Source organism: Dreissena polymorpha, chromosome 12 (assembly GCF_020536995.1).
Source record: "Dreissena polymorpha isolate Duluth1 chromosome 12, UMN_Dpol_1.0, whole genome shotgun sequence".
Classification (NCBI taxonomy): Eukaryota; Metazoa; Mollusca; class Bivalvia; order Myida; family Dreissenidae; genus Dreissena; species Dreissena polymorpha.
The window spans coordinates 53,712,830-53,784,918 of NC_068366.1; the positions used below are offsets into that span (position 1 = coordinate 53,712,830).

General features: G+C 33.9%; 3 protein-coding genes and 2 long non-coding RNA genes across 6 annotated transcripts; 2 read left to right on the forward strand and 3 right to left on the reverse strand.

The window, feature by feature from the left end:
- The first annotated feature begins 475 nt into the window (after positions 1 to 475).
- Positions 476 to 16,622, forward strand: LOC127852790 (uncharacterized). Its single transcript, XM_052386771.1, has 14 exons — positions 476 to 502; positions 825 to 878; positions 1,009 to 1,113; positions 1,739 to 1,885; positions 11,111 to 11,257; positions 12,631 to 12,855; positions 13,153 to 13,248; positions 13,454 to 13,528; positions 13,661 to 13,810; positions 14,149 to 14,217; positions 14,336 to 14,500; positions 15,195 to 15,420; positions 16,007 to 16,078; positions 16,537 to 16,622. Exons 3-12 carry the CDS (start codon positions 1,047 to 1,049, stop codon positions 15,305 to 15,307), a joined length of 1,254 nt encoding a protein of 417 aa, XP_052242731.1. The 5' UTR covers positions 476 to 502; positions 825 to 878; positions 1,009 to 1,046; the 3' UTR covers positions 15,308 to 15,420; positions 16,007 to 16,078; positions 16,537 to 16,622.
- An 18,911-nt stretch (positions 16,623 to 35,533) lies between these two features.
- Positions 35,534 to 37,655, reverse strand: LOC127852797 (uncharacterized). The gene is made up of 4 exons (XM_052386784.1): positions 37,363 to 37,655; positions 36,820 to 36,928; positions 36,454 to 36,545; positions 35,534 to 35,896 (listed from the first exon to the last, which is right to left on the reverse strand). The coding sequence occupies exons 1-4, from the start codon at positions 37,433 to 37,435 to the stop codon at positions 35,649 to 35,651; spliced, it is 522 nt and encodes a 173-aa protein (XP_052242744.1). The 5' UTR covers positions 37,436 to 37,655; the 3' UTR covers positions 35,534 to 35,648.
- Positions 37,656 to 40,775: 3,120 nt separating this feature from the next.
- Positions 40,776 to 54,505, reverse strand: LOC127852791 (2'-5'-oligoadenylate synthase 2-like). Of its 2 annotated transcripts, none has more exons than XM_052386772.1 (10): positions 54,073 to 54,505; positions 53,353 to 53,411; positions 50,705 to 50,851; positions 46,997 to 47,054; positions 46,462 to 46,619; positions 45,599 to 45,782; positions 45,283 to 45,408; positions 44,018 to 44,190; positions 42,640 to 42,839; positions 40,776 to 42,308 (listed from the first exon to the last, which is right to left on the reverse strand). In XM_052386772.1, exons 2-10 carry the CDS (start codon positions 53,368 to 53,370, stop codon positions 42,155 to 42,157), a joined length of 1,218 nt encoding a protein of 405 aa, XP_052242732.1. In that variant the 5' UTR covers positions 53,371 to 53,411; positions 54,073 to 54,505; the 3' UTR covers positions 40,776 to 42,154. The 2 variants fall into 2 exon arrangements, with proteins under 2 accessions (XP_052242732.1, XP_052242733.1); XM_052386773.1 differs by having other exon boundaries at positions 53,993 to 54,122.
- On the forward strand, positions 54,227 to 55,649 carry LOC127852806 (uncharacterized). Its single transcript, XR_008036272.1, has 2 exons — positions 54,227 to 54,285; positions 54,426 to 55,649. It is a non-coding gene; the product is annotated as an uncharacterized LOC127852806 (long non-coding RNA).
- A 7,905-nt stretch (positions 55,650 to 63,554) lies between these two features.
- Positions 63,555 to 64,820, reverse strand: LOC127852800 (uncharacterized). Its single transcript, XR_008036265.1, has 3 exons — positions 64,673 to 64,820; positions 64,082 to 64,143; positions 63,555 to 63,848 (listed from the first exon to the last, which is right to left on the reverse strand). It is a non-coding gene; the product is annotated as an uncharacterized LOC127852800 (long non-coding RNA).
- Positions 64,821 to 72,089: the final 7,269 nt, after the last annotated feature.

The window sequence follows — 72,089 nt, forward strand, 5'->3', positions numbered from 1 at the left end:
TAATAATGTAATGATCCAAGATGTTGCATGTGTGGTTATATGATAGAAGGCGAAAACTTTAATTTTAATGGTAAAATATTTAAAATAAAAACAGAAATGTCATGCGATGGTAAAAATGTTATTTATGTCTTAGTTTGTAGTGGTTGCAATAATATTACATTGGACAAACAAGAGATATGCTACGTAATCGACGAACTGTTCATGAACAACAAATGCGCGATCCCTCAACAAGACAAATTCCATTTAGCAAAATTTAGATAAATGTTCTAAAATGGAACCAAAATTTAAAATATTTCCATTTTATAAGTTATATTCGTACTCTGTTTCAGCTAGGTTAGCAAAAAAAACATTTTTTAATTAATTTATTTAAGCCCCTGTTAAATTCATTGTTATAATTTTACGTCTGACGTCATAATATAAGTAACGTCATTTGACGTTGTTACTTTGACAATTTGACGTTATTGTGTACATTTTATATGCCCTGATGAGCTGTGCGAAACCGGTCGGCATATTTTTATACCGATACGTCGTTTGTAATGATATCTTAGTCCGGATTCACTTTACATTTTTACATATATATATTTGTTTAATTTAAAGATAAATTAAATGGGAACATATACTAGCGTATATAGCAGATGGTCTCTTTTTAGTATAATCACATGCGATAGAGGGTTATTTGATTATAATTATGGCGCCACGTTGAATCTTTGTCCGCTGCTTGTTGCAAATGATTATTGAAAAGCATCAATTGCTCGCAATATATTGATATAACTATTGGCTTATTCTTAAACTTCAAATAACCCATAAAATAATTTTTGTTTCAGGTATTGAAACGGTGATTGGTTTAATCCTTGATATACGCGATAAAATCGACGCAGGTATTTGCATTTTTGCGTTACGTGGTAAAAAAACTCTTCCCCTTATACATGTACTTTCATAAAGGATTTATGTATGGTTTATTAAATGCATGTTTACATGAAGTCATTTTTATTTCATGTATTTGTTCAGGCATATTCTCAGTACCAGGCACGTCGAAAGAAGAAGGCATGAGAACTATTGCTCAGACTGACTCGAAAAGTGATCTGGATTCGAGGAAAATCATTGTTTATAATAGTAAGGAAAATCGTTTGAACCTTAGGCTAATTGTGACGTTATGTTTTCGGCTGACTAAAGAGGCTTTTATGTAAATTACGTTGATTGTTTGTGATATCTATGCATCGGGAAAATTAATGCAATTTTTTATATTTGTGATTGAAAAAAATCACCAACGGATCAAAATAAAACAATGACTATAACATAATTTCTAGTACTAAAAAGTACATATTTTATGAATGTGTGTTTTAAATTAAGTTAAGAAAGTCTTTGCTTTAGGAAATTGAATTTATAAGTACTCGCGCTATGGCCTAAGATGCGCTTATTACTTTAGTTCAGCGGCTTTACATTTTTAATTGTAGTTGTTTTAATATGTGTATGTTGTGTTTGTGTCATGCCAGCAAATGAACGTTACAACATATATTCGTTTTTTCTGAAAACTCGACCGCATATTAAAGTCCTAGTATAGTCAATCTCTTCACCATCATCGAAGAATCTAACATACATTTTCAGTAACTTTTTGTTTTACAACAGTTTTAATTAGTTTTCCACAAAAATATATCTAAATGTCTAATTAAGTTATAAACTACTAGCCATAGCACTTTTTCGGTAAGCATCTCATCAAAATAGTTTTATATATGAACAGACCGCCCTATGGAAACTGACACTCCTGGCGAAGCATACACCACAACAGAGGCGCGTTTAATTCAGTCTCCAAGTGGATTGAATACACAGGAACCGCTTATTGGCCAAAAGAGATCTTTGAGAAGACCATATCAGTGTCTGGAAAGCGGTCTGTTTATTTATAATTGAACACACCCAGTCATGTATAAATCACTATTGAAAGTGAATGGCATTTAAAACGATCGTTGATTTGCTTGCGAACTAACTTTACGTTGATCGCTACTCAGCGAAACTACAAAATACGTAAATTCATCAACGCAAAATGAAATGGAGTTTTCCGAAACCCTAATTGGACCGAGTGAGCGTATTAAAAAGATAATCATCGATTGCAAAGTAAACATATATACATACGGATGAATGGCTGAACAACAATAAAACTTATCGTTGGGTCCTCTGCAGTGTGCATGTTTTGCGTAGCAAACTTTCACACCTATTATGCTATATTTGTCTTACTCTTTTGTCTTCCTTAGTTGAAGGCATTAATGGAATTCAGGCCCAAGACATTTCAAGGAGCTTATGCATATTATTTAACATAGGGCGAAAAAGGTGCCGCGCATTGTCTTTTCTTTCATATTCGGCGGTTGATATTTGGTTATGATGTTATTCTTTTATTGAAATCTTAGTCGAGGCAACGGCCGCGTCTTTTCTCAGAATTGCGTTGAAGCTGAGTAATGTGCGTTGCTTTTAATGGCTTAGTGAAAGCTCTTCATTAACTATTTTGGCAAGGCGTTATACAAACAAAATTACATTTTCAATAATATTTTATGATGAACACGCAGATAATTTAGTTGGATGTTGTTTTTCACACCTCCTGATCGTAACGTGTTTGTTTGTCAATAGTATGTATTTATATTTTATGACTATCGTTATCCGACTGATGAAATGAGATATCTCTGTATTAAAGGGTCATATACAGAAATGAATTATAAGGCCTTTAGTTGAAGAGCAAAGATAAATTCTATCTAGGAGTCGAGACACTTTTTCCCACTTTATTGCATCTTTTTTTGTAATATTAGCGTTTTCATAATACTGAAAGCCATTTCACATTCGTACTGAAAGCCTATTTTTTCTCTTACTTTTAAACAGAGTGCCCAATGGACACAGTCGCACCTAACTTGAAAGCCATCAGAACAGAGCTGAGTCTAACAGAGTCGCCAAATTCCGTCAACTCGGCGGAAACAGTACCCGAACACATCAGCTTGTTAGAAAGGCCGTTGCAGTACTTGGAAGAAGGTTTGCAAACATCATTAAATACAGCCTCACATTTGTTTTATTTACAACAGATAAAAACTTGGTGCTTTTTCTTTAGCACATGCTGATAGGATAAGCCACGCATGTTACCTTTGGCAAATTAACTAGTTTATATGTATGATATTTTTTATCTTTTCTCCTCCACTTGCAGTTGCGAATGACGCCATTCTCGTAAGAGAGTCTGATCGACGCTGATATATATATATATATATCTATATCTATATATTCACACATATGGCCAGTTACGGGGTCTCTGATTTAGAAATAGGTTATGGGGTTCCCACTTTAAATACATGTATCTCCATACCCTTTTTTATCCGATATAAACACGAATTAAGGTATGTAGGGGTACCTACTATTATTATTGTATATAAATACGTCATTTATTTAACGTCTTATACAAGGAAATATATAGCGAACTTATTTGCGAGGTATATACAATTTCAATTTCAGACCTGATTGTGGTTTTCGATTTAAGACCTTATTGTGAGATTTGATTGCATTACCTCCCCTACACCCCCCTCATAGTAATTAAAGGAGCCTAGATTGCGGGGTTGTATATAGACCCCGTTTTTTATATTGACCTCGTAAGTACAGTCTGAAAACTACAGAGACCGCGTAACTGGCACTATGTATTGGTATATATATATATATATATATATATATATATATATATATATATATATATATATATATATATATATATATATATATATATATATATATCTATATATATATATATATATATATATATATATATATATATATATATATATATATATATATATATTTGTGATTGCAAATCGACGGTTATTGCAAATTTCATAAACATAGCCAAGGCATTGGGAACCAAAATGCCTTATACTGTAGATTCATATAAGACTTATCATAATCAAATAATGTTCACAAAATATATTTGCATATTTTAAACACAATATGTGAAATAAATAATGTTCAAAATTTTCTATTGGGCAATTCATCTGCTAAATGGGGATTCGACCACTCATTCAGAACAGATTGTATGACTTAGACAGACACAGAAAAACTTGAAACTGTATCAACAGTTATTATGTTGATGTAAAAAAGACGTTAAATATAAAATGGTTGTATAAAGCAAAAAAAGTAAATTAAAGCAGGCGAAAGCAAAATACAAAATAACTGCAGGTTATTGCACTGCTATGTTCTGCCACGGGACCATAGTGGCATACCTTTTGCAGTATTTACCCGGCAGTTTGCCGGCTTGTCTGTAGCGACACATCCTGCATGGGAAAGAACAATGGCCAATCCTCTGGCTCTTTGTAGTTTTCGTCTGAAAATAAATGTATACTTATAACGACGTAAAAAGTCATTATCAAAATGTCTGTGTATTTGATTAGCAAGTGTAACAACCGCATGTAGCTATTTTAATCAAAGTGAGAAAAGTACATATTTTAGGCCATGGAAAACATGGTAAAAATGTAAAATGCAAGGGTCAATATTATTATCCTATCAGTATAATGTAGATACATTTTATGCTAATAATAAACATGAAGTCAGCATACATGCCATGATGTATCTGATTAAAATTATTGACATACCAGACATCGTGAAATGAATCGATTTGTAACATAAAAACACTTGCTAAAGAAAGAGACAAATACGAAAAATAAATTATACTAGGAACTTGTGCATTTCATAAATGTATCAACTGAGTAGATTTTTTTTAGATAAACACAGGCGTTTGCAAAGCACTTCATACACTGCTGAAATACAGAACAAACTATTTATTTTTTGAACACATTGAAAGGTCACTCTGGCTTTATAATCGTGTGATGTTGGCTCACTTATATACTAAACGGAGGTGCCGATATGGACTTAAGGTCTCACACGATGTCAGCAAAGGTACTGTTCCACGTTTCACTGGTTTCACTATTTTTAGAACGTTTGTGTTCAAATAATCGCCATGAATATTTGTTGCTATTGATTTTCCTGCAGTTATCTTAATATCGACATAATGCGAATCCAAATAAAACGTGTGAAATCCAGGTTTTTCTTTATAAACATAATTAGGCTCAACGATTGTCATATTGATTGTTTGAAGACATGTTTATCACGTTCAAATATAGGTCATGTGAAGCATACAACTTTTAATCCAGCGAACACGAGCCTATGAGTATCATAATGGCTTGCCCATATTGAACCATATATTCGACCCATTTTGGAGCTATATGGCCAAACAAATCACCAATATGTAGTCCACATTTCAGCACTTTTGGAAAAAACTAAATGAACATTTTGTAAAAAAACATTTGTGTTTCCGCTCGTTTGTAAGAAAACTATAGTTTAAAGCAAATATAATTTTATCTTAAAAAGTTTATGAACACTTAAAAGCGTATAGCGTATGACCCAAATGGAGCCCATCTGGGTCCAACAATATACCTGAATAGGTGCAAGAATTTCAATTAATAATACGAAACTACTGGCAGTGTCAACAATGAAGAAAACTAACGGTATTTTTTTTACAATTATCATGTATGTAACAATAAATGTTTTATTTATTTCGTTGATATTCTCATACTACCAAAATGCCACATTGTGCTTAAAAACAGTAAATAACATGGTTTATTTCTTAGAAGCAATTTTGTGTTACGTGATGCCGTTTTTGGAATTTGTATCAAACAGTGACATTATATTAAAATACTTTGCCAGGACGAAGTAGACATGTAAAGCATTACTTAAAAATAAATGCATATGCCTTTTATTTTATTTTGTAAAATAAGTTCGATGGAATTGGCAAATTGAAGTACATGGACATGGAAGTTCAAGAAGCCTTGAGGCAACGAACTTAAGACGATGACAGGAAGACCGTAGTCAAACTATAGCAAATTGAGTCATAATCCTAGCATGAATACCTTGCGCCTCAAATATTGTCGTCAAATAAAGTTTTAGATCTTGGAATTAGTTGTTTTAAGTAGTTTAACGAATAGCTAACAAATGAATGTACACTGAGCCGATATGGGACTCAGATAGGACCCACATTCCGCCCATTTGTGGCCCACATGCAGTCTCTTTGGGACCCATATAGGAACCATATGGGTCCAATACGGTTCCCGTTTGCAAAACCGATTAATGACTCATATATATATTTCGTGTGTGTTGGTTTAAAATGGCTAAATTACATTTGATAAGTATAATTGGAATCGAAATCTAATTTCTCTCCTGAATTAATTTAGAGTCATGTTTAAATATATAATGTGGCGTATTTTACGATGGCAAAAGTTGTATGAAAGCTGCATGAACGTTAAACAACAGCCACAGACAATTCAACTTGAATATAAAATTAGACGCTTTCAGAACAGTGTGTAAAGCAAAACACCTTCATCATATTTAGTCTGCAGGCACTAACTGCCCTGCGTTTAAATATTTCCGACATAGAATTCGATAAAATGGCTTTTTTAGGAAACGGACACAAGTCATGAAACAAACATATTCAATTTCATCGTTGTTATTTACGCTTCTTTAACGAAAATCAACAAAGAGTGCACTCTGCGGTTTCTTTTGCTTCAACATAATCAATCAAAATTGCGGTTCGAATTTCTCGATTTTTCGCGATATTTTTGAAATCTTCTATTAACAATATCCATGGAAATGCAAAACATGAAACCCTCATACGATGCTGCGTAACTTACAAGATATTAGATAGCAACGAAGAAAACCGGGGGTCGGCCATTCAGATTTTTCAATGAATTCCGAAGTATGGACGCCCCTTTAAATATGCAGCAAAAAGGCATTCTGAGCTAGAAATGCTAATGTTCGAATTTGATATGCAAGGTGGCATTTATTATATGTTACCTTTTAATTGGATATGCCGCCCTTGTACATTCGATTCGTGCTGAAACCATTTAGTGCTATGCACTATATAATATTCAATAAGTTTGTTAAACAGTATACATTATTATAAAATATTTAGTAAATTCGTACATAGCTAGTAATATATAATGGGTATCGCTCTAGTTCCCCATATACTGCTGAATTAAGAAACTCATTTTGACATCAAGTATTCGTTTGAAAATTTTTCTTTGAACTCATTCAATGTCCTCATAATTGGAACCCCGCTACCAAACCTCGCACGCATAACACAGTATTGAAGTAACATAAACGAATCAAACAAATCCAACATTATTTTTAACAGGAGCATGCATGCCTTTGGTGATTTAAAAAAGCGACTGCATAGCCTTTAAGCCTTTATCTGATAAATTCAAGTAGGCTAAAGGTTTCCCGATAGGCATTAAAATGAGCATATAACAAGTATGTTTTTTTAGTTATTTTTTAGTTTACATTTACACAAACGGTACGCCATAGCAATCGCTGTTGCTTTCGCAGACCAATAGGTCTTCGATGCACAATACAACAAACTAGTAGCATGCCCAAACTTAGCCAGATTATTTCGCTTTGGGGTTTAAAGACAAATAACAGGCTGGTCGACAATTTAAATAATTGAAGACGCTTACTATTGACAAAATTTACGTGATATAAGGTTTACCAAATAATGTTGCTGTTAGGCTTGCATTTGTACATGTTTATTTTCATTCATATAACCTCACATCATGCCGTGTGCCCACGTAAAAGAGAGCGTATTGTTGCGCGTTAAAGCCTTCTAATGGTGTGTTTTTTTTACAGATCTTCAACGCCAGTCAACAACAATTTACAGTTGAAGATGAACTAAACACCAAGCTTAAGATAATAGAGACTTTAGATAGACGTATTCATTCTTTAAAATGTTGGCAAACGCTATCTGGAAACAGCCAAGAAGATCAGGAGCTCCGAAAATTGCTGTTTATAAGAAATCTGCACTGGCAAAAACTTCAGGAGAGGAGTCTTGACAACTTTCAACTCGCAAGCAATATTCATAGTAATATCCAGAGATATGAGAAACACAAGCAAGGTCTAAAAAACGATACAGACGAAATAAACAAGATCTCTATTAACAAATCCAGTCAGTATTGTGCTAGCGGAATGGTGGGCGACTTGATTGTACAGTCCCCTCATGAAAAATAAAAGCAAACTTTACTAGAGGGAATTTACGACAATGGGATCGAATCATTAGAAAATACACACAAAAATGAAAACGGTAATATGTGTACTATGGCCACCTATTATTATACTACAACTGCTGCTGTTACTACTTCTAATTCTTATACTTATTTTTCTGAACATTTATATTGTATTTGGCTTATCTATAAATGATAATAATAATGTAATGATCCAAGATGTTGCATGTGTGGTTATATGATAGAAGGCGAAAACTTTAATTTTAATGGTAAAATATTTAAAATAAAAACAGAAATGTCATGCGATGGTAAAAATGTTATTTATGTCTTAGTTTGTAGTGGTTGCAATAAATATTACATTGGACAAACAAGAGATATGCTACGTAATCGACGAACTGTTCATGAACAACAAATGCGCGATCCCTCAACAAGACAAATTCCATTTAGCAAAATCTAGATAAATGTTCTAAAATGGAACCAAAATTTAAAATATTTCCATTTTATAAGTTATATTCGTACTCTGTTTCAGCTAGGTTAGCAAAAAAAAACATTTTTTAATTAATTTATTTAAGCCCCTGTTAAATTCATTGTTATAATTTTACGTCTGACGTCATAATATAAGTAACGTCATTTGACGTTGTTACTTTGACAATTTGACGTTATTGTGTACATTTTATATGCCCTGATGAGCTGTGCGAAACCGGTCGGCATATTTTTATACCGATACGTCGTTTGTAATGATATCTTAGTCCGGATTCACTTTACATTTTTACATATATATATTTGTTTAATTTAAAGATAAATTAAATGGGAACATATACTAGCGTATATAGCAGATGGTCTCTTTTTAGTATAATCACATGCGATAGAGGGTTATTTGATTATAATTATGGCGCCACGTTGAATCTTTGTCCGCTGCTTGTTGCAAATGATTATTGAAAAGCATCAACTGCTCGCAATATATTGATATAACTATTGGCTTATTCTTAAACTACAAATAACCCTTAAAATAATTTTTGTTTCAGGCATTGAAACGGTGATTGGTTTAATCCTTGATATACGCGATAAAATCGACGCAGGTATTTGCATTTTTGCGTTACGTGGTAAAAAAACTCTTCCCCTTATACATGTACTTTCATAAAGGATTTATGTATGGTTCATTAAATGCATGTTTACATGAAGTCATTTTTATTTCATGTATTTGTTCAGGCATATTCTCAGTACCAGGCACGTCGAAAGAAGAAGGCATGAGAACTATTGCTCAGACTGACTCGAAAAGTGATCTGGATTCGAGGAAAATCATTGTTTATAATAGTAAGGAACATCGTTTGAACCTTAGGCTAATTGTGACGTTATGTTTTCGGCTGACTAAAGAGGCTTTTATGTAAATTACGTTGATTGTTTGTGATATCTATGCATCGGGAAAATTAATGCAATTTTTTTATATTTGTGATTGAAAAATTTCACCAACGGATCAAAATAAAACAATGACTATAACATAATTTCTAGTACTAAAAAAGTACATATTTTATGAATGTGTGTTTTAAATTAAGTTAAGAAAGTCTTTGCTTTAGGAAATTGAATTTATAAGTACTCGCGCTATGGCCTAAGATGCGCTTATTGCTTTAGTTCAGCGGCTTTACATTTTTAATTGTAGTTGTTTTAATATGTGTATGTTGTGTTTGTGTCATGCCAGCAAATGAACGTTACAACATATATTCGTTTTTTCTGAAAACATGACCGCATATTAAAGTCCTAGTATAGTCAATCTCTTCACCATCATCGAAGAATCTAACATACATTTTCAGTAACTTTTTGTTTTATTACAGTTTTAATTAGTTTTCCACAAAAATATATCTAAATGTCCAATTAAGTTATAAACTACTAGCCATAGCACTTTTTCGGTAAGCATCTCATCAAAATAGTTTTATATATGAACAGACCGCCCTATGGAAACTGACACTCCTGGCGAAGCAGAGGCGCGTTTAATTCAGTCTCCAAGTGGATTGAATACACAGGAACCGCTTATTGGCCAAAAGAGATCTTTGAGAAGACCATATCAGTGTCTGGAAAGCGGTCTGTTTATTTATAATTGAACACACCCAGTCATGTATACATCACTATTGAAAGTGAATGGCATTTAAAACGATCGTTGATTTGCTTGCGAACTAACTTTACGTTGATCGCTACTCAGCGAAACTACAAAATACGTAAATTCATCAACGCAAAATGAAATGGAGTTTTCCGAAACCTTAATTGGACCGAGTGAGCGTATTAAAAAGATAAAAATCGATTGCAAAGTAAACATATATACATACGGATGAATGGCTGAACAACAATAAAACTTATCGTTGGGTCCTCTGCAGTGTGCATGTTTTGCGTAGCAAACTTTCACACCTATTATGCTATATTTGTCTTACTCTTTTGTCTTCCTTAGTTGAAGGCATTAATGGAATTCAGGCCCAAGACATTTCAAGGAGCTTATGCATATTATTTTACATAGGGCGAAAAAGGTGCCGCGCATTGTCTTTTCTTTCATATTCGGCGGTTGATATTTGGTTATGATGTTATTCTTTTATTGAAATCTTAGTCGAGGCAAAGGCCTCGTCTTGTCTCAGAATTGCGTTGAAGCTGAGTAATGTGCGTTGCTTTTAATGGCTTAGTGAAAGCTCTTCATTAACTATTTTGGCAAGGCGTTATACAAACAAAATTACATTTTCAATAATATTTTATGATGAACACGCAGATAATTTAGTTGGATGTTGTTTTTCACACCTCCTGATCGTAACGTGTTTGTTTGTCAATAGTATGTATTTATATTTTATGACTATCGTTATCCGACTGATGAAATGAGATATCTCTGTATTAAAGGGTCATATACAGAAATGAATTATAAGGTCTTTAGTTGAAGAGCAAAGATAAATTCTATCTAGGAGTCGAGACACTTTTTCCCACTTTATTGCATCTTTTTTTGTAATATTAGCGTTTTCATAATACTGAAAGCCATTTCACATTCGTACTGAAAGCCTATTTTTTCTCTTACTTTTAAACAGAGTGCCCAATGGACACAGTCGCACCTAACTTGAAAGCCATCAGAACAGAGCTGAGTCTAACAGAGTCGCCAAATTCCGTCAACTCGGCGGAAACAGTACCCGAACACATCAGCTTGTTAGAAAGGCCGTTGCAGTACTTGGAAGAAGGTTTGTAAACATCATTAAATACAGCCTCACATTTGTTTTATTTACAACAGATAAAAACTTGGTGCTTTTTCTTTAGCACATGCTGATAGGATAAGCCACGCATGTTACCTTTGGCAAATTAACTAGTTTATATGTATGATATTTTTTCTTTTTTCCTCCACTTGCAGTTGCGAATGACGCCATTCTCGTAAGAGAGTCTGATCGACGCTGATATATATATATATATATATATATATATATATATATATATATATATATATATATATATATATATATATATATATATATATATATATATATTTGTGATTGCAAATCGACGGTTATTGCAAATTTCATAAACATAGCCAAGGCATTGGGAACCAAAATGCATTATACTGTAGATTCATATAAGACTTATCATAATCAAATAATGTTCACAAAATATATTTACATATTTTAAACACAATATGTGAAATAAATAATGTTCAAAATTTTCTATTGGGCAATTCATCTGCCAAATGGGGATTCGACCACTCATTCAGAACAGATTGTATGACTTAGACAGAAAAACTTGAAACTGTATCAACAGTTATTATGTTGATGTAAAAAAGACGTTAAATATAAAATGGTTGTATAAAGCAAAAAAAGTAAATTAAAGCAGGCGAAAGCAAAATACAAAATAACTGCAGGTTATTGCACTGCTATGTTTTGCCACGGGACCATAGTGGCATACCTTTTGCAGTATTTACCCGGCAGTTTGCCGGCTTGTCTGTAGCGACACATCCTGCATGGGAAAGAACAATGGCCAATCCTCTGGCTCTTTGTAGTTTTCGTCTGAGAATAAATGTATACTTATAACGACGTAAAAAGTCATTATCAAAATGTCTGTGTATTTGATTAGCAAGTGTAACAACCGCATGTAGCTTTTTTAATCAAAGTGAGAAAGGTACATATTTTAGGCCATGGAAAACATGGTAAAAAATGTAAAATGCAAGGGTCAATATTATTATCCTATCAGTATAATGTAGATACATTTTATGCTAATAATAAACATGAAGTCAGCATACATGCCATGATGTATCTGATTAAAATTATTGACATACCAGACATCGTGAAATGAATCGATTTGTAACATAAAAACACTTGCTAAAGAAAGAGACAAATACGAAAAATAAATTATACTAGGAACTTGTGCATTTCATAAATGTATCAACTGAGTAGATTTTTTTTAGATAAACACAGGCGTTTGCAAAGCACTTCATACACTGCTGAAATACAGAACAAACTATTTATTTTTTTGAACACATTGAAAGGTCACTCTTGCTTTATAATCGTGTGATGTTGGCTCACTTATATACTAAACGTGTGTACTGTATTTAAGATTTTTTTAACAGGAGGAAATACCATATGCCGTATCAACCATGAATGCATGGCATTTTACTTACGCTGTCCAAATTTGCTAAATGTTATAAATCTGTGTGAAGATGTCCTTAATGGAAAGGTTGAAGCCCTTTTCATGCCATTGCAAGACTATTTAAGAACACAACCAGATTGCAACAACGTATCGGTTGTTGTTGATATTTCTGGAAATGACTTCACAAGGTGCATTATGCCATGCCGTAAGTAAAAAACACCCGTACAAGTATAGTATACTCAATAAATTTCTGGACAATACACAATTTTGTATATGACATACGCATTTAATAATTTGAAATGAAAAATATCGCGCTTCGGTCTTAGATGATGTATTGAAAATCAAAGAAACTAAACATGTATTCAGCAATATGTCATTAACGAAAACAGTAATTATTCAATTAATTTTTTTATGCATAACCCATTGTATCTCTATACTGGTATGTTCTTTTCACACCCAATAGTGTATAATATAAATCGTAATTGTATATTTCACGTTTCAGTTATCAAATTAAATCGTAAATTGGATTCGAGAATCCAACAACTTGAGTATCAATACAAACAAAAGAATACATCTAGTACTGCTGCAGGAAACACTGGTATAACCACTCTGTTCATATTTTAATATGTTGTAATGTGTTTAAAATTACTCAAAGGCATTTAGAGCATACAGTTTATGTTATTTTTCCTAAGTATTTTTCTTGGAAAATTAGCGTGTCGATTGCAAATTTTACGAAGTTTCCATTTGCCCAACATAATGACGAGAATCTCGAAAACCACGTATGGTTTCCTATTTCTTTCCAGACATAAAAACAGCAATTTCCATGCTCAAAGACTTGATAGATCATCACCCAAGTGTCGATTGTGAAACCCCGTCAGGTTCGAAAGTTTTTTTTCTGTCAAAATTTGTAGTTCCAGAAAAGTTTGCACGTGTGCGTTTGATTTCCTCAATGTCCATAAAGCACAAAATTATCGAAAGAACATTTGAATTGAATACAATATACATTACAGAGCTAAGACTAACTGTAGATACACTTGGGGTAGAGGACAGTTATACATTGACGCGTCATCTAGTTGATGCTGCAAATGTATTGCAAAGACACAAGAAAAAAGCGAAATATAGAGAAAAGTTACAACCTACGGATCAACACGAGAAAAATGGTTGGTACTACACTCGTGTAAAGACGTACATGTAATACGTTGATTTAAGAACAATAATTGTATATTCTTTATAATTAATAAAATTTGCATCAATTTTTTAAAAGTAATTATCACAATTCGATTACATTCATTTATAATGCATAACCCTTTAAAAAAGTGCAACTACTAGGTTGAAATGTTTATAAACTGATATATAATATAAATTGATTTACGAGGATTGAGTACATACTGAAAACATAGTTTATGTAATTATTATGTAAGTTTTTTTTAATGGGTACGACTATTTAAAATGACTTGTTGCTTTTAAGACGTGTATATGTGTGAACTATTTATTTCAGGTATAGAAACTGCTATATCCATTTTTAAAGAGCTGAAAGGCCAAATGCCTTTTATCGACGAAACTTCAGGTTAGATATTTCTATGTGGTTTTCAGTGTTTAATCTTTCGTACGAAAAATTCACATTCGCCATTTCAATTGCTAATTTAGATGATCTTCGAGCTTAACATATGAAAAATACTTTACATAATTGAGATTGAACGTAGAGGTGATTGGAATAAAGGACGGACATTCACTGACACGTCAGATATTTGATGCTGTGATAGAATTGAAAAGTACAGAGGAAACAAAGACGTCAAACTCACAGGAACTTCGACAATATCTGCAACGTGTGTTCCAGTATTTGAAAAAAGGTTGGTCTAAAAATATAGGGTAGCGGACCCATATTGTTAACTTTATTATGCACAGACGTCCTTTCGTTTCCGCTATTTTACTTCATAATGCTTCGATATTTCAAAATATAGTGTAAGGTTGTTAATGCAAGACAATTTTTAAAGTCGGAATTCCAAGTTGAGCGTCAAATATTTTGTAAAATCCATTCCTTTTAATAACGTTTTAATTGTTGGAAGGATTCAAATTATAGCCCCCATGCATATGTCGGTTACATAACCCACACATTCCAAGCAAAGGTCTACGTTGCAAATCAAGGTCATATAATCACATTATAATGCCGTCATACATTTCAATTTGACCCCTTATTATTATCCATTAGACCAGCCAATGCGCCGCATATTAGAACCTATTCTTATATGCAGGAGGTCAAAGTTAAAGATTTATATTTCGTTCCGTATCATAGCTTTTAAATAACTGGTAAGATTTTTATATTGTTGCGTATCTCTAGTTTTATTCCTGATGATAAAATGCATGTCTTATTTTATATCCGTTTCAACAAATATTTTATCATCTGATACATATTCCATGATTTTTTTTTCTGTATTATACGTCACTCTTAATTTTACAGCTGCTAAATTAATTGCTCAGGCTCGCAAAATGAAAATACATTAAGCTTTTATGCATCATTATTTTCTTTTTTATAATATTGATTAGGCGGAAATGCACTCAATATGCGCGAAACGGACTGTTCCGCGTTTTATATCTGCTGCCCAACATTGGCCAACGCAATGACACTGTGTGAAGATTTTTATAACTGGCAAAGTTGAAGCGCTGTTCCAGCCACTGCAGGGTTATTTGAAAACACTGCCAGAATGCCAAGATGTATCGATAGTTGTTGACATTTCAGAAAGTGACTTTGTCAACTGCATTTTACCTTCCCGTAAGTAAAGTATATCATCTGAACCATTGTCTTTTTTCTTAAGAGTTTGCAAAATATTTAAAATAAAATACAGTCTCTTTAAATCATCAATAATTGTCGACAGTGTAACCTTTTGACCTCAATGTGAATCGGAAAGGTTACCATTTCAGAAAGAATATACGCCTAAGTTAGCCGTACAATCTCCATATATGCAATTACTTGTAAAATATTGATAATAAGAAATTATTTAAAACTAGGAAAATTTAAATGTTTGTACACTCACTACTAGTATTTTTTCTAAATAATACGTATTTTAAAAGTATTAGTCTTATTCTATTGTCCAATCAAGGTATACAAACTATTCAGACACGGCAGTACTTTCATTTAAACAGTCATTCTTGTAATGAACACTCGTTTTACTGTTTTGCAACTAAAATAATCTCAAATTCATACCTTCTGCATAACTAAACTTCAAAAATATATCTCTGGCACTCTAACATTTGATGTTGGGTCAACCGAAGTCAAACGTCTGAAAATTTTCCACTGTGTAGATAAGATGACCAAAATCATGAACTTGGTGAAACTGTAACCGTAATGCGTCTTTCAGTCACAGCAATTAAGCGTCAGTTAGATTCATGGGTGCCTGCTCAAGGGCCAGACTCGAGGGGATCTGTGGCAGGTATATTGATTGATTCTGTTGTTAATATCACTTGATTGAAAACGATGGAACGACGGATGATTTAATCAATTAAATGCGAATCACGCTTTATGTCGCTGTTGCAGTGGCGTTGACTCACTATGTTTCCTTGAATATGAATATCTATTGTTCACTGAATATGACTGCATGTGTCTCACTTAAGATAACTAACTATGTTTCCCGGATGTTGACTATGTTTCACTGAAGATGACTTTCTTCGTTTCACTGAACATGACAACAGGGTATCTATATTTCAATAAAGATGCCTATCGGTGTTTCATTTAATATGAATGTCTGTGGTTCACTGAATATTAACGCATGTGTTTCACTGAATAATAATGTCTATGTTTTACTGTAGGTTAAGATGACTTCATCGAAGATGATCTTCACTTTGGTTATAAATACTGATGAATTTCACTAGTGCTCGTTTATCGTTTTAGATTACTTAGTGCTTCTTGATGACATGGATGGACATTTCAAACACGAACACTCGCCTTGCGAACAGTTTCTGACAGATGTCATGGATACTATTGCAGAGGTGGACAATGGAAGTCGTATATCAGACATATGACTATTAAAGTTTACATTTTATTGAATGAGAAATATTGGTAATTTCATTATTGAGTAATTATTTGTTTGAAAGTGCCTAATCTCTGATACATATTGTTTATTACTCTCTATTTGTGTGAAAAGAACTACATGGTTATTATGGTTTCATACATAATTTTCCATACAATATAACATATAGCGTTTTAACTGTTAACGCAAACCTTTTTATTTACAGATAAAAAATATTCTTACTGCATCCAAGTCAGTGTCGAAAACTAACGTGATTGATTCGTTCGGTGGAAAGTTAGTGTTTGGAGGACATATGCTGAAATTAAACCTTACCGAGGAGATCCTTACCGAGAACATCCCTACCGAGGAGATATTTATGCCCAAAATCAGCTGTCTGAAAGATCAGGTAAAAATACATTATTTACATGTAATAGGTTAATTTTGCTTTTGTTTAAACATGTACTTTTCGACCGATTTGATTTTCATGTTAGGGATGGGATCGGGAAAGTTCACAGGGACATGAGGCATGACCGACAGATGACCCACATTGATTTTCAGGACTCTAGGTCAAATTTCAAGGTCACTGTGACCTGAGGCAGCAAAATCGTTTCCGGATGATAACTCATGAATGCGTAGGTCTAGAATCATGAAACTTCATAGGGGTACTGGTCATGTCTGTCAGACGATCCCTATTGATTTTTAGGTGACTAGGTGAAAGGGCTTTAATTGCCAATCATACTCTAACGTATGCATACAATGGCTGCCACTACAACTGACAGCCCATTTGGGGGACTTGCGTGTTTTACAAACAGCCCTTGTATCAATATACAGGTGAACATTTACTATTAGCTATTATTAGCTATATATCGTTCTGTAATATTTGGGAATAATGAAACCTTGATGTTTATATCAATATACAGCTAAAAATAACTATTAGCTACTATAAGCTATATATTGTTCTGTAATATATAGGATTTAGTGTTTTTTTAGCTCACCTCATTGCTACAGGTGAGCATTTCTGACCGGTCTTTGTCCGTCGTACGTCCGTCCGTCCGTCCGTCCATAAACATACGTCGTAAACACTCTAGAGGCCACATTTCTTGCCCCATCTTCATGAAACTTGGTCAAAAGCTTTGCCCCAATAAAATCTCGACCGAGTTCGAAACTGGGTTGTGCCGGGTCAAAAACTAGGTCACTAGGTAGAAAAAAAACAACCTTGTAAACACTGTAGAAGTCACATTTTATGTTCAATCTTCATGTAACTTTGTCAAAATGTTTGTTTAATGATATCTTGATTGAGTTCAAAAGTGGTTCCGATCCGTTGAATACATGGCAGTTTTCCTTTTTTGGCTATAGAGAAGCCTGGTAAACACTCTAGAAGTCACAATTTTTGCCCAATCATCATGAAAGTTGGTCAAAACATTGGTTTTATTGATTTCTTGGACGAGTTCGAAAATGGTCCAGATCGGTGAAAAAATATGGCCGCCAGGGGGCGGGGCAGTTTTCTCTATATGTATATAATGGCAGTTTTCCCTATTTGGCTATTGAGAAACCTTGTAAACACTCTATAAGTCACAATGTTTGCCCAATCATCATGAAAGTCGGACGAGTTTGAAAATGGTCGGGATTGGTGAAAAAACATGGCTGCCAGTGGGCGGGGCATTTTTCTCTCTATGTATATTGTGAAAACATGTGAACACAGTAGAAGTCACATTTTTGGCCCAATTTTCATAAAATTTGCTCAGAACATTTGTTCCCTTGATACGAGATATGAGTTCAAAAATGGTTCCGGTCAGTTGAATAACATGGATGCTGGGAGAAGGGCAGTTTTCTCATTATGCCACCCCCCGCCCTTTCGAAGAAGAGGGGGTATATTGTTTTGCTCATGTCGGTCCGTCCGTCCAACAGATTGTTTCCGGATGATAACTCAAGAGCGCTTATGCCAAGGATCATGAAACGTCATAGGTACATTGATCATGACTCGCAGATGACTCCTAGTGATTTTTAGGTCACTAGGTCAAAGGTCAAGGTCACGATGACCCAAAATAGTAAAATGGTTTCCGGATGATAACTCAAGAACACTTATGCCTAGGATCATGAAACTTCATAGATACATTAATCATGACTCGCAGATGACCCCTTTTGATTTTCAGGTCACTAGGTCTAAGGTCAAGGTCACGGTGACTCAAAGCAGTAAAATGGTTTCCGGATGATAACTCAAGAACGCTTATGCCTAGGATCGTGAAACTTCATAGCTACATTGTACATGACTCGCAGATAACCCCTATTGATTTTCAGGTCACTAGGTCAAAGGTCAAGGTCACGATGACCCGAAATAGTAAAATAATTTCCGGAGGATAACTCAAGAACGCTTTGGTCTAGGATCATGACACTTCATAAGTACATTGATCATAACTCGTAGATAACCCCTAATGATTTTCAGGTCACAAGGTCAAAGGTCAAGGTCACGATGACCCAAAATAGTAAAATGGTTTCCGGATGATAACTCAAGAACGCTTAGGCCTAGGGTCATGAAACTTCATAGGTACATTAATCATGACTCTCAGATGACCCCTATTGATTTTCAGATCACTAGGTCAAAGGTCAAGGTCACAGTGACCCGAAATAGTAAAATGGTTTCCAGATGATAACTCAATAGCGCTTATGCATAGGATCATGAATGTTCATAGGTACATTGATCTTGACTCGAAGATGACCCCTATTGATTTTCAGGTCACTATGTCAAAGGTCAAGGTCGGGGTGACCTGAAATAGCAAAATGGTTTCTCGATGATAACTCAAGAATGCTTATGCCTAGGATCATAAAACTTCATAAGTACAATGATCATGACTCGCAGATGACCCCTATTGATTTTCAGGTCACTAGGTCAAAGGTCAAGATCACGGTGACCTGGAATAGTTAAATGGTTTCTGGATGATAACTCAAGATCGCTTATGCCTAGGTTCATGAAACTTCATAGGTATATTGATCATGACTCGCAGATGACCCCTATTGATTATCAGGTCACTAGGTCAAAGGTCAAGGTCACAGTGCCAAAAAACGTGTTCACGCAATGGCTGTGAAGGTCACGGTGACCTAACTTAGAAAATGGTTTCCGGATGATAACTCAAGAATGCTTACGCCTAGGATCATGAAACTTCATAGGTATATTGATCATGACTCGCAGATGAAATAATGATGAAACTTGACCAGCATGTTTGTCTGGACAATTTCTAGGTCAAGTTTGACATTTGGTAAAGATTGAATGAACCGACTCCTCTCAGGTGAGCAAAATAGGGCCATCTTGGCCCTCTTGTTCGTTCTTCGGACGGGTCCGGTAAACGGACCCGTTCCCAATGACCTACGGACCTGTTCCCAAAATGAACCGGACCCATCCCAATTTCCGAAAAAAATACAAAAAATCCCAATCAAAATCGAGTTAACAGTCCCCGAAAACGCCATGGTGATTGTCAAAGACTTGTGTATTTAAATAGTGTGTTTGTTGTTTCGACTGGAATTCGATTATATGGTAATTACCATAATGTATAATGTTTAATTGTCCCCTACCGGTTTCGCCGCAGGGGACTTATGGTTTGCGCTCTGTGTGTCCGTCACTCCGTCAGTCTGTCACACTTTTCTGGATCCTGCGATAAATTTAAAAGTTCTTAATATTTTTTCATGAAACTTGAAACATGGATAGATGGCAATACGGACATTATGCACGTCATTTCATTGTATTTCTACGTCAAAAATTATATGGCAACATTTTTTTTTCTGACAATGGTGGAGCCGGTAGGGGACATATATTGCTTGGCAATAGTCTTGTTTAGAAGACCAAATTAATATTAAATGTATAATACCAAAACATACAATATTGAAGATAGCAACTTCATATTTGACATGCATGTGTATCTCATGGAGCCGCACATTTTGAATGGTGAAAGGTCAAGGTAAAGGTCATCCTTCAAAGTCAAAGGTCAAATATCATTGTATGTGTCTATCCCAAAACTTTAACCTTGGGTCATTGTGTTTCTGACAACACAGCTCTTGTTTTCTGTTATTCCTGCTCTCTTCCTTTTAATTGTTTGTCAAAATTATCGAACTTTTATCACATTTGTTCGCTCCGAATGAATAATGTGCAGGTATTTTTAAGATACAAAATAGATTCGTATGCGCTGGTGTTTCTGATGGAAAAACATTCAAAGCTGTACATGCTGTTTTTGCTTGATTTTGATCCCGTGTTTACCATTTTCTATATCAGCCGTTATTATTGTAATTAATGCGTTTTTCATTTGTCCACATGTTTTCATTTTCTCTTGTTGTCATCTTTTAAATTTTCCTTTTTTCAAGATGTTTTCCTTTTTCAAGTCTCGTAGTTTCCATCTGTCGTGGTGTTTTACTAGATTCATGTGCCATGTTTAACATTTTCCACAACAGCTTGATTTTTTTTTATAATTCAGGCTTTTTCCATTTTCCAGGCATATGTCCTTCTATTCATTTCTCATAATTTCTACTTTTTGAAGACTTTTTCTGTTTTCGTTTCTTGTATTTTTTCACTATAGTCAGATGCTATCATTCTATTCAGATCCCGTGGTTTTCATTGTCCAGACATTCTTCGATCATTTCAATTCAAGCATTTTCCATGTTCCAGACCATCTTCCTTTATTTCATATTCGTGTTGATCTTTCCCAGTTCTTCGTCCCACAACTTTGCCAGCGGATGGCGCCGAAGCAACCCACGGAGCGTCAGTGCATGAGGGACTGGCTGATGGAAAAATTGGAGTCGCAGGAGTTCCGTGGTCTGCGCTGGCGTTATGAGTTCGAGGCCTGGGCAGCTCATTCTGGGGAGTCGAGGCCTTCACTCGGAAATATGTGAATCTCAAAGGAGAAAGGATTTTTTTTTAACGTAACTCATATCAATTTTTATAGTGAAATATTTTTAAGAACATAACAAGATGGTTAAGATGATTATTAATTTTCTTATTTTTTTATTGTATTATTATTATTATTATACCCCCACTAAACGAAGTTTAGGGGGTGTATAGGAGTAAGCTTGTCTGTCGGTCGGTCTGTCTGTCGGCCGGTCGGTCCGTGTCCGCTCTCTAATTCAAGTAGTTTTCATACGATCTTCACAAATCTCGGACAGAAGTTGTATCTAGATGATGTCTAGGCCAAGTTCGAACATGAGCCTTACCGGGTCAAAAACTAGGTCTGGGGGTCACTTAGTGCGTTTTAAACATTCAGCATGTTGTCCGCTCTCTAATTCAAGTAGTTTTCATCAGAGCGTCAACAAACTTGGTCATTAGTTGTATCTAGATAATATCTAGGTCAAATTCAAACATGGGTCATGGCAGGTCAAAAACTAGGTCGCGAGGTCATTTAGTGCGTTTTAAACATTGAGCATGGTGTCCGCTTTCTAATTCAAGTAGTTTTCATCCGATCTTCACCAAACTTGGTCAGAAGTTGTATCCAGATGATGTCTAGGTCTAGTTCGAATATGGGTCATGCCGGGTCAAAAACTAGGTCACTAAGTCATTTAGTACGTTTTACACATTTAGCATGGTGTCTGCTCTCTGATTCAAGTAGTTTTCATCCGATCTTCACCACACTTGGTTATAAGTTGTATCTATATGATGTGTAGGTCAAGTTCGAACATGGGCCATGCAGGGTCAAAAACCAGGTCACGGGTTCACTTAATGCATTTTAAACATTGCGAGTGGTGTCCGCTGTTTTTTATGAAGACAACTTGCAAAATTGTCTGTGTCAATGTGGCATGTGGGGGGTATTCGTCACGTCTGTGACAAAGCTCTAGTTATCATTTCTATTATTATGGGGATAATCACATTAACAGTAAGGATAATAATTATTATCGTTGTTAAGAAAAACATAAAAACAATAATACACTTATTAGTATTATCATTTGATATTTTCATTTCCATTGTAGAATTAATTTTGACTCATTTATATGAAACTAAATTAACTACGATCACGTTTAATTTTTATATAGTAAGGCTATGTTGCTGTTTTCACAAACAATCGGCATTACAGGACGTCGAGATGGAAGCGACGCAAGACGATGGAAAGCCAACTTCCAGTGCGCACTTAAATCACTGAAGACCATCCAAGAGCTTGACAGGTCCGTTACCAGAGGCCAGAACGCTTGCAGAATCTTCCGGTTCCTTGACACCCCCGCACACAGGAGGCGCGCTAACAACCAGACTCCGCGAAGTACCGATAGCGGCCATAGTTCCCGTCCTATAGACAAATCACCGACCAACAGCCACGCTGACTCCAGGATTTTAGCCGTAAGTGACGAAACCGATTACGTCAGCACATTTTGTGGTGACGGTGATAATGTCACGGTAAGTTTGTGGATTGCTTGTGTAATTACTTTCCCGTTAGTGATAATTTAACTAAGTATTAACTTAGAAACTTGTACACATTTAAATATTTTTTTGCAGAGTTAATCGATACATTAATTTCTTTGCATCCCGCGACTTTTCGCTGTCACTCTGTGTTTTTAAAGATCTTGTTCTTTTGAAGATAAACGTTATCAAAACATGTCACTTAAATGATCAGGGCTATCAACTGTCCAACTGTCCCGTTATTGGAATACCGGTACTTTTTATGGCCCCAGATCGAATGATCGGGGGTATATTGTTTTTGGCCTGTCTGTCTGTCTGTCTGTCATTGTATGTGTGTGTCTGTCCCAAAACTTTAACTTTGCTCATGAAATGAAAACTCTTGGGTCTATCTTCTTTAAACTTCACATGTGCATGCATCTAATTGAGATTTACAATCAAACATGGTTTGAGGTCACTTGATCAAAGGTCACTGTTACTGTGACCTTTACATTCAAAATATAACCTTGTTTTTAAAATAGCTGTCGTGCGGCTTCAAAGCGCAGTAGGGAGCATTGTGTTTCACAAACACAGCTCTTGTTTTATTTTTATTTAAATTGTGGGCTGGATGGTTAGTGTATGTAAATACAATTTATATTAAGCGCGTTCATGTACACTTGAATGCCGTTAGAGGGTTGTTTAATGTGTTGTTTTCTTTATACTTGATTGTTGATTTAATTTACAATAAAGAGAATTTAATCAGCATGATTCATAATGCACATCTTGTATTCAGCAATTTTAAAGGGTAAAATAATGCAACTAATTACAACACAATCTGTGTTCCGTTAGCATGTTGTTGTTTGTGCAAGACTGTGAATATAAGTTTATGTTGCTTTCCTGTGTCATTTAAAGCTGATAAAAGTTAAAAGTTAAACAAAGTCATTAAAAAAACATTCTTCAATTGGTACAATTCACAACTTGATTTTTTCCCAATTGGAAGATTTCGCGACTCGTTTTTCCCAATTTGGTGATTTCACGACGCGAAAAATTCCCAATGGCACCGGACCCGTTCCCAATTGGGTGAAAAAATCACTATAAATAAATAAATAATGTATACGTAATAAAATTAATCCTAGTTCATTGTTTTTCTTCGAGGCTGTTTAAAGCTCACCTTTGACTTAGATTTTTTCTCGCAGCGGGATTATCAATTGCATTCGACACAGTTTCTAAATTGAGGGACTACAAACTTACTGCAATTTTTTACCGTGTACTAACAAGAGTTTTTACACCTTTCGAGGATTACCATTAACACATTTGTTTAAATTAAGCGTTTACATTTAAAGGAACTAAAATTGTAGACCAGAACGTTTATTTTGCAAAATTATCCTTTTTTTTGTTATGCTAAGAATAACATGTACGTTCTTAAAATGATATGGCTATTGTATTTGGTCTTAATACACGACACGAACAACAATGGCGATACTGACAAAGGACCTTAAGTTGATCATAACCTACATTGAGCTCAATGAGCTCGCGAAAGATCGTCATAACAATAAAGCTGTGTTTTGACATGCAAAAAATGTAAAGTTATTAATTTCAGTATGTTAAACAATAGGCCAAATATTAAAAGTACATTTGACGGTGCGTATATTGACTATTTAAATGTAAACATTTATAATAAATCATATTGTACGTTCTAAACGACTCGGATCCCTTTAATTAAGAAGTTAAACAATATGAAAATAGATTTAAATGCAAAAGATGCATTTGACAAGTTTAAAATAGAAATAAATTTTAAGCACTGTGTTTTATTGATGAAAACTGTGTATGTCTATAGTTTCAGTTTCAGGAACACAATTTAACTCAAACGGTCAAAAGGTTTATCATAAAAATATTTTTATCATTTTCTGAATTGATTGAAAGATGTGTCGGAAAATGGATCACAAAGCTCAAACAGCTTATTTCTATAAAGTTGCACGTGGTAGACACACCCAAATGTACAAACGAATTAGGAAGAATACAATTGTTCTATTAAGAAGGTAACACATTCAGATAAACATCATTTAAAATATGGCTATCTTTTTAACATTTTTATTTTCATTTTATCCTGTTCATCCACGTTTATAATTAACTTTGAAACATATCTATACATTAAAAAAACATGCACACACTTACGCACGCGCGCATGCATGCACGCGCGCACAAGCATGCACGCACTCATATTCTTTTAAAACGGTATTCTTATTGATTTTTTAGCCCGACTATTATATATGAAATATATATAGTGGAGCTATCCTTCTCACCCCGGCGTCGAAGTGAGCGTCTGCGTTAGTGTCTGTGTTAGCGTCTGCGTTAGCGTGCAAATGTTAAAGTTTTCGTACTACCCCAAATATTTTCTCTGTCCCTTGACATATTGCTTATATTTTGCATACTTGTTTACCAACATGACCCGACCTATAAACAATAGCAGACAACTCTATCAAGCATTTTGTCATAATTATGGCCCCTTTTATATTTAGAATATGCATATTATTGATAAATCTATGTTATAATTATGGCCCCTTTCCACTTAGAATATGCAGCAAATGTTAAAGTTTTCGTACTACCCCATTTATTTTCATTGTCCCTTGACATATTGCTTTATATTTTGCAAACTTGTTAACCAACATCACCTCAACCTATAAACAAGAGCAGACAACTCTATCAAGTATTTTGTCATAATTATTGCCCCTTTTATACTTAGAATATGCATATTATTGATAAATCTATGTTAAAGTTTGCGTGCTACCCCAAATATTTCCGATATCCTTTGACATATTGCTTTTATATGTTGCATACTTGTTTACCAACATGACCCCAACCTATAAACAAGAGCAGACCACTGTATCAACAAGCATTTTGACATAATTATTGCCCCTTTTACACTTAGATAATTGAACATTTTGCTTAAATTGCCATAACTTCTTTATTTATTATCACATTTAATTATTACTTTGACAAAACAACACTTACCTGAATACCACAATGGATTCCACACAAACAATAACGCACGCCCTTACCCAGATAAGAAAAATGCTTGTTATTTGTGAATTAACAATGCCTTTTGTAGTAGTTCAAAGATGATGTCGCATTCAGTGTATATGTTGACAGCTGTTAAAATAGTTGTTTAACACACACGTAAATACAACAAGTATTCTCATGCATAAAAAATTATCAAAATTATGCCAGAGCAATACTATTGGAATGTACTACTACTACTACTACTACTACTACTACTACTACTACTACTACTACTACTACTACTACTACTACTACTACTACTACTACTACTACTACTACTACTACCACCACCACCACCACCACCACCACCACCACCACAGCCACCACCACCACCACCACCACCACCACCACCACTACTACTACTACTACTACTACTACTTCTACTACTACTACTACTACTACTTATAATAATAATAATAATAATAATAATAATAATAATTATTATTATTATAATTATAATAATAATGAAACCAGAGTACACTATAAAACAATATCTGATTTTTTTATTTCGTATTAGAATATATAATAAAATCAATCACACTTACATGTTTTACAAGAAACCTGGTGATATGAATGTTCTTATACTAAAATCTATTTAATATATCCACCGTTGTTTTTGTTGTTTATATATTGCCCTGTGCACACTTCTCCATTGAATGTGAATGCATCATCAGATATCCTTACTTTTAAATTCCACTTGGTTCAACAACACCACCTGGTTCAACAACACCAATAATGAGTTAATAAGAAGTATAAATATGCACAAAAATAGACACTTAATAGTTTAGATATAAAGACATAGTATTTAACAAAGTTTAAAATTTCACACTTAATTAGTTACTAAACTAACAAAATGTTTTATGTTGAAACATTTGTTTCGTTCGTTGACCCTGTATATCTAATCTTCACAAGTCATTCACCCCTGGTTACGAAGAACATGGTACGGTATCTGTCATGTTAGCTAAGCTATTACATGAATATGCCAATGTTATTTAAGGTTAAGGCTACGCCGTATAATTGCACGTTTACGTATAATTTATTTTTTAATATCATTTAATGAAAAATGACTTACATGCAACATACAAATTGACAGGGTAACTTTACAATTATATATAATATTGCTAAAAGTACAACAGTATGTCAATTAAGTGTTGGTGTCTTGTTTGCTTTTTATTAAGTGTTCGATGTTGTTTCTGTATAAAAAATTTTTTTAACACATTACGAAAATTTATGTTGAAAATGCTTGCTTTGAAACAAATGCTAACCGTACTATTTATCAATAAGTCCAAGATTATTTTTTATTAGTAGTATTATCAAGATCTATTTTTGTCGAGAGGGCATAATGCATTGTGTGCTGTTCTTTAATGTTAACTCATATTTAGCCTTGTATAAACTGTATCTATAAGTCGCTTTAGTAAGATTATAATTTTAATATATATGTTACACACCTTGTTTGGACGATCTTTGAAAATACCAAACGTCCTCTGTTTATTTAATCGTTTATCAAGGTGTTGTTTTCGTTAAATATGCAGACGCTGTGAAAAATTGAGATAGCATTTGTCCGGTTTTAAACATCATGTGCGTTTATTTTGTCTCACTTTTGATTTAGACTGTGTTTTTATGTTGTGTTTAAGCAAGTGTTTTTTCAAACGCATAATACTAAAGAGTGTTGGGCTTCTTGTACATACAGTTTATACTAAAGAACACCACATTTTTACAATACCTCTATAGTGCAGTATCAAGACTACGCAATATGAACACGGTGTCAAACAACGATGTAAAAATGGATCTTTAGAGTGGTTATAAGTGTGACCTCGAGAGCATATGCCGTTGAGGTTTTACTTACTTTGGTATTTGAAACCAGATATCCAAATGGTGTTGGTTTTGTGTTGCTTTTAGCAAATTTTGTGTTAGTATTTAAGTCGTCATTGTACATGCAATTAAACGGGTGGATATCTCCATTGTGCTCCTTTGTCAAACGGTATTTATAATACCATGGTGGGAACAGACATATTACATTGGCGCCATTTGACTAGAACTATTAAGCAAAAAATCTGATACCAAAACTGTACGCAAACATGCCAAAAAATAACCCATCAATTAGGAGATTACAGACTATCTAGGTATATAACAATAAACCTAATTAAAATGATTTATTATAACTTTCATGTTAAAATATCATCTATAATTGATTTAGTTATTCAGTATACACATGAAGCTATTAGCTTCGATTTTACTTATTCATTTGAAATCAAATACATTATTAGAAAAATACGGACAACGCCGTTCAACTTTTCACGTAACTCAAATATTTGTTTGACATAAGTATTGCTTAACATGTCACATTTTTATAGCACAAATACTGTGACTTAAACGCGTTTCCTATGGTAGCCATATTCACGCTCACTGATCAACTTGCACAGAAGCATAATAATTACGGCCTTCATTGTACAAATTATAACTTAAAATGGTCATATCGTTATAAACTAGTACTACTTTTGTCAGTCGGTAAAGCAAATTTAAGTAAATTCCCCATATACAATAGGTCGGTTTTGTTTTACGAGACACCAGGGCATTACTCAAGATCTTTGAAAATGATTTGAGCACGGGAAACACGTCCGTATACGAATTCATTATTTAGTCAAAACATGATGCACAAGTAGGAACTAATCAATATAAAGTCATATAGATAGTATTTAATAGTAAACATAAGTGATTTGTTTAAGTTTCCATGCGAAACCGAACAAACACCCTCAATTTGATGAAATAAAGTCCAATCTTTACTTATGTATTCTCGTTTATTTGTAAGGACACCTTTGGGAAATGCACATGCCACTGAATGTTAACGTATCAATTTTTATATTTCATACGCTATACAATTGTATATGGTGTTTACGCAACCTTAACAAACAGGACATTTACAGTGATTTACAGTGATGTTCACGAGTCTTATTATCCTACTCGAAACGGTTTGCAGGCATATAATCTAACTCATCACCGCTCACGTACCACAATAACCTTTCCAACAGAAACATCCTTAGCTCTTACCGGTGGTAGCAAAACAACGTCGTACTACAGTTTGTGTGTTTGTTTGTTTCGGAAGTCCTTCTAGGAACGCAAAGGTTACTTTCGTCATAGTGTCACGTTTAATGTACTTGAACAAGTCCTATTGCGGACATGTCTGAAGTGGCTATTTTTATATCTCAATAATGTACCACTTGGACAAGGTAAACGTTTAGAAAGATGTCATTATATCCTAAATGGTTTGTTTGTTCAAAATAAACTAGTGCGCACTTCTAACTCGACTCATATACAATCGTGTAAAACAATTAAGTCCGTTAAACTCTTTGGCTTCGGTGCTGATTCACAAATACCGAACTTTAAAATGGTACCCTATTAGAAACAAAACCGAATCATCTGATCATAGAATATAATTATAAGTGGCTGAGTATAAACTAAAGCACGACAAGAAACGACAAAACGTAATGCATTGTGCACTGGACATAAATTTAAAAGCCCGTTAGAAATATTTTAAAACAAGCGCTTTAATGACATGGTATTCATTTATTTTTTATAATTATTTGTTAATATATATGATTTTTAAACTAAATCAAAACGTATTACAAAAATGTTATACATCGTTATTGTTTGATACAAATTCCATACTCGCTGATCCTACATACTGCTCGAACTATTCCGTCACTTTTCCGGTTTACATTGTAATAAACACACACTATACAAACCAAACATACTTGTGCGTCACGTTTTGTTAAAGTGTGTCGGCATTGGCACTCAGACAAGTTTCACACGCAACGGTTTAGATATCAATTCATTTCAAACTTTTAGTTTAAGAAGTTGTGGGAGGGGTATTGTCATACGAATAACTCACTGGAAACTACTAGGTCTGACACAATATGACAATTTTAAAGATCAGACTCTTGATTTCGTGGTATTGTAAGTGAATGCAAAATTTGCTAGAATCACAAAGTTTAGCAATTAAACACAATTATTTTCATCATGTAAGCACAATTAAATGTCAACCGATCGGATATAAGACGAAAAACAACAGTTGGTGGGAAAAATGTAAATATTATTCCACATGCGTTTGCTTTCCAGATAAATAACAAGCGATAGTGATGCGATACAGATAACAATTTCCACACATACTTTTTCACTGGCGGACACAGTGTTTTTGTAAATCTTCATGTTGGTGAAGAAGTAGTTTCTTTAGAAATATTTATGCAATTTGATATCATTAGATATCCTTAGATGTTATTTATTATATTAATAATACTTATCTACATTTTCTACAAATGTCGAGTGTTAATAAAAATGTATACAATTTTAAAATATGTCATACAAATGTAGTGTAAATTTATGAATATGCGACTCTTTCTACAAACATTTTAAATGAATTTTTTTGTTTTTATTAAATCGGAACTTAAAGTGTACTCTATAATACTTATCGTTTTTTAACTTTAAGTCGATATTTGTTGGCTTAAAATCCAAGCAAAGCCTTTTATTCTACCACACTGTTCAAACAATCGATCCTTTCTTTTAAAAACGTTGACTGGTATTTAAGATGTCCCAAACTCTAAATCTCATTAAATATAGATACATTAATCGGAAATATTCAGATTGGCATCAAGCCGTAATTTATTTGTATTATTTAGTAGATACATTTCATTGTAAGACAGGTGACGTCGACATACAACTTATTATTTACTGGTTGATTTATATGATATTATATGAATTTTGGTTAAATTCAAGCTGATGTCATTGTGTGATCTTAAACAGATTGAAATACAGCACGTTTGACAGAGTGGATATGAAATAATCGAAGTTTTTTTTCAGCTGAATCCCTTCTTATTAGCAAGATTTCAGAGCCCAGCATTATTAAAGTACACACTTCAGATCATCACAATTTAACTCAGGAAACAGCAGCAGTACAATTGGTACAATGCACGATTACGAAGCTGTGATATACATATGTATGTATAATATAAAGATAATGTTATCGTACTGCCCTTCAAAAGATATTAGTTCATTTTTTCCTTGAAATGATATGTTGTAATGAAAAATGAGGAAATACGTATTCACCTCTTAAATACTTTTCAAAACCATTATAACTTTCACAGGAGCCAAAGGTCAACTGCCACATGCCTGAGTGAAAGACATAAGTTTATAATACATATGCACTTACTAATTTGAAAACGGATGAACTTTGTTCCAACAAGTTAAAAAATTCAAATTAATTATCTATATATGAAGGGTTGATTTCATCAGAACCTACACGGACACGTGTAATCATCATTTTACAAAATATCGAAGAAAGGAACGTATTATTCATAACAACTAAATAACTCTTATCCACAAATGCCTGTGAATACAAGAAATATATTTGCTTTTTAAAGAGTTGTATCGTTTGCCAGTTTTGTTTCGCCAACATTTTTTTTCATATATATTTATAACATTTCGCTGTCATGTCCAATGTTGCACGTACAACCATATCTGTGTTAACAAGTCCCTGGCGAAGACGAAAAGTTGCTAGGGCATATATATATAATATGTATTTAGTACTGTTTGAACAGCATATTTCTCCAATCCACAATTACTACTTTCTGTTCTTGCATCCGTTTTTGGATCCAGTGCTTTAGAAAGATTCATTCGTTGGTGTTTAATAATTGTCCTCAACCATATACCTCTCTTTCTGAAAACACCGTGTATCTCTTGATCTGAATGTCTTTCTGCATTTAAACACAAAGATATGTTACCTACTAAAGCAAAATTGCTGCACTTAGCAGCTCAACGTGAAAAATTGGACAGCTACTGTAAATTCATTCAGACCTGTCTAACCGAATCCAAAATTTCTATAGGACTTAAACTGCAATTGACCCCTAGTATACATGGTAAGGCTTCAAACCGTTGTATAACAAGATAGAACGAAATTTTAAATCATGCATCATTCCAACTCATGGTTTTGCTCCTTGGGTATTACAATCATCAAACACATGTTATACAACGGGAGGAGAATGCCATTTAATCCGACATGCACAACTCGTTAGAACCTGATGAGTTTATAGAATTGCTCTTTGAGGTTCAGAAACATATGTTTTCTACTTCTGAATCGTACTCACAGATGAAATCAGAGAAACTTTCCAATCTTAATAGTGTGTACTATTGTACTAATGTGAATTTTATTAATGTTTCTAAAACCAAAACAAAACGTACGATTCGTCGCTTTTAACGTCGTCAACCAAATACTCGACCCAATATTGCCGTAAGTATATCAAGCACAGATCTTACAGAACACGAACAAAAATTACTTTCAAAGGTTCTCAACTTTTGTCCGAAACCACCCACATTGACCGAGGTAGCCTGATTGAAGATAGCAAATCTTTTTGTAGACAACTTAGACTCAAGTCCCATTTTTCAAAAGCAGAACCAATTTATGATAACAGCTCATTCCCTATCGAAAGAGAAAACTCAGAATCACAAACAGAAACCCAAATCCTTCATGAAATGGGTAGCATAGACGAAAGACGTAGTAGCCTTCGGGATAGGCGAAGTCCCAGTCGGGAAAGACAAACACCCATCACATCTGAGGATTCTTTTCTCACAAACAATGATGAAATGTACCCCAAATTCAAACTAAAAAGCAAATGGGAACCCCCAAAACAATCTGTATCGCTTTAAACATTTATTCATAATATCGAATCGGACATTTCAGAATCTCAAACAAATACAAACATGAAAAGCAACCTCACTTAACATGAACGACAAGCTCTGCGGTCATTGAAAAACAATGGTTACATAACTATAAAACCAGCAGACAAAGGGTCTTCGGTTGTCGTTATGGACAAAGAACATTATATATCTGAAGCCGACCGACAACTCAACGATACCAGGTTTAACAAGCGTTTGGACTCGGATCCCACCCAAGAATTTCAGACAAATATAAATACAAAACTTAAAGAAATGTGACACACTTGAAAAATAAGCGAAAACAACTTCGACTTTTCTCAGTTACAAATCCCAGAGCTGGCCGATTCTATCTTTTACCAAAAATACACAAACCCGGCAACCCTGGGCGTCCAATTGTTTCGGCAAATAGCCACCCAACTGAACGGATTTCGGAGTTTGTCGACTCTTGTAGTAAAATTTCCGTCGTTTGTCAAAGACACAGCTGACTCTCTTATATAAGTATCATCCGACACTCTACCAAATGACACATTACTGGTCTCCATGGACGTTGAATCTCTTTACACAAACATTACTCACGAGAAAGGCATTGAGGCCAACCCACTTGCTTTGGAAACAAGAGACATAAACGACCCTTCAACTAAAACATTAGTGGATTTACTGACCCTTATTCTGAAATATAATAACTTTAAGTTTAATGGGGTACATTAACTCCAAATACATGGTACAGCCATGGGAACTAAAATGGCACGTTCATACGCTGACATTTTCATGGGACATCTCGAAGGAAAGCTCCTGAAGTCGGTACCATCGACACCTTATCGCTGGTTGCGTTTCATAGACAATATGCATTGGTCTCATGGACAAGACAACCTCAAAACATTCCTTGAACTTGCCAACATGTAATTAACCTTTCACAATACGGACACGGCTCTAGGCGAGTGCACGTTTTTATCGGTGAGTTGCGATCATTCAATTCTGAATGATCTGTTTTTAGAACTTTTCGCTGTCATGTCTAATGTTGCACGTACAACCATATCTGTGTTAACAAGCCCCTGATGAAGACGAACAGTCGAAAGCGCTAGAGCATATGTACATTAAATATGTTATTAGTACTGTTTTAACAGCAATCTCCAATATCCAATTCTCCAATCTGTAATAACTACTTTCTGTTCTTGCAACCGTTTTTGGATCCAGTGCATTAGAAATATTCATTCGTTGATGTTTAATAATTGTTCTCAACCGTATATGTGGCTGGGAACGAGATTTTGACCCATCTGGTCAAAAAATGACTTTTTCAGTTAAGCATATATTATGAAAGTGCTACAACTGAAAAATCAAAATCTGAAATTTGAGCATCGAATTCCAAAAATTGACGAAGTTATGTCATTTTTTGTATTGCATGTCAGAAACACTGATTTGCGCGATTTTGTACGAAATGACGTTTCAATACAACGAAATGACGTTGTAATTCTACCAGTATTAGTTCATGTTATGCTGATCAGTTTTTTGTTGATAATCACTCAGTTGTGTGTGTATGGTGATGACAGTCATTAACTATGACTTACATAATTAATTGTATTATTATAAAACATTAAACGCTCATTGTTGCCATGGAAACAGACACTGTTCTTTTTTCAAATGCATTGTCATTTTAAAGAATTGAAGACACAGAATAACAACACATCAACAAAATATCTTCTGGACAGATATTAAACATTACCAACATGTTTATAGTAAAATAAATGTATGAACATTTTCTGAAAATAGGGGTGTATTCAGAAATTGAACATATTGTATAGCAACGAACTTGAAACTAAAATGAAAAAAAAACTGACATTTTGAATTTTTGTTAAGCATCTATACTGCCATACATGGTTTATTTAGCAATTGTATTTTATTCAAAGATTGATACACAATTAATTAGATTTTTTTAATTAAGTTAACAGTTGCTATGGAAACAGTAAATTATCAATTTCATATGTATCTGTTATCAACAATGAATCTGACCATCAGTGTAGATAGAAAATAATATCAACCCATTTCATATATAGAGGTCCAAAAACATGATTTTCAAATAAAAGAAAATTACAGCAATAAGCACAACAATATTCAATTGTAAACGTCACCATAGATTAAACTTTACACAACAAAATATGTTCGTTTACTTGTAAAATATAATAGATACATAATATGAACACATATGTTTACATCACACATTTTGAAGTCAATACGATCTACAACAGTTTAAGTTATCTTTGAACACATACCAGTCATATTATACAATGTAATAATCATACTGTACAGAATATTTTATAGTGAGATCACTATGAGTGAGTTGTTTATTAATTATAAATCTAAGTTCAGCTTATATATGCCCATAAACTATTTTTGATTATTGATTGCTATGTCACTTTCAATAAAAGAAACACACTATTAATAAGATATTCAGCTAAATGTCATACAAATAACAATACCATGCAAATGTCATAGTCATGAATACTAATCAGAAAAACAGCTTATCATAAGTATCATGCAAGAACAACAATTTGAGAAAATGAACAATTGTTAATAGGATAACAAGCCCTCACATTTTTTACTTTGAAATAGATGGTTTGGGACACACAATGTCTCTGGCAACTTCATTGATAAAGAACGGTGCAATTTTCTCGTAAAGATACCACTGCCTCAGATGATCTAGAGGGGGGATAAGCAGGCTGCCTTCCAACAGTTACGGTTATCATAACCGTAACTGTTGGAAGGCAGCCTGCCTCGGGTCTTGCCTTTAGAAGATTAAATCTAACTTCCTCCGAGTCACAGAACTCTCGACAAATGAGAACACCTGGCTCATCAGCAGTGCAACGAAAGTGGTAGTATTTTGTGATGTTTTTTTTAAAGTTTGAAATAGTTTTCGAAGAATGTCTTCCAGTTCAAAAACACCACCGGTCTAGATGGATCATTTACGCGTTGCGGAATGTTATGCCCGGACCTAGAAGATGCTTTAACTGTGTAAGCAATGTCCTCCATACATTCAGCATCTGATTGGCGCCATTTTATTTTCCACACACCAAAGTGCCAATCTGGCGTGAATTTGGTATGTCCCGGTAGCATCATACTCAAGGAAACAGACTCATGCAGACCTGCAATGATATTCCAAAAAAAAAACAGTAACAATTTTATAATCTTTTTCTTCAGGTTACAACCTCGAAAGATTCAATTCAATATGCTTTATACATTTTGTAATTGATAGAAACAAGCGACCAAAGTTCTTATCATATATTATAACAAGAGCACCGCCTAGACAGCTCATCTATTTGTCAAAGTATGAATCAAATCTGATCATAAATAAAGAAGTTATAAATGGCAATTTTAGTAAAATCTTTCCAAAATGAATGGGGGGATTCTTGGGTGGGATGGTTGGACAGTCTTTCAAAAATAAAATAATACAAACAAATATTTGTTTTAGGATTTTTTAACAACAAAAAATGTTTTTATTGGGGGGGTTTTAAGAGGGGGTATAGTTGGGGTGTGGTCATTTATTAGATGATTGGTGCTGCAAGTATGAAAGCAATAGCTTTGATACTTTAGAAATAAAGTGGACCTAAACACAAACCTTTCCAAATGTCTCTACACACTACACATTATTATACTTTTTAAATGATTATATTCTAAAGAAAGACAATGACCGTTTTATTACCTGTCAACACTCTCCACATGCAATAGCCCAGAATGGTGTTGTTTTTATTCTGCCCAACAGCATTGTCAAAGTGAATCCGCAAATAAACATTTCTTGTTTAAAATAATTAATATATATTTAGATGGAGATTATTGCTACACGTATGAAAACATTTATGAATGAATGGAAACAGAATTATGTTATGTCCAGCAACAAAATGAAATAATAGTTTTAATTACTTTAATATTTTAAAATAATTACAAAAACATAGATTTAAGTAACAATTATTACAAAAGCAACTATGTATAAATTAACTTAATCTTTCCAATGAAAAGAAAGACAAAACATTATTTTGTTAATCTCAGAGTATATATAGCAATAAATTACCTCTGCATGTTTTTCTCCAGCGCCAAAGTGAGAAAAATAGTGGTGCACCAAACTTGTGACACAATCGCCACCTTTTCTGACTCGTCAATCATATAGAATCTATGTATTCCTGTAATATTGTTTTATGTACATAAAAATAACTTTTACAAATAAAAACTATAAAAAGGACTATATTTTAATACACCTTGCATACAAGATTTTCACTTAATGTTTGTGCAAAACACTTGTATTGTTTAATTACAATATACACTAGGCTTGTCAGCAAAGGATGACATATGCCCCCTTTTTCCACATTTGTCTAAACCTAAACGCAAAGTGTTTTTGCACATTTTCGAAACCTAAACGCAAAGTGTGACGGAATTTCAGACAGACAGACAGACGGACAGTGCGATCACTATATGACCACCTTCGGGGGCATAAAAGCAACAACTAAATAATGCAGTATATTAACAAATGTTTTTCTTATAGTACTGCAATGTAGTTACAATTAGTTATTATTACATATTGTGAAGATATATAAAACTGATAATTACAATAACATACCTGTTCCTTCAGCGCACATCCAAAACACATGGCACTTTCTTGGTGTCGCAAAGTAGATTGGTCCCACTTGCATTGCGTAATGAGGGTAGTGTACACACTGGGCAAAATCCCATTAGTAGTGAAGTGTGGCATCTAGTGAACATGGTTCTGCACCTGTTAACAAAATGAACCAAATTGTATTAAGTGAATCAATTTGTTTAGACATTTTTTATTATATATACATATTTTTATATAATTGTTTCCCAACATGTACAGCTAGATGCACCATATAAATGAATGTTCAACATTTAAGCTATAGCATGTTCATGGCAAAATGCATAAAATGCTGCGGTTCATCTTCCAGGACAAAGCACAAATGTACCTCATATGAGGTACCTTATTTGTATAACATAGTTAAGAATAGTTTATTTACAATTTGGAATTTATATTGGAAATAAAACTTGTTTATTAAAAAATCCTCATTTTCAAGACCTTTAATGACATCTGTAGTACTGGACACAGCTTTACTACAAAGAACCTGGTCCTTGAAAAGTTGGCGTTGCCGGTTGGCCTTTTCAACATGACATGTATAGTCACTTAGTACATTGTGCCTTTCTTCATCTGACAGATGAGCATTGGTTTTTAATTTGCCCGTGATTTTTTGACATTTTACACACAAATCTGTCGCTGGTGTAGCTACTGCAATGTGGGGGCATAATGAATTCCATTTGTTTCTAAATGTTTTTAGAGACACAACTCTATAGTTTGCTTCCTTTGCACTCTTCATGTATAAGTCATAAATGTCAGTTACATTTTTGTCACATGGAAGAAGCAAAACTGTCTGCTTTGGACAATTAGACAGTCTTCCAGGCAAAGGTAATGCATTTTTATTTGCATATTCTTCAATGATTTTTTTTTATTCTTGTAGTATCGTCGAATGAAAGTGTATGGGCAGGTGTTGTTTTGCAATTACCATGTTCATTGACACTCAGGCCATACATGTCATAAGACTTACTTATTCTTTTCAACGATTACTGAGAAATTGCAAATGCAAAACAGAAAATTTTCTTACAAATTTGCTGACCATGGAACAAATATTTCTGAGATGGTCTCGTTCGAAACTTTTTAGATTTTTTTGTTTTCAGATGTAAAAGTACTATTTTTTTGGGGGGGGAACAAAGTTGAGATTTAACTACAAGTTCTTTTTCTCTTGAAGACAGTTCCTGGCATTGGGTCCTATTTTCTAGCAGATTATCAACACCAAGTATTGTTGAACATGGTTTACTTCCATAAAAGACACTACACTGGCATGTTTCACGCGTGAAATTTGAAATAATTTCTGGTTCTTTTCTAATGTCATTCTGTTTGTGATCAATTTGTATTTGGTCCGACTCAGACTCGCCACAATTAATGTGGTCATCATAAAGTAAGCAATCAACCTGATCACACGTATCACCATCATAATCATCAAAATGATCATCAACATCTTCAAATGAAATACTTGCATGATTTCCCAAATCTACATCACAACTTTCAACCTGTACAAAATTGGATTGGAAAACTGTCAAGTTATCATTTGATTTTGCAAAAGATTCATGGCTTATGTGGTATAACTCATTAACTTGTGCAAGTTCATTTAAAAATCCGTCATCAGTCTGTAACAATTCGTATGGAATTGTAGATTGTTGGGAATAAATTTCACTAGTTTGGCTCATCATTCTTATGAAAACTTCACATAACATAAACTATCATTGTATCAAAACCAAACGACATTTTTTGACAACTTCCGGGTGAAAATTCCAAGTATCGCATATAATACATACATACATACATATCCGGTTAGGGCCGCAAGCTGGATCAGCTTCTAATAGCCCCCTCATGTTCGTTAACCCAGGTAGTCTCCGGTATAACTGAGTACATTTTATCTCCCATGTATTTGTCCAATCTGTTTTTAAAGGTATTAAGGGATGGCGCTGTAACAACGAATTCCGGTAGATTATTCCACGGATCTATCACTCTCTGAGAAAAAAAGTATTTTCTGGTGTCCTTTCTACAAGATTTCTTCCTGAGTTTTAAACAGTGACCCCTTGTCGTAGTATTGTTCATTTCAAAAAGTCTGTCAAATTCAATGTCTTCTTTTTTATTCAAGAGTTTAAAAACTTCGATCATGTCTCCACGGAAACGACGATATGACAAAGATGGTATTTTCAATATTTTAAGTCTTTCAATGTATGGTAAGTGTCTCACATAGTATACTAATTTAGTCGCACGTTTTTGTACTCGTTCTACAATTTCTATATCTTTCTTGAATCGTGGGTACCAAATTATATTACCATATTCCAAGTGAGGTCTGATTAACGACTTGTATAATTTCCTTAGTTGTTTTGCAGTAATGTGAAGAAAAGTCCTTCTAATTAGTCCTATCTTGCTGTTCGCTTTATTTATACACTGGTTCATATGTTCTCTTAATTTCAAATCAGGACTAAATATCATCCCTAAATCCCTTTCTTGCATTTTACTTCAGATCCTTGTCCAAGCAGGTATGTCTTGTTTGGATTATTCTTTCCAAAATGCATTACTCCACATTTTCAGTGTTAAATTTCAAAAGCCAAGTGTCACTCCATTTACATAATTTGTCATTGTCTGTTCGAATTTGGTCCGTATCTTGTTGTAATTTTGCAAGGTTGAATAGTTTTGTATCGTCTGCGAAAAGTCTAATGGTACTTTCAATTAAGTCCTCAATGTCATTTATGTAAACCAGGGAAAGCGTGGGCCCTAAAACACCTCCTTGTGGTATGCCACTGGTATTATTGCACTAATCAGATTCACTTTTATTTACAATAACTTGTTGTTTCCTGTTAGTAAGAAAAGCTTTTACCCAGTTCAAAATTTTGCCATTTATACCATAAGACTCTAATTTCTTCATCAATCGGGTATCATGAATCGTAAAAGCCAAACTAATTTAAACAGTGGTAATTAACACTAGACGTGGTTCAATTTATATTGGATACATCCTTTGCCGACTAATTATTTGACAGAAAAACAACAAAAAAGAAAGAAAAACTAACCTTTTTGTAAGCAGGAAGTTTATCCATTAATTGATGCAGTCACACGGTGCCGTAGTGTACGATGGGTTATAAATCAGCTATGGTTAAACTATACTAATGTTTTCGTATAAAAACCGTAACATAATCACTGATTGGGTAATTCATCAATTGTTTCGGAAAATAAATAAAAGAAATCAGATATTTATCGCAGTAAAAACGTGTGAAAGTTGCACGAAAAAGTTGGCACGACTTTGTAACGTTATTTCTCGTTAACGACGTCAGCGCCGAAAGGGTCAAAGTCTCGTTCCCAGCCACATATATATAATAAAAAGGGTTTGTGTTAAACATATTTTGATATTTTAATATGCCATTGTCACATTCTTAAAAAGATGAGTTACATAAATTCTGCCGGAACATACAAAACAATACAGTTCGGAATTGTCAATGAATAAATAACAAATACAAGAGAACAGTTTGAGTGAATCATTAAGTGCCCAATCACTCTTAAAGCGGGTATATACGATCTTGTCAAATATTTATTAATTAATATAAAATGTGTAAAAATTTTATTATACATATATTTCAATATAAACTAAAATAAAACTTAAGAAAAACATGTGTCGAAAAATGCTAAATAAGCCAGATATTTAATTCTGAAATCGAAAAAGGCTGTACAGCCGAATTCGCCAGCATGTATATCATGCATGTACGATGTGAATCTAAATTTAGTTTAACGGTTCATTTGAAATTCCTGCAGCGATATCGATTCATACGACACACGAACACTTACTAAAAAGACGAATGCATCGGTTATTGTAGGAAATTATGTACAAAAGTATCTTCGTCACAATCGGCTCTGGGCGCTTAATTGTATTTGCTGCATTTTATGAAATTCGTCTTAAATGTATCATTTTTCTTGCATATTGTGTGTTATTATAACATATTTGTATCAATATATTTCAATTCAACACATATAAAAATCGTATAATCTCGCTTTAAATTCCATGTTTTTTTCGATTTTAACTATATCATGTATACCTATCTAGCGTACGATTACATGAAGTGTACGTGCCCTTTCTAAAAGCAACGAGGGAGGAAAACATTTAGTAACTGTGCTATTGTTTATTATAAAACGAACAACATAGCAATAACACGGTGAATAATGTGCACATGAAAGGTGATGAAACGAGAAAGTCTAACTATCTATAAAATGTGTTCAATCGACCAGACTATCATAATTATAATCTCGATTCTGACACAAAATAATCAAATCAAATATGTAAAATAAACAATAAGGAAAGCATGAGTTACTATATGCGTAGATGAAACACGTAGAAGTATGCAAAGAAATACACGTGAACAATGTGAATACATAAAATGCTTGCATAAGACAGAAAATAATTTGCAGACATATTTGTGAAAACAGCCTTGAAACTTAAAGACAAGTTGAAACAATAAAATTATAAATCGACACACAAACAAAATTATATTCGTGAGGCCTTAACAGCTTTTCGTCACATTAAACCAATAAACAATTATATAACTATGAATTTAAAACAACCCACGAATATCTACATGTTGAAAATATTGTTAACGAAAAGAACGTGGTAGAACACGATTTAAAGCTAAACTTCAAATATAAACAGAAACTAGCAGAAAGCGACGCGTTTCCTATCTTTCCATGTTAAACCTTAAGTTGTGTAAATCAAAACAAAACTTAGCGTTTGGCCCATGTTATAACGAGTCAATTATACTTTTCCGATACACTACCACGATTTAGATGTTTTTGAAACGCCAGCAAACACCGGTTTATTAAGCCATTTCTTTGCCTCTGCAGACATGCCCTTCCAGTTAAATTGTCTGTTGTTGTAGATATCGTTTGTCGGGTTGCATGGGTCCATGATAAAGGCCGTTTTGTTCCTGAAAATGTTTATCAGGCAGAGTTGGTTTTCATAAATGTTGTGAATGTTGTCAGTGATATGCTAAACGCAATACTTTTTAGTAATATTTAAAACGAGATACTTGCAAAATAATACTGTTTACAAACGGATGTCGAATTAAAAGCAAAACTGACGGTTGAATCGCGAAAAAGCGCAAGGGACGTTGCTAGAGTATAACCGTTATGAGCCTGAAAGAACCTACTCGATGAAAAACCATGATAATCACACATCATAATTACACAAACGTAATTTTCTGTTTTTGTTAAGGGTATTACATGAGAGTCAATTTAACTCTTCTTCGTACAGCATACCCTTTCTTATCGCTCTTTCTCTTGTATAAGGCTATTCCCGGAGTGCAGATCCGCATAATTTTGTAATTACGTAGTTTTGTCATAACTGCGTGCGCAGCTCTCTTCATGTCGAAGTTTGAAGGGCGTTTCGCTTTCGCCCATGCGTCCATGATGATAACTTCATAGACATACGATGTTGGGCAAAGGTCTTTTAATACCGGCTGTTGACAAAATATCACATAAAATATAGACACTTTACCTGTGGTGATAATGTGTGTTTTATATAGGTTTATTTGGTCAACTTAACTTTATTTCTAAGAAAAAAATGCTGGGCATTGAACTTGTAAGTAATGTTAAAGGAACATGTTCACAGAATATTTCTGAAAAAAGTCATTTATAAATATAAAAACACAAATGTTATATTTTGAATAGTTTATAATAATAAAAGTATCAAGCAAAACTTTTTTTAAGCGGCTGCCCTGTGGTTGTTGCAGCGACAGCTTACGCGCTACCAGACATCACGAACCATTTTGATAAATGTGTAGTTTAAATGTCGGTCATACACGTTTTTGCTAAAATATCGAAGAAAAGCGTGGCAAACGCTTTGTTATTTTTCCGATTTTATCATTAAACGATTCTATATTAAAAACACATTTCTTAGACGGGAATGTTTCATGCTTGATTGAATATAATGCATACGTTCTCTTTGAAAAAAAATGTAAGTTAGTCAAACAGTCCCAACAAAATACGTTTCCATTTAGAAAATAAGTAAGTACTTTTTTACAGTTTTATACTGACGTATTAATATATAGTCGACATGATTTTTAACATAACTCCTGTCTAAATTCATATTTCAAATTAAATTATTTAACAAAAACTTAACTTTTATCAAGTTTAAACGACAAAAGTATATAAAAATTATGAATTGAAGACAAAAAAAGATGTTTTACACAACTCTGAAATACTAAAGTCCAAAACTGCAAAGTATGAAATATACATTTTTTTATAAAATCTTGTTATATGTTTCCATTAAAAAAATATAATGCGAACCATTGTGCACATTTAGATCATTTTGACCTCTTCCAGGAAAAAAAAAATAATTTAGAATTTCGCCTTTGAAATACAATAACTGCTTATAAATGTATTTCAAAAACTTTTAAAAAGATTATGCGGCTTCCTGACACATCTTTCGTCAAAGCCTTCACGTTAATAATAATGATTGTTCGGTTCGGAAAACAGATTTTCGGCACGAAATACAAAACATTCGTATACATGATAATGTGGCCAGGCATTTTCTTTCGTTTTTGATACCATCGATACAAACGCATGCTGTAAACAGTATTTAGCTGAACTAAATAACCAGAAACATTGGCCATTAGTACCTTGTAAATCGTGTTACCTTGACCTTTTCTTTGTTCCAGAACTTGATCAGTCGTATCAGTGACTTGACCTTGGTTGGAAGAGCCCTGACTAACTCTACCTGGAGTGGAGCGAGGCTGGCCGAATAGAAGGCTTTCGTTTCACTGTCAGATTGTTCCATCTGTTTGAAGATATTTCTTACGGATTCCGCATCTAAAACCAACAAACAATCCCTATATTATTGTGAAATATTATAACACTAACAAGCGCCCTCATGCCTCAGTATTGTACAATATAAACGCAAAATAATTAAGTAGGATTCGGAAAGTCTATGATACGCCGTAACATGACAATGGTGAGAAAAATACGGTCTTCAGCTAGTTGAATTTAAATTACCAAACACATTCGTGAGAGCAGCGGGGTTTTTCTCACCATTTTGGGAATGGGACCCGGTCCCTTTGCATTCGAAAAAAATCGCATCATTTTGACTAAAATTGGGTTATACGTTCTGTTGATTGTTTGCTAACAAAAACTTTAAAATTGAGAATAAAACTTAATTTAATATTATATTTTATCACATGCCATACCCTGTTTCCCATGTAATATAACCATTACATATATTTTTATTTCACACATGTGTAATATACTTTTTAAGCGTTTTAATTGGCTAAGTTGTCGTTTATTGACCAATAGCATTTTGCTGAAATGACGTTGCAACGTGAAATTACGTCAAGAAATGTAAACAACATTCGGGAAATATCATTATGTTTGCGTAAATAAATATTTAATTTGCTCATTTAAAAGCATGTGATAAAAAAGATCTGACAGTCATTGTCATATCATACCATATTTTATTAAATTCGTCCAGGAAATTCGTCAGTAAGCTCGCCAAAGGCTCGCTTACTAACACCATTCCTGAATTCGTTTAATAAAATATGGTATGATATGACAACTCGTGCCAGATCCTATATTACTTAGTTTCAACTCATAGAGCTTTATTTGAGATGATCAAGGTTGAGACTTATTTTTTTTTAATTCTGGAAACCTTCTACTGGGAATTTGTAGGTCCCATTTTGGATTTTTTTTTCATTGAGAATGAGTCCTCCCTCTAGGGATCCGAATTTGCATGGAAAAAAAACACTGGAAAATCATGTGCCAAATGTTGCGCAAAACCAACTTACTTAAGAAATATGCCAACCAAAGACAGACATGGCGTACTTTATGACCATGTGAAGAGTTAATTCAGAAAATGAAATCTATAAAATTAACCATCAGCTGTTTTTAACTTAGTTTTAAACAAAATACCATCAAGTTTGAGGTCAACTGCCGGAAGCATGTCGATTGAATGCCGCAACCCATCATTATCTGTCAATGTGACTTGAACAGAGTGCTTCGTTGTTTTGTCCCATTCAACAATCACATCTCTTTTACCTAAAAACATGACCTCAATAATGTAGTAAAATATTTAATTTGAGATTTTGCATCGTTTGTAGTCCACACTTCAATAATAAAAACAGTTTTTGAATTGAGAACCGTCAGTCTTATTGTGATCACGAAGATTTGATTCGAGCTATGCTCAGAACCAGTCAAAACTCTTCTAAGAATTTGATTCTGAACTTACTTTGCTGATGTGTTAGGCTTGTTTTCAACGTTGACAGCAAATCTTCCATCCCTTCCTTCAATGAATCCACGGTCGGAAATGCTTCCTTATCCATTACCAATGTCAGATCAATATCTGATTTTCTTTTCCTTTCACAGCCGTACCCTTGCCGAGAGAGCCGGCCTGGACAGAAATATTCGCGCCTCTTTTAAAGGGGCTGGTTCATAGTTTAGCAAAACGACTTGTTTTCAAAAACTAAATGTCATTGATTACAAAAGAGATTATACATGTTTACATAATATTCAAACAAGCTAAAGAAAGTCGGTAAAACAATAACGCGTTTGTAACGCCTCTCATCGATAATTCAGAAAATATGTGTATGACAATCATACCGTTTAAAAACGCTGAGTATAACAAATGCCTTTTTGGTGCAGTGGAAGCAGTGAAGACTTTGCTCAAAAAGTACACGGTTTCGAATAAGGGTATAAGAAACAAGTTTTCATCTGGGTTTTTTGACCTTATAATAATTGAAACTATTCGAAAAAGTATTGCCTTGTTAGTAGTATTATTCAGTGATGTTTTAAAGTACGAAATTCAGTGAACATTATCAATTAAATGCACGTGCGACATCAAGCCGCGTCATAAAATACCACCGTCATTGCGTACACAATCTTAATACAAAACACGTATAAAACAACTTACACGTATCGAAATTAATGTAACTATTTAGCGAAACTTGTTAAACATAATATGCAATAAACGTTTAGGAGCTGTTTGATATACCTACTTTCGTTATCGGAAAGTGCTGTTTAGAAAATAAACAAGGTACAGTTTTTTATACGTTTTCTTTAATTCAAAACGTTTAAATTGTATTTGTTTGTTACCTTTAGTACACGTGCTGGTCGTATTTTGGCAGGAATATCCTGCTGCAGAAGGCGGACTAATGAGTCCACAGCTGCCTGTTCGATTTTAAGGAATTGCTCGTCCGGTTGTATTAGTGTTGATATAAATTCATCCAGATCCGTGTTGCCATACAACTCATCTATGACATGACATACACAATTATACTGTTTAAAGACTAAACAGTTTTAATTATTATAATAAATGATAACGTCTTCTTTAAAACATGAAGTTAGAAAGTAAAATGTGAACCCAATAATTCATCTCATAATAATAAAAACTTATGTTTAAAGATCATGCCATGGTTGACAGATGCTGTTAAACAACAGACTCAGAGTCTTTATACCGCGTGGGGATTTAACCCAAACGGACAAGTTTAAGATACTCTGAGAGCTACGGAGCGTCCATTATGTCAGGCATAATATAAATCGATAAATTTCAGTGAAATGCTGATGGAAATGTGAAGTAATAAAATGAAGAGAAATGAAGAGATATCAGTGTTGAAATAACTGGTATCACCTGTCAGACTGGCTTCCCTCAAGGAAATATCGGACATTTGTGCGACGTTGTTATGAGCCTGAAATAGTTGGAATAAAAAGACTAAATGTTGCTGAATTTGAGCTCAAAATAGTGACAATCGTTATATTTTATGTTTTGTAAAAAATGTAAAAGGATAATGGTGCATTTAATAAAAACGAACATAACAAATTTTTTAGATAACTAGATATTCAAATACAAAAGGCATCATGAAAAATTGTGTTCTGAATTTCACAGGAACATCTCCCGAAAAAAAAGGATTTGCCAAGCATTTGTTTTGTTTGTTTACAATGGATTTCCCTCAAGGCTGGCCATTTAAAGTTTGAGGTAGTACTACTGTAATCATTTCCCGCGTTTTTTGTAAGATCGGTTGACATCGGCTTATGTCGGTAAATATCGTAACTGAAGTCGTGGGATTTCCGTTTTGTTCGGTTTAAATTTTAAGTATAAATCTTAAATAAAAACATATTTTATATAATTCCATAATAGATTGTATCGCTGATATGCATAGTTCAATATATAACGACGTCAAAATAGATTTGTCTTTAAATACTGTGTAAAAATTGAACCTGAAGTAACATATTTTCGCGACAACATAAAAAAAATCGTGAATCGTAACCAAAAAGACGGTTAACGAGTAAAAATGAAGTAGCAAAAAATAAAAAAAGTCTTTATGATCATTCATATTCTAGGTCAAAACAAAATATTGATAGCACACCTGCGTCTTCATCGACGGAATCGTGGAAAATAGGTCGGCGGTTAGTGGATCAATATGACGTGATGCTGAATAGTTAAATGTATTGTTCTGCTTATGGACTTGGACCGAATTACAGAAAGGACTGTGTAGGTATCTCTACGTAGAGTGTAGTAACATTTACTGCCAGTTGGTTAACACTGCAGCATATGGTAAAACCAACACAGTCAAAGACAATGGGAAAAATGGACCTGGAAAAGTGGAATACCATGCTTTGTTGTCAACACAAAACTTGGAACAGGTACCGTCATGTCACAGATATATGATCACAACGTTTGTATAAAATACACACACGGTTATCAATTATGTAGACATTTAGTTCAAATATGTAAATTACGGGCATTATTATGATAATATTATGGTCGATGTCTATGCTGTCTTTACTGTAAACATCGAGATACAGTAACCAGAAGTAAATGTATATTGTTTTTTTTAGATCTTGTTTTTACGTGTACCTTTGCTATGGTTATATTTGTTTCTGCATTTAGCAATGGTGAACAGCCTGGGTGGACCATCCCGTGTAAACAATATGCTGTCCACATTAAACCTCAAAACAATATCGGACACCAATTTAAAAATAATGGAACAGCCAGCTGGTGAGGTGATAGAACAAGTTGCGACTGAATCGCTAGGATTACAGCTAGCGATGCTATCTTAAATGAAATGACGTAAGAGTATATTATTTAGATTATCAGCGGTAACAAAACAATTTTACATTACATGGAAAACATCAAACTATATAAAGGGTGTTGTAAAACCAATTATCTATGTTGACTGCCAATATCACAAGTGTAAGTTAGGCAACGTTTGGCAGGCCTTTCTATACAAATCCTGCGGGTCAGTATGTCTGATCCATTTCCAATTCAAAATACAAGTATTTTTGCCCAATTAGCTGAATTTTTTCCCAATACTAGAATAATAGCAAAAATAATATGTCAAAAATAACAATAAACTTCTTATAAACATCATAATTTTGTTCTTCTATTAACAAATTTCATGGCTGGTAGATCAGCAGTTCACACATTTTATGGCTGGTAGATCAGCAGTATGATTATTAACCTAATACAATTCCAATATATTATGTTTAGTTGCATTCTAAATGTGATATTGCATATCAATATTTTACTAGATTGCAATGTCAACTATGTTTCCAGTTGAAGAAGGGAACTCCCGCAGGTTACTCATATGCATCGGTGGAAGTCCAGTCTGGTAGTAGGTTCGCAACATACGTCACGCCAACTGTTCCGATAAGTCAAGAGGCTTTACAAGTTTCAGGCATTTCAATGACTGATGGGACAATTACATTCATTGAATAAGTTGTGCAGCCAGTGTCGGGACAATGACATTCATTTGATAAGTTGTGCAGCAAGTGTCATTATGAGTGACTGTCGAAAGAATTATTCATTATCTTGAAAAGCTTCAAAATATGTGCTTAGTTGTTCATTATGGTCGTCGTTTTGATTTAACAATTTTTGTTTCGATCTCGGTAAATGTTTGTGAAATTGATATTTAGTGCACCCTTAGTACTTTCTGAGTTATCGAAGGATCCATTTTGTGAGATTTTTTGTTTTCATTTTTAGTAACAGTGACCTGATCAATCACATAAGGTGAAAAATGAAAGGGTTGTACTTAATCCCTACATTGCCTTTTATATGACTGCCAAATTTCTCCATATTTGCTTGAGTATTCGTAACCTACTGCAGGATATTATGTAGAAAGCCCTGTCAATGTCGAAGGAACATATAAGTATACGCTTATTTAGTTTCATTATGGAATTTTGCATTAAAATTTTTGTTTGTACATTGTTATTAATGAATACATCTTGTTAGGTAGGTAGTCATTAGAATTTAATTCTAACAATGTTATAGATCTTGGTTAACAGAGAAAAATACTAAGTATAGTATGTATACAACTTTGTATATATTTTTTACTTTTCAGACCTACTCATTCCTCCACCCCCACCACCACCTCACCAACGCCATCCCTACATTGGCAGATTTAGCACAACTGCATACTGTATTAAATATATGTATAAAGAAACTAAGAACATTAAAGGTGTTAACTGAATTGGTAAATGGCTGTTTATTTTGCATATTTTGACCATTTGCCATTATGTGGTTTTGAATTTCTTGAAAAATATTATTAATAGTCCTGTTAGATTTTAGTTAATTGTTCAAAATATACACGGACAAATTGTTTTTTTTACTTTGATTTAAGCTAATCACATGTGTCTGATAAAATATAAATGCTCAAATTCCAAAGAAATAACATACAACTTATAAAAAAGGAAATTTTTTTATGGGTGATTTTTGCATACATAGGTCGAACTTGTAGTTTTGAAGGACCTTACATAATAACTCAGTTTTTTTTCATTATTGTTATCACTCAATTGTCTTGTATTATATTATTTTATCATCGACAATCATATCCTGTACATAATATACAAACATTATAAACAAAAAATGCTAAAAAATATACGTTTATTGAATTTATGTATCCCCAGGGGTAATTTAATTTAGAAGAAAATTCAAATTATGGGTCATCATACAGAAAAAATCACGAATTTTTTTTTTGCATGGAAAGCCACCCTAAAAATTTGTAATAAGACCACATATGGTATAAAGTTTATGAAAATAATACTTTTAATGGGTTTTGGAATATTGCCCGTTACAGTTGTACTACTTTAATAAAGTCGTTCATGAACCGAAATCTACCAAATCTCTATGCAACATTATTTCTTTAAATGTAAAAGTTCATTTAGCAAAGATAATTGACTGTAGCAAAAATGATTGGAAATTCAACATTAAACGCCGAAAACTCTAGGGTCAATTTGTGTTTTTATTTAACGCCCAAACAATATTTGTCTATGTCGTGCTTAATTGTAATAATATATTCTTAAGTTTATAAAGAACCTCGTGAGTATGACAACTACTTGCCATGCTGGTGTGTCGTTTAAGTGCCTGTGTCGATAAGAAAGGTTCCGTGCACAAAAGACAAACGTCTTCAACTGGACCATGCTCCCTATGCACATGCCTGCGTCTAGCCTTTGACCTGTACAATTTTGTACTGCAAAGGTGTGGACACTGAAAAATAAACAAAATGCGTTAGTGGTGTTTAGTATGAGTATTTGTAGTATTACAATTGCGTCGGTAATGTGGCTGCGGCCGCCACCTCAATATCTTGAGGATTTATATTCATTTAAAATAACCCGCCCCTCAAACAAAAATTGCACTTTATTCATTGTATTAATTCGGTCGATCTTCGTTGGTAAATTTAATAATCACATAAAAAACGCTGGCCTTGATCCCATCAAATTAAACGACAGTAACAATGGCAGAATCATTCCTCATATTACGGAAATCAAGAATGTGCCTGTTAGAATGTTTAATTTTGTCATTAATATAGGAATAATACCGGAAGCGTAATAAACCAGAATGATTCTTTGAATATATAAAAAACAAGGGCAACCTAAATCCGTAAATTGATACACTTTCAAGCAGCCTGGGGTATTTTAAATAATAGCCTGAACAGTTATAAAGAAAATACGTTATTGATATATGCAAAACGGGGTTTTGGAAATCATTCTCAACATCAGACAATATTTTTATTTCCCCTAATCTTATCCGGATCGTAAAGAACAACAGAAAATAACTATTATGTGCTTTCATAGATCCGAAACAAGCGTTCAACACAGTATGGAGATGGCAGTACTAAAACTTATCAATATCATTGAAAAATGTCTTATTAAAACAAATACTCTATTTATACAATTCTGTGTCATAAAACGATCAAATCGTTGAGGATCCAAAGAAACAGAATTTTCCGATTATTTCCCTCTTAAAGATGGCTTCAGGCATGGGAAAAATCTCTTCTCTCTTTTTCCTAATGATCTAAACGAGTTCTTTAACCGTAAATAAAACTTATAATGGAAAACACATGCTAGAACAAGTCAAAACAAGAATTATTTAATTATTTCAAAATCTGTATTTTTCAATATGCAGCATAAACTAGCATTTCATTTTAAAAAGCGCTAAATCTATATTAAAAATATTATAATACTTTAATGCAAAACTATAATATACCCTTAATACTGTCATTAATATGCAATGTTAAGAAACTGATACACAAAATAACACTTTTAATTGGTCTTCCGCAAAAAAAAATAATTAAGCAGGATTTACTGATATATGGTTATTTCCTGATTCTGTTATTGTTAACACCTTTAATCCTCTGTTAAAGAATAGACACAGGGATCAGAATATTTTAAAAGCCCCTAAACACTCAAAATCAAAGAACATTTCGTGCAATATTTCGAAAAATAAAATTAACACAAACAAAATAATGTTCCTTATAGCAAATAGCCAAAATGCCATCGCTAGATGTGGTCTGGTAACAGAGATTTAACAAGATACAAAATGCTCTTTTTGTTTTTCGAGGGACAATATATTCAACACATGTTTATGTACCATGTTAGTGTTCGTGTGTCGCATGAATATATATCGTTGCGGGGAATTAAAATGGAATATATAAAACATAAAACGAGCATTTTGTATCTTCTTAAATCTTTTGCTAATGTAAATGTTTTTGTTTAAAACATGCGCTCCTTCAAAAAAGTAAAACCTGGAGCCATTGTCCCAAGGGAAATGTGTAATCACTAACATAACTTTGCCCATAATGTCATAGACATTTGCTAGTATTTTCAGAGATTACAAGACATCCACATGTCCCTTGACTCAGAGCAACCGATCCATAGAACCACAGTCTATTTAAGTCTTAACAGCTAAGTATGTTGGTCTGACATGCAGATTGTATTTCCTGATATATTGTTTACAAGTTTGTACAATGGTATTTTTTTAATTATGATATTGCATCAGATAATTTCCGCAAAAATAGTATCTTTTAGTTATCACGTCCTCAGTGTGCCCATGTACCATCCCTGAAAAAGTTTCGAATGTCAAAGTATCCAGTAATAGTAGTAGTATAAATAGTAGTATTGGTGGTGATGATAGAAGTAGCAGTTACTGTGTGTAGTAGCAGAAGAAGTAGTGGGAATAGAAGTAGACGTTGTAGTAGCAGAAGTATTAGCAGTAGCGGTAGTAGAAGGTAAGTATGTAGTAAACGGTTTAGTAATATAAGTAGAAGTTGGTGATGTAGTAGAAGAAATAAGTATTAGTAGTAGAAGTATAAGTAGTAAAAGTAGCAGAAGTAGTAGTAGTAGTATTAGTAGTAGTAGAAGTAGTAGTAGTAGCAGTAGTAGTAGTAGTATTAGTAGTAGTAGTAGTAGTAGTAGTAGTAGTAGTAGTAGTAGTAGTAGTAGTAGTAGTAGTAGTAGTAGTAGTAGTAGAGTAGTAGTAGTAGTAGCAGTAGTAGTAGTTATACTAGAAGTAGTAATTGTTGTGGTAGTAGTAGAAGTAGAGGTATAAGTGGTGGTAGTAGTATTAGTAGTAGCAGTAGAAGAAGTAGTAGCAGTAGAAGTAGCAGGAGTAGCAGCAGCAGCTGTAGCAGCAGAAGCAGTAGCGGAAGTAGTTGCAATAGCAGTAGTATTAGTAGCAGTGCTAGTAGTAGATGAACACGTTATAGTTACCGGCAATTTCCTAGGCATTTTGCTTCTTGTTGATTACTTTAAATCTGTTCTACCGGAATCTAAAACATAGTAAAAAATGTACAAAACAAATAAGTTAAAACTATTCACGAAATCTTAAGACTTTGTATTAAACCACGTGTTCACAATTTTTATAGATGCAAATAAACCACGATGTATTTAGCAGCGTCATGTTTTGATGGATTGCATTTACTAGTATATGATATTGTTGTCTTTTGTGTGTTTGTTGCTGTTGTTTAGAGCTTTAGCACATACTGATCATTGAATAAATTCACGCCGTTTCCCGTGAACGGTATTTAAAGACAGGAAATATCATTACTGAGTGACCGTGTATATTAATTATACCAATAGTGACAAAGACCGCATTCAGTGATAGAATATCGCAAAACACAGATCATTACCCCAGTTTTAAGAGCACATATATTATCAATCGACGTCTGGAAACTTAATAAAACATCGCATACATGTATGTATTGTCTAAAATATTTCCAATTCTGCCTTTAATAATACATTGGTAGCACCGGGTAACTATACCGCACTCTTCCGCGCACATTCTCATTTACAGATCCTTATTTTTAATAATCTTATATATTAAAAGCTCTCGAAAGCTAAAGATTCTTACCATTTTTATGCAGATTAATCGTAACAAACATTCACATGATTTAAAAATAGTATTCATATTAAACTTAAACTAAACAATACCTTAAATTGTTGAATGTCTATCGATGTCGTCCAATGATATCAAAGTCCAGAGAATAATCTCGAAGAAGATAATAAACGAAATCAGGTGAGACGAAGGTTTCGGTTTCGAATTGCATACACTACGTTTCTTAAACTAGTTCATTGTAATTACCTCCCTTAGTTTAAAATCTGCCTAGTGCACAATATGAAGATGCACTATTTGATATTCACAAAGTAAGTTAATATTCTTGTTGTTAGGAATTTATTTAGCATTTTAGAGCATTTAATATTTTAGGAAAACGATTAATAAACTCGTTCTTATAAATAAAGTTGGTGTCCTTGTCAGTGAATGAAATTTTTTAAATATTTAATAGGTTCGTCGAATACTATGGACGCTCGGAGGTGTCGTAAATTTCCATGTCGTACTTTTCGATTAACTGGCTAGGTGGCTCACGGTTTGCCTGTGTATAAAGGTTTTCACAGTGATACTTGGAGTGATATTATATAACATTGATGGTAAGTGGTTTGTTTAAGCGCTTCTCAACTTTTCGACCCGGGTTCAATCCCCGTTCCCAGAAGCATGTGAGTTTGGTGGTCATCATACCGAACAGTTTCCTCAGGGTACTCCGGCTTCCCCCATTACACAAGACAATACCAAAAATAATAAGAACCAACAGAGGTCCTTCGAAGGTCCGGAAAGACGTGCGACTGAGTGACGGAATATTCACATAGGGTCTTTGTAAACAAAAGGTCACAACTTTAATAATAAAACTAAAAGTCATTGAAGGTAGAAGTCGGTACAAGCCCAGAAGCTTAGTTTGGATCAGAAGCCATATTAAGATAGTGAACGATTTCGTAAAATTCCAGAGCTTCGCTTACACAAGGGTGGGCTAAATTTAGGCCAGGAGCCTCATTGAGGCATATGTTTTCCGAAACCAAGAGCTTCCTTAACAGTTCGGTCAGCGTTATTGAAGCCTGAAGTCCCCCTCCACATGTTGCACTGTGTATATGTAAGCAACTGAATTTGTTTTTGTATAGCAATCAATCGAAGGCAAAATAGCCACTGAAATTGTGAGGCTTGCAAATAGTGTGCGTTGGCGGCCTCTGTAAGTCGGCCTCGTGCTTCACTGTTTTTACAATAGGGGCTTTTCCAGAATCATCAATTAAAATAAACTATACAATTACGTGAAACATGACGCTGCATCTAAGATATAAAGCATAGCATCACAACAAAACTGGAATACAATAATGGTATTCGACTGTGATATTATATAATAAGTTATTGAAGAATTTTTCACAGTGTAATATTTGAAATCAAGAAAGCCGAATTCCTTAAGGCGCTCATCTGGAACCCGTAAAAAGCTGTTCTAATTTTGTTTTAAACATATTATGAAACTTGTCACAAATCCCGCATTATCCTTCAGGCATGTCTTTCGCACGAAATACACTTTTCACTCGACCCAGATATCGTTTGTAAACTGTAAACTAACCAAGTATACATTGTTTAATTCATTAATCAGCTCATCTCCGCACTTGTTGCATATTCAGAATAAGAACGTAATAAAAATTGTCACAATAACAAGCATACAAACAAAGCACTTGTTTACGAAAAACAGCACACATACATATTTTACTTATTAGTTATAACATACTTCAAATTACCGTTAACCCATGTAACACTATCTTGTATTCATAACATAATTTTACAGTTGACACATAATAAAATTAAAGTATGTATGGAATATAAGGGTAAGTACGCATTGTACGTATTACTTTTTTTCGGGCTCAATCATCCGGTGGCAGTTCATTGACGGCTAATCCGCTGAAAAATAGCAAGCATACCTCGTTCAACGGAAAAAATAATAAAAACAAACAATAAAAAGAAATAAATAATTTGGTATGTGTTAGATCATATTGTACTGAAAATTCGACTTTAGTACTTTACTGTTCTATTTACAAATAACACCATCATGCTTGAAGCGACTAGTTCAAACTTGGTTATCCTTAATTTAGTTTTTGCATGAGCTTGATAGTTTCAATGTATAAATCTAGCAGTTGAAGCAATTACTGATGTACTTCATAAATGCTTAAATATGTTAACCAGCGTTTTAAAGGATTATCTTTGTAGTTTTGCAGAAAAGCAATTTTCAAAACATGTCATATATTCAAAAAAGGAAAGAATGTGTGCATTATATCCAAGCAAGCAAAATAAAATCATTTATAAAGACAAATACATAGCATACATGTTCTTTTATTGAAAAATTTCAATACCAACAAAACTCAAAAGCCTGATGTAGTGGCAGCACATTTTTTTGTATTTATATTTTCACTATTTAATTCTATTCACAATATCACAGTTTGTATAATTCATTCATTTAATAACATTAAACAAATACGAAAATCTGTCAGCAAGACCCTTTAAACTATTATTCCTACTATACATGCGACTAGTCTTCTAAAAAAGGGAAAATAAGTGTAGGTTTCTCGGCAGTATATGCGGAGCCTAATTATGAAAATCCACAAATATTGATAAGTAAAATGAAATTTCTTGAATGGCCAAGCCTTCGTAATTCCGACTTAAACCTTAAGTAGTGTATTGGATTGTATCACAAAGGGCATAATTATTTATCCATTGTCAACGAAATTATAAACTTAAGTTTCCTACTTAGCAAACCTTATTGGGAGCTAAGTTATTAAATACCATTGTTGTTTAGTTTCGTGGTCTTGAAATGCCTGTCTCGAGTAAAATTGCTTCTTGCATGTAGAACAAAACATGTCCACAAGACGATGCTCCTTCAGGAAATGACGACGCACTTTCTTTCTGTTGCGGAACACTCGATTGCCACATTTGGCTGGACACTAAATATAACATAATAATGGAGTTGATGTTTAAACTAAACATGATATTAAGTTTTATCATGCAAACGTGTAGAACATTTTTTACTATTGATCTCAATGTGCGTGTAATAGATGACGAGTATAAGACGTACATGTAGATGTATTTTTCAATAAACAACTTAGTAGTTAAAATAAAAATTGTATTGCGGCTAATCATTTCATTTTGTTTCCTGACATGTCCGTCGTTCAAATAAAAAACAATTATTACCTTAAATCCTTCATTATTGTTAACAACTGAAATCCTTAATTGAATTCTATCAAATAACGGAATAATGAGTGTTTTAACTCAGTGTGAGTATAGAAACCGATGTTACCATCTACTAGTGTTTTATTGTATGACACATTAAACACGTCAACAATTTATTTGTTGAAATTTAATTGAGTCTTCTAAATAAAAATACAATACAGGCCACTTACGCAAAGATCTGGTTTGTGTGGCATTTTGAAATGCTGGAAATCAGCCTAACGTTAGAAAATCCAACGAAAACCTGCAAAAATAGATTCAACAATCAACATCGTAGTCTATTGTAATAGATTGCATATTGTTACAGAATAACACAAAGCTTTACAGGTTTTGGAAGTGAGAAACAAGGTTTTTAATTTCTGTTTCGTTCTTTAGTACTCCGCTTTCAAAGTTCATATATACATTTTTAATTTTCATCTGTCCGGGTTTGCGATAATCGGCCATATGTCTCATTTAAATTATTTCAAAACAAATACATAAATTAAATGTTAATGATAAGTTGCGTTTCACCAGTATGCGATCATCGCCTGAAAGTGTTCATAATAGAACGAGGGCCGTAGGCCCAAAGAATATGTTTGACTCGATGGTGATAATCGCATAATGGCAAGCAGCAACTGCTCATAAACGTCTTTAATACGTGTTGTTATCACATCGTACCGTAGATTTAATCCCCTTTATTAAACGCTGAACAACAGCTGAACACAAAATCGCAAATACGTTGCCCGTTCCTTTTAAGTGCAAATATTACTGACGGCATAAATATATTTTTCTATTCAACAAGATTAAGGGGCGTTTACAGCACAGTCTAAAGGCTTCTTGTTTCTTTGCAAGTGGCAAAACACAAGTTTCTTTTCAACCCGTTGACAAATTTAAATTAGGTTTTCAAAACTAAAATAGAATCTCAAACCGTATGTAATTACGATAAGTTTTCAAGTTTGACTGGATGTTACTTAATAATTTATATTTTTTTAATTGTTAATCTAACGGCATAACCACTATACACATCAATTTATATTTTATTTAAAGGATTTGCTTTCTGGGCATGTTAATGCATATTTGTTCTTATGTTTCTTTGAGACAATCGATACAAAAAAAACGTAACAGCGAAATCGAATAAACACAACCGGTCAGTCCCTTTAAATAGTTTAGTGAAGTAACTTTGTATATGTGACGTCATTTTCATTATATGTTTCGATACATGAAAAGCTTGAATTGGATGTACAGTAGAGGGCTCGTGTTTTGTTTCATTTATAATTAACGGATTTATTTTTTAACATGATAAATGATTTTTTAAGATGATAAAGCACGCGTTGAGTGTGCTTGTTTTGATTGATTTATTTATTGGACAAAGTTCTAGAATTGTTTGTTCCTTTCATTTGTCTTCTTAAAACTGTAAAAATGTACATTGGAAAAAACTGTATTTGTCTGGTAGTGTATACAACTTGATTTAAGTTGAAATTCCTGTCAAAGAAAGAGGCACTTTCGCCATTATTGTAGCATTACCATTGTAGCCATACTGATTTGCCCACAAATTTAAATTGGATCTCTACTTTTAAGTAATATTGTATAGTGTAATAAGGTCACTTAATACTGCCTTTCTGTTGAGCTAACTCTTCAGCGACGCGGTTAGAGTGTCTGCTAATCACTCAAGAAGACCTTGGTTCAATCGCCCGTTGGAACTCAGGATTTTTCACTGTTAAGGCGACCACTCAAAAACGAACTGTAAATAACTAAACGGGTCTGAGATTCCATAAATGCTTCCGGGCTATTCGGATGCACGCTGTAGCGGGGTTCTCTGATCCTTGAAACATTGAGAGGGAGATGAGTGTGGTGAAATTAGATTACTTTAAGCATGCTTTCTGTTGAGCTAGCTCTTTAGCGACGCGGTTAAAATGTATGCTTTTCACTCGGGGGAACACGGATTCAATGCCTAGTTGGAGTTCAGGATGGTAGGACGGGAAATGAGATACTAGCATTTAATTGTGACTTTTTGTCCGTCTTATTCTGCTTAAAAGTTATGTCATCACGATTAGATCATAACTAAAGCATTCTCATAGGTGTATCTTAAAACTTAAGCCTGCGCACACTCACTGGCCTGTGATGCATAATGACCGAGCGTAAGGCGACCAAAATCGTATACTACATAAACAAACTGCATAATGTCATTGAATACCTATCACTGGTGTTTCTATATAAAGTACGTAACATATAAAATCTCAATAATGTTCTTATATTTCTGAATATATTTCAGTAGTAACTAAAATAAAACTAACAAACCATATGCAAAGAAGTGTATATACACTGTTCCAGAAGTATACGAACAAATGTTAGCAAAAAAATAAAGCAGTATATATAAAATATAATTATAATACTGTTTGAACTTACCGTATAGTGAAGAACAGCTTTTACGCAGTGCTAGTCTATAAATGTATTCCTTTTACCGCCTGCCACATCGATCTGACAATCGAAACTTACCCGATCGTTGACGTGTATTTAACATGTCATAAAATCTGAGGCATTTTATATATACCTGTATTGATCGTTTGATTTTGGGAAATATTTACAAATCACTATCTACAACAAGTGATTGTGCATTTTTTTTACGACGCAATAAAATGAATGTCGGTCGAATTCGATTAGATGGCATTCGTTAACTAAAGAGTGTGAAAAGCAAGCAGCGTGTATTATGCTGGTAATTTAAGCTCACACAGATTGCCAAAAAAACACGAAACATTCTGTATTTAGTGACGTCAACTTGTGTGATATATACAGTTGCGTTGCTACAGGAAACATAGATTTGTGTAAATATGAAACACAATATTCTATTCAAAACTCGACCAATATATATGTTCTGTTCTGGAATCAGCGCGAATTTTGCGAAAACGCAGCATTCGGGGGTACAAACGAAGCTGACCTTTGCAAAGTCCAGTGCAAAGCGCATACCGTTACATCAACAATTATCTGATAGGAACTACAATTTGTGTATGTAATAGGTCAGAGTTGTTTTGTATCTACGGAGTACATTTTTATTTCCAAATATAAGGAGATCCGGATTACAAAAAATGACAATTTGTTTAGGTCGCATTTATATGAGTCAAATACATAACCACATGAATATTAACGTTTGTAAATCTAATTAATAAGCGGGACAAATCATTTCCATTGTGTTCAGAAAAAACACTCTCACGCAGATAATCTGGTAAATGAATTGGTCTTCAGATACACATAAAGTGAAACATCGGCTGCAAAAGCCGGAGACAAAACCATTATTTTACAATTCGGATCGTAATTTATTACAAGAATCCATTTGTTAAACAGTGAGGCATAAAACGCATACATAGATACATAGAAAAGACGCCTTTGAACTTTTGATGCAAAAGCGCTGGGCAAAGAATGTGATTTGTCGCAGAGAATTAAATAATGATAGTGTTAAAAAATAAATACTTTATACATAAATCGTTTTTTATTTTCATCTTACCGATAAACATACAGGCGGTTGTAAATGATATTATATCAACATTTTCAGTAACTTATGAGGGTATTTTTTAAGATCATGATGGCGTAGCATCTAGAGAAAATCGTCGTTAATGTGTGTATTATGTTAGTTCCAATTGGTGTCGAACAAGAACGTCTTCAAGGAAAAAACGGCATTAGAACAGACGTATTTGTTTAGACATGGATAGCAGATAATTTGACGATTTCCCCTACGTTCAAATGTCAAATCCCTATCCCTACGATTATATTTATTATAATGTATTTTCGTAGAGGCTTCACTCCTTCATATTTTAGGTTTCAGGAAATAATGGTTTGGAAGAATTTTATATGTAGCTTCTTTACTAATTGTACAAAATAACTTTAAGTATAGCCGAAGTATCTTGTGTGAGAATGGGTGCCGCTATTTGAGCTGAAATGTTATATCGTGCATCCATTGCAGACTGTCTTGTATGTTACCGACGCTTTCATTACTGTAGCGGTCTTTCTGCAATTGTTAGATAGGTTCTAGACAAACTATAAATAAACCGTCAAAATGCTCAGACCTACTTTCACTAAAGCTGTTCAGGGTATATATACAAAAAGCCCTTAAGATATGCACGTTCATCCGATTATTTTTAATCTCAGTTCGTGGAGTGCTTTGAACTGATTACAGCATAGTGCAAGATATAAGAGATAATGCAACCGTACGATTTAAAGGGGCATTCCTTTTCGTGAAGAAAATAACACCGAAGTAGAGCGCACACGAGAATGTCAGCATACATTTTAAATTATAGAATTTCCCCATACATCTGCGGAAAATCGATAAGAGAGTGTAATTTTAGAATGAGCCCGGCACTGTGTTTGTGTTCCTTCTTATAAAGTTTGTTTCAATTTCCGCTAGTAAATAATAAGCAAAGGTCATCACAAGTAACTCAAGTTTTGCGCGAAAAACAATAACCCATTAAAAAAAATCAATCTCAATTAAACATTGTTGGTTTAAGTTACACCGTATGCATATAATGCGGCTTACTTTTATTTTATTGTGTGCATTCTTGACGATATTTTCTGAAAATAAACCTCGGAAAAGAACTAAAAATTGTGATCTACTGATTGAAATCAATTTTGAGGAAATCTTCACCTAACAATTACGCTTAGGCAAACCATTGAAGAGGAGCATGTTTGTACGGTAGCTTTCCAAAATGTTTCTTCAATATCAGGGTGCAGAATCAACGTGGTTTTCAGGGGTTTACACACGGGCTGGACAGAATGTAATCACACCGTTAAGAACTTAATTTTGCAAATATGTCACGTTATTGAAAAAAACATGAGCAAAAATCAATAGTGCATAAAATACAGTTTTTCTTGCTGTTTGTGCCGATATTTTGAGGTATAAGAATAAATCCTTGAATACGACAAATTTCATGTTGAGTAAAATAAAACCGTGTTCAAAGAATGCATTAAAATAGATTTTTGAACAACAACACATGCTTATTAAATATAGTTAGTCTGATGTTTTTCACATTGCCATAAGCAGCATACACATCTGTATTGTGTGCACTAGTTGCAATACTTAAGAAAACTTGTTTTAAAAAGTTATTTGAAATAAAGGACCACTTACCGTCGTGTAAATCCATTGAAGTTAAAAGGTGGAAAGCCAAAGAGTCACGTGATCTTGCACCCTGATATCCAACGATATATATCCTGATATTTAACTTATTTATATAAAAAAAAACGCTCAGAATAAAAAATGGGAAATATAGTAGGAAGGGCCGAGGGACAAAGCTGCGAAATATGTTGAAACAATATTATTTGATTCTTTTTTCTGTTTCCTTGTTAACAATTTTCTATTAATGTATTAGAATGTTGTTGTTCTGTGCCTTAGCTGATACGTGTACTTGATTCATTTCATCTTGCATCAAACAGTTATTTTGCACTAATGTTTCTGAACCACAGAGTTATTTAAAAGTAAGCCAATCTAATCCTAGGGCCGCGCGCTCGATCCCGGCAACATAACTTATGTGGGGGTTGTTCCTGAAATACTTTCTATTGCCACTTTCACCCTTCGTCTCATTCAAGTAGGAAAGTTGTCAGTCTGCGGCATATGTATGTGCACTTTGTATTGGGAAACCAACTTACCGAGGAACCGTTTGAGTTAGTTAATTGTTCGCCTTTATATGAATGAAATACTGTTCAAAAGTGCGAAAACAAACCAATGAAACAAAAATTCAACGTTACTAAATCTCACTATTATTATCATTTATTGTTAGTTTGTTGTTTAATTTTACCTATGATGCTATAAGTTAATGTTTACTTTCACATGTATGTTTTCAGATTACTTCTAGGCGAAGTGAGAGGTTTGGTATCCTTCAAACATTTTTATACCGTCCTTTATAGCGATCTTTTCATAATCGAGAGTGCGTTCAAAGGTGCTTTACATTTTTTCCCTGATCACTGGGTCATAAGTCGTCCCTTAACATCGTGGCGCAGTATGCAGCCACGTCACATTGGCTTATTTCCCTCACAGGTACCCATTTATACACCTGGGTGGAGAGGAGCAGATGTGGGATAAATTTCTTGCTCAAGGAAATTCCAGTGGTCAGGGCGGGATTCGGACCCGGGACCTCTCGATCCCTAAGTCAGCGTCCTACCATTATACCACTGCTCTCACAGATCAGTAAAAATCCCAATCTTGACATTCACCGTTCCATGGCGGTGACCCCTGCTTTAATCATTTTAAATGTCGTACTGTGTGAACTGTCTTGTTTTATATTTAAAAATAGGTATTTTGCTTTAAATTAAAGACAAGCTGACAGAAAATTCTTTCATGGTAATGTTTCTTGGATTTCGTTATTTCTACATACATGTTGTAATAACAATTAACAACGTGTTAACGTAACTACATTTTATGTTCTCTGATGTGTAGTTTATAATACACACATGTACACACGCATAATATACACCCTGAATGCAATAAAGAAAACTAATGTAATGCATAGAGGCACAAGAAATATGTCACATTTTACGGATGTTTTGCTCTGTTATGGTCTTGAAATGCCATTGTTGATAAGAATGGTTCCTTGCATCTGAAACAATACTCTGCTACGAGACGATGATCTCTCAGAAAATGACGACGCAGTTGCTTGCTGTTCTGGAACCTTCGCTCACTGCATTTGGCAGGACACTGAAAATAACTTCATAATGTATTGAATGTTAAACAAACAACTTTCGCTGCTTAAACTTTATAACAAAATTCGATTAAATGCCTATCTAATTTGTGAAATTGTGAGATAAACAAGAATTCCCATGTTTTATGCTTTTAAACTGTTCAAGCTAATATTAAACACCATGGCATTCAACCGACAAATCAAATAGTTTTTGTTTTAATTTAATGAAAACCAAATATGCTTCACTTACATCACGTGGACGAAATTTTGGCATTGTGAATACTTTCTGGAAACAACCTTGTGCTACAAACCCTGTAACGATATATTGAACGCTATGTATCACAATCTAGTGTAATGGAAGGCATATTTATTGTTTATTGTATTGTGAGTTATCGTTTACTTTTTATTCAACGCTTTTTGGAAAAAAACACTAAAATACATATGTTACAAAGGTCAGAACACATTATTTTCAGAAAAGTTTTTCGAAGATAACAACTGTACTTGCTGACATAAAAATAATTTCTTATTTATAAATGTATTTCACATTTTCGATACGACGTTTTTCTCGTTTCGAGATCAAGTACTTTAATAACATTTGACGAAAATTAATTAAGATCCTCCAATTTGCGAAAGTTTTTACCATTGTACAAAATCAACATAAACATTTTTTTAAATCTTCTTGTGTATACGAATGTATTTTTACATACATGAAACAAACCGAAATGGAACTTACCTTGTTTGTATAATACATGTAGTATATATTTTTAATACAAATCAATATTTATGGCTATAATGGGAGCAAAAAAATGCGTATATCATCGTTTTACAAATCGAAACTTACCTTCTACAATCGTTGAGGTGTGTATTGTAAATGCCTGGTCTAAACCATTTTGAGTGCAGCTGTATTTATCTTCCGATTTCAACAATCCATCGTTAATATTTACTACACTTAAGTTACAAAAGATTGCAAGGCAAGAGGCGTTGATATAAGACTAATTTATTATTGGAAGATATGAATTTCGATTGAATTCGAACTGATAACATGTGTTTATTTTATGCTTGCGGTTGATAGAGAAATATCAGTGAATGAAAACTGATATATCACTGTTTCAAACAGTGAAAAATAACAGTGAAAAGTATCGATAATTAACATTGTTTGACGTGTAACAACTAGTTTGAGTAAGAAGTTTTAAAGGAAGTCATCAAGAAATAGTATTGCTGGTGTACGGCGAAAAGCAGTGACAATATTTCTTAGTTTTCTTTTCTTTTCATTTTAACCGTACACCATAGCCAATAAACACAATATATTATAAATCATTTTATAACAATAATGAAAACTTGTATAGAACTATTTATGCCGTATACTTAATAGGTATGCACACTTCATATAAGCTGATATTATGACATCCAGACAAAATACATGTAAGTACAAGATATTTAATAACAACATCTTTTAATAATATTTCGAGCGATTCAGTAGAACACATTTGTAACATATGTGCGGCTAAAAATACTTTGATATTAAAAGGAATACATTTTTAAATACTTAAAGGTTCAAATGATTACACAATAATATATATTCAAGCAAGGAATAGAGAAGTAATAAATCACACAGTATTTGTCAGAAAGTATTAAATACAGTTTGTCATACAAGTTAGTATTGTTAAAACATTTAAGTCCAGCTCTTTGCAGCTAAAGCCCCGATCTAGATGTGTTGTAAACGCCATAAAATACGGGTTTATCGAGCCATTTCTGTGCCTCTTCCGCGACGCCGTCCCAGTCAAAATCGCGGTTGTTGTAGATGTCGTTTGTCTACAAAATTTAGAAGGAAACGTTGGTTTGAAAAATTATTAAGAATTTTGAGTAATAATTGAAATACCAAAAACAAAAATAAACCATTTATTTACGAATGGGCAATACCAATCAATATTTAAACCAAATAAGGGGAAACCTCAAGCAACATCATCTGGGTTTTTCCTTCAGAGCTTGTAAACATCTATTTGATATAGAATTAACATGGATCACAAACCCATTAAAAAGTTTTATGCATAATATTGACTTATTTTGACCCAAGAGAGTGAAGTAAGCTCTGTTTTGTATATCATATATTTATATAATCCAGAAGAGAAAGAAACATTAGCGTTACCATTGTCAGTATTTTATTAAAGGCAAAATACAAATGGAATATAAATTCCAAGAAGTAGCATGTACAAAACAAAAGAAAATAGATTGAAGCTGTAGTCACCGCCTTTGAACTGCAACTGAAAAAATAAGGTTTTCAAACGGTTCAATGACCAGTCTTCCCTGATACATGAACCAGACTTAATCACAAAAACACACATACTGGTGAATAAATTTTGAATACAAATTATTGTAATTAAAATATAAAAAAAACATCCAATTCCATTTAATCGTAATTCAATCACTCAAAGGTTTAATATGCATCGGTGATGACATAGTTTGGTGAGAACTGCGTGCGCAGCTCTCTTAATGCGTCCCGCATTCACCCAGGCGTCTATGATGATAATTTCATAGACGTACGAGGTTGGACAGCGACTTTCTGAAATTGGCTGAAGACAAAGAGCAACCATGTAATCGTGTCAATATGTTCAATGAATCCGTTTAAGAGAGAAGTAATATGTATGGTTTATCTTTCTCTCCGTTTATGTGCGTGCGTGTCTGCGTTCGTGTGAGCGCCCGTGTGTGCGTTGTTTTGTGTGCCGTTTTATCATTGAACAATTATCATGCATATTGTTATGTATTTCTGTGTTTGCGTGCGTGAGTGCGCGACGTTTGATTACTGGAAAATCGACATTTATATTATGACTGTCACCTAAGTATACCTACCTAGACCTTGTCTTTGTTCCAGAACTTGATATGTCGAATTAGTGATTTGACCTTGGTTGGGAGACCCCTGACCAAATCCTTTTGGAGTGGGGCCAGGCAGGCCGAATAGAAGGCCTTGATCAAAAGGTCGGGTCCAAGCATCCGTTGAAATATTGTTTCAATTGTTTCTAAATGCAAATATGAACAGCCCGGGGCATTTCTTGAATTTTTCGATTTCATGAATTGATTTTCATACATGGACAGCAACAACAATAATAACACCGACAACGATTACAAAAAACAAAACAAAATTACAACTTATTTAACCATGTGTTTCCGAAAAATGTTTATTATGTAATTAGTCACACACTAATTAGGCGTTCGTTTTTACATTTTGTTAACAAGTTGTCTGACGCCAGAATAGATGGGTTAAATAAAAACAAAGAATACACTGGGATACAGTTCGCGTTTCGTTTTCAACATATGACATTCAATAAACGATCTTATGACAGACAGACATGATCATTGTCATTTGGTGTGTCAACACATTTAACTTTGGACAGAAATATTGACTGGAAAATTGATTTCCATTAATGCACCGTTCTTCTTGTGAGGGGAGGGGATTGAAAAGATATAAAGGCAACCAGTCCATACCGTGTTGGGTCAAGTCTACAGCAGGAAGTATGCCAATGGAATGATCCTTCCCTGATTCATCTGCCAATGTTACCTGAACAGCGTGGGCTGTCGACCCATTCACATAGACATTCGGTATACCTTTGAAAAATTGTGTCATACATGGTCATGAACATATTTATATGCAATTGTATGCATGAAGAGCAACACGTTTGTTTTTCTAATATGATTTGTAAAAAGAGTGTCTCTCGCAAAGAAAACATAAGTGAAGCTCAAATACATTTATTGAATCATAACGCAATATTTCTCATACTAGGATGTAGTATGCATTAAAATAATTATTTCCATGTCGTTTCATTAGATAATACTTAAAGCCTGCCTGCCTTATTCGACATACAAGAATGCGAGAAGCAGTAGCTTCGTTGAAAACACTAAGTTATAAGATATGTTTGTTGAATACACACTTTCAATGTTTACATATATTTCGTAACATTCCAAGTTGATGAACTAAATATTGATTTTATACAATTGAAATATCAAACTAAATGGCTTCGCTTACAACTCAATGTTTCTTTCAGTGTATTCAAAACCCAGGGCATATCAGCCTTCAGATCAGCCACAGTATGATATCTCTCCCAGGACATCATCATCGTGAGGTCAATGTCCGACTTCCCTTTCACTGTCGTACCCTTGCCCATGCTTCCACCCTTCAAAAACAAACAATCGTCGTTTTGCTTTACACATTCACTCCGAACATAGCACATGTAACAAGTATAAATAGCTACTTGAAATAAGTATCATATAATACTTCAAGCTATATGTTAATAATGTTAGGCTAATCCAGAAAGTAATCGAAGAAAAACGTTTTTTATAAATGAAATGAACGTCTTCTTCTTTAATATGCACATGCATATTCATTAAGTATGATCGAGCAAAACCAAATTATGAGCCGCTTCATGCGGAAATGGTTCGAACGCCAAATGCGTCCAACGTAGCCTTCACAATATCCTGCGCATTTGCGTAATCTTGTAAGAAGCTTTCCTTACAGCTGACATGATATCTTCTGACAAGACAAATCGTGTGCAAAGACTTTTCTGGAGCTTCACTAGCCGCATATGGTATAAGACCCATTTTCACATGAAGTGGCCTATATGGTTTCAGATCAATCATAATACAAAACGCAATTAACTTAAAAAACGCGCTAGTCGTATTTCGTCGGGAATTTTGCGTGAAAGCTCGTCTGATCATATAGATCACCTATGAATAAAATGATTCCTATAGTATTATCTTCAAATGTTGGTTATGGTTGCACTGTTGTTCTGAACTGTTCATTATCAGCGTATGGATTGGCCATGCGTCCAAATCAATGCACCGACTTTTCTTAGTGCTCAACATGAATGAATTCGGCACAAAAAGCAAACTCTTTGATATCTTAGTAGCATCAATTTTGAATTTCTCTTCTGAAATATGGGGTACCACACAGGCAAAAAATATTGAAGCCGTACACACGAAATTTTTAAGGAAATTACTGTCTGTAAATAAATTAACCAACCTTAGCGCGTTGTATGGAGAATTAGGAAGAATACCCTTTAATGAAATACGGAAAATAAACATCATTAAATACTGGTTCAAGCTACTATCATCAAATGAGAGTAGCTTAATCAAAATCACATACAATATGCTAAAACACGATACGGACAATGGACATACATACAACAATCAAAACTGGGCATGCCATGTAAAATCCATTCTCGACAGCATCGGAATGTCCGAATTATGGATAAACCAAAACATAACCGAATCTCAATTTATACAATGCAAACAACGAATATTAGACAATAATACTCAAACATAGCACGCCGATATTAACAGCTCTACCCGTCTCTCTACGTACTGTTTATTCAAACATAGTTTATCGTTAGAAAGTTATTTAGACAAAATTAATGAACCAAAATATAAAATTGCCCTAAGCAGATTCCGTTTATCATCGCATAACCTAGAAATAGAAAGGGGCGATACAATAATATTGAAAAAGAAAACCGTAAGTGCAAATTATGTATTATGAATACTGTAGACACTGCGTACCATTTCTTACTAGTTTGCCCCATATATACGCACCTAAGAAGAAAACTTTTAAAGTCACAGTACTGCAGATGGCAATCAATTTCAAAGTTTCAAAGTCTGATGTCCAGTGAAAATAAAACTATACTTCCACTCAACGTGTTGTTTCATTTTGATTTTTTTAATGGCTAAGCTATAAATTATTTATGATATTATATCAACTTTCAGAAATTGTAATTTGTTATAAATAACTATAACCATCATTCTCGTATTGAAATAATTAGTTTTTTAATTATTTCTATAACTTGTTGCTGGATACTAACATAATTTTTAGTGAATGAATACTGTACTTCTTAACATTACATTGTTGTCAATGTTGAATTTTTTTTTTTTTCAAACGAATATATTATATATTTTTTGCACTAACACTATGTGTTCAATTTAACACGTAATCCACATCTGCCATTACTTGCATTATTTGTATATATAAAATGTATATGTGTAGGCTAAGAGCTTGTATAAGCTTTATCGCTGAAATGAATGTTGTTGTTGTTGTTGTTGTAATTCAGATTTAGCATGGGCCTGACTCTTGGAAAACCGGGTTTAATGCATGCTCTTAATGTATCTTCACAGATTCGCATGTGTTAATCAGGGACAACACTTTCTGTCTAGACCGGATTTTCGTTCAGAAGAGACTTTAATTAAACGAAACATTTCATAAAACAAAGTGTCGTTCCTGATTAGCCTGTGCAAGCCTGTGACAATGCTTTACAAACATACTTGAAGCCCGGTCCTCCAAGAGGCTCACTGTTGATGCTTGGTATTGATATTTCATCCTAATTGTGCTTTAGTAGATGCATGATAAACTGCTTACATACTGCCAGTTTTCATTCGACGTATGTCACCTAGAAATCTTACACTTCAATCCTGGCCTTCATCCATTGCTGATTGGGCATAGAACATACTCGTTTTTGACAATATGCTACGCTCACAACGTCAAATCTTAATAGGACAAGATCTTACTTGACGCTATGCCCCCCGATCATATCATATCTTCATAGGAAGAGATTGTACGGAACAATATTTCACGCTAGCGACGCCAAATTGCATAAGGACAAACGCACAATCGACATTACATTGTGTATCATATCACCGACGTTAAATCATCATAGGACATTGTGGTACTTGATAATAGGTCATGCCAACGGTGTCAACTCCCAATTTGACCTGAAAACACTTGACAGTATGTCACTTGCATCATCAACGTTAAATTTTCATTAGAAAAAGCTTGACAATGTCAGTTGCATCAGCGATATTTATTATCATATGACAAGATTGCAATTGACTGTATGTCACCTGCATACCCAATATCAATGTTAAAAGGATACAGTATGCCACTTGTATCTTCGACGACCAACATCAGGGGGTGGGGCATGCGTTTTAAAGTGAGGTTAGTTGGAACTTACTTTCAATATGGCGCCGTTTTGTAGTTTCGTAAAGGAGTAGCAGTTATTTTCACACGGTAAGCCACTTTGTATTTATACTTCTTTTCAGTGAATACGCTCTTTCGCCTCTACTGACTTCCTTTTAAAAATATGTTGGGACCTGACTTTCAAACGACAAACACAGCTCACACAAATGTTAGAAGGTTTTGCACGAAATAACTCGCGTGAATGAATTCGGCATTGGTGCGAATGTTTTCGAGAACCTTTTCTCTTTAGAGATCAAGAGTTATCATTTATTTGTATGTTTTTGTATACATTGTTGTATTAATATTTTTATGTTTTCTCACATACTTAATGCTTACATTTGGTGTGCGTATTACAAGGCATTAGACCGTATTATTTACGCAGTGTGATTCTTACCTGTTTATTTTAACACACATGCAATACTTATGTTTGAATATGCCTCAAACGTATTACTATGCTTACTAAACGGAATACTATGCTTACTATTTCCAGGATTCAAGACGCCAGTTATAGACGCTAAGATTAAAAATGAAGGCATTACGCAGTCTTTACCGCTCTAGAAAGCGCAAGGTACATGAAAAGCAAACGATCAAACAAAAAAGATTTCGTCGCCAGTTAAACACACAAAACAATAGCATATACGTGCAATATAAGTGTTAAAAAACAGACAATGGTAAAGCCGATTCGATACTATATGGATAGTTCACTTAATAGTCATGGCGTTAGATTACTTGATTTATGCAAATCTACCTGTTTACGTATTGTTAATGGTAGAGTAGGAAATAGCAGTATGCAAACTTTTTATTCTAATAACGGTACGTCTGTCATTGATTATTTGTTGACAAAAGAATGCAGCTTTTCATATATATCGGATTTTACCGTGCATGATTTTAACGAGTTCAGTGATCACGCCCGTTACATTTTTTGTTATTATGCAATAATGTCTCGTCAGAGTATCCGTCTTACACCGATGTTAATTATAAATGGGACGATGCATTACGAGAACAATTTCGTTCAGGGATTATTTCTGTGTTACCTGCATTCAATAATATTGTGCACCATACAGATTTTTCAAGTCGATCATCAATTAATGACGTTTTGACTAGTTTTACTGAAATTATTCGCAGTGTTGCGGACCCGTTATTTGCCAAAAGTCGTGTTTATAAAACAAACCCCAGTTTTAATGTTGATACCTGTATAAAGCATGCGGAATGGTTTGATCACGAGTGCGTTACTGCACGAAATTTGTACCACGCCGCTTTACGTGTT

Excerpts from the sequence above, each read along its gene's own strand:
- LOC127852790 (XM_052386771.1), top strand. The coding sequence starts at position 1,047 with ATGAGAACTATTGCTCAGACTGACTCGAAAAGTGATCTGGATTCGAGG. Across the intron at positions 12,856-13,152 it reads AAGGTGCATTATGCCATGCC|TTATCAAATTAAATCGTAAA; the intron begins GTAAGTAAAAAA and ends TTCACGTTTCAG. Across the intron at positions 13,249-13,453 it reads TACTGCTGCAGGAAACACTG|ACATAAAAACAGCAATTTCC; the intron begins GTATAACCACTC and ends ATTTCTTTCCAG.
- LOC127852797 (XM_052386784.1), bottom strand. The coding sequence starts at position 37,435 with ATGCAAGTGGGACCAATCTACTTTGCGACACCAAGAAAGTGCCATGTG. Across the intron at positions 36,546-36,819 it reads CTGGAGAAAAACATGCAGAG|AAATGTTTATTTGCGGATTC; the intron begins GTAATTTATTGC and ends ATTTTAAACAAG. Across the intron at positions 35,897-36,453 it reads CATGTGGAGAGTGTTGACAG|GTCTGCATGAGTCTGTTTCC; the intron begins GTAATAAAACGG and ends ATATCATTGCAG.
- LOC127852791 (XM_052386772.1), bottom strand. Across the intron at positions 46,620-46,996 it reads GAGGGAAGCCAGTCTGACAG|ATGAGTTGTATGGCAACACG; the intron begins GTGATACCAGTT and ends GTCATGTCATAG. Across the intron at positions 42,309-42,639 it reads AGAAAGAGCGATAAGAAAGG|GAACAAAACGGCCTTTATCA; the intron begins GTATGCTGTACG and ends AAACATTTTCAG.